Source organism: Cetorhinus maximus, chromosome 21, assembly GCF_964194155.1.
Source record: "Cetorhinus maximus chromosome 21, sCetMax3.hap1.1, whole genome shotgun sequence".
NCBI classification, from domain to species: domain Eukaryota; kingdom Metazoa; phylum Chordata; class Chondrichthyes; order Lamniformes; family Cetorhinidae; genus Cetorhinus; species Cetorhinus maximus.
This window is the reverse complement of record NC_135899.1, coordinates 23,293,715-23,365,803: the sequence shown is the minus strand read 5'-3', so window position 1 is coordinate 23,365,803 and position 72,089 is coordinate 23,293,715. Positions and strand designations below refer to the sequence as shown.

Here is a 72,089-nt window from a genome sequence, read left to right as displayed (position 1 = left end):
CCCATCCCTAATTGCCCTTGAGAAGATGGTGATGAGCTGCCTTCTTGAACCGCTGCAGCCCATGTGGTGTAGCCCATGGTGCTGTTAGGGAGGGAGTTCCAGGTTTTTGACCCAGCGACAGTGAAGGGACGGCGGTATATTTCCAAGTCAGGATGGTGAGTGGCTTGGAGGGGAACTTCCACATGGCGGTGTTCCCATGTGTCTGCTGCCCTTGTCCTTTTAGATGGTATTGATCATGGGTTTGGAAGGTGCTGTCTATAGAGACTTGGTGAGTTGCTGCATTGCATCTTATAGATGGTGCTCACTGCTGCCACTGTGTGTTGCTGGTGGAGGGAGTGAATGAGTTACTTGCCGCAGGATTCCTAGCCTTTGACCTGCTTTTGTAGCCACTGTATTTATATGGCTAGTCCAGTTCAGTTTCTGGTTAATGGTAACCCCCAAGATGTTGATAGTGGGGGATTCAGTGATGGTAAACCATTGTTAATCAAGTTGGATTCTCTCTTGTTGGAGATGAACATTGCCTGGCACTTGTGAGGCACGAATGTTACTTGTCACTTGTCACCCCAAGCCTGGATGTCGTCCAGATCTTGCTGCATTTGGACATGGACTGTTTCAGTATCTGAGGAGTCACGAATGGTGCTGAACATTGTGCAACCATCAGCGAACATCCCCACTTCTGAGCTTATAATGGAAGGAAGTTCATTGATGAAGCAGCTGAAGATGGTTGGACCAAGGACAGTAGCCTGAGGAACCCCTGCAGTGATGTCCTGGAACTGAGATGACTGACCACCAACATCCAGAACCATCTTCCTTTCTGCTCGGTACAACTCCAACCAGTGGAGAACTTTCCCCCCAATTCCCATTGACTCCAGTTTTGCTAGGGCTCCTTGATGCTACATTCGGTTAAATGCGGTCTTGATGTCAAGGGCAGTCACTCTCGCCACAAGAGATTTTGTATAAACATCATGAGTTGCTGTTTCTTGCATACATAAACCAGTATAGATTGACAGTTGGTTTATAAACCCCATTAGTGGTTTATCTAATCTCTCCCTGTCTTTACAAAAAGATAACGAGCCTACAGCAAGAGGGACTGGATGCAAATCTTGGGCTGAGAAGGAAGCAGGGATGAGTCATCATCATTACAGCAAACAATACCAAGCCTTAGAGCCAAAAATGGTAATGGGGGCAGGGGGCGGAGTGGGAGAATTATGAGCACAAGGCCCAATTCTAGAGAGTTTCAGATGTTTCAATGTGCTGAGGCTCTGTCTATAAAGTTCAGGTATTCTTCAGGTGTATGCTCACATTGTATTGAATGGCAGGCTCTGAGCCCAGATGGCGGAAGCAGCGCCTTGAAGCACATCCTCTGACACCTCCACAATCAAACCAATGTACGCCCCATGCCTACCTGACCTCCTCAGCCACACACACACACACACGATCCCCTGCCCTGCCTCACTCTTCTTCACACTTGTCCAAGTATAAAAGCACATTTGGTTGCAAATGGACACCTGATGCCCACATCAAGACTCATGCCAAACTAAGTTTCCAGTGCTACTGGGTCCTCAGACTAGGGGTCACTTGAATGAAAAGTAATAGTCCTCCATTCCCATCAATAGGAACCATTTTAGTAACAGAAGGCCATAATAAGCAGATAGAAATAACATTGACATGCTGGTAAATGGGATTAGGTAGGTAGGTCGGGTGTTTCTCACGTGTCGGTGCAGACTCAATGGGCCGAAGGGCCTCTTCTGCACTGTGTGATCCTGTGACATAACCATGCTTTATCATTTCACTTTCTGGAAACTAAAATAATTATTTTACTTATGTTTAGATGAATATTTTGATGAGGAAATCATTTTCAGTATTTTACCATTTTAAATTACAGAAGTGGAGCCAAATTAAATGAACTTCACCTTAAAAAATGGATTATAAACCCTTATATACGTTAAAATCTGTTCTATTAATGGCTTTACTCAAGGTGAATATAACATGTGCTTTGTATTAGGCATATTTTATGCAAAAGTTGGGTATAGGAAAATGTATAAACTATGTTATTATAATACTGCAATTGTTTAAATGAATAGTCCTCCCACCAAAAGTAGATTATCTGGTTATATATTGCTGCCCTGTGGGATTTTGCAGTGTGCGAGTTAGCTGTTGATTTGCCTGCAAAACAGTAGTGATTACACTTTGTAAAGTTATGAAGCAGTGTGGACAACCCCAAAGACAATGTGATTAATCCTGTTGGAAAGAGCACAGAGGGTATTTTGGCCAAAGGGTCAAACAGGGTGTTGTGATGATCAGTAATGAACATAGGAACAAAGGAATTTAGGAACAGAGGATTTAGGAGCAGGAGTAGCAGCCATTCGGTTCTTCCAGCCTGCCCTGCCATTCAATGAGATTATGGCTGCCCCACCCTTGACTCCCTTGGCTATCAAAAAATTTGTCCAGCTCAGTCATGGATAAATTCAGTGACCCAGCCTCCACTAATCTCTGGGGATTTTGAGGGAAAAAAATTCTCCTCATCTCTGGCTTAAACGGTAGACCGCTTATTCTCAAGTGGAAACATCCTCCTGGTATCTACCCTATTAAATCCCCTCAGGATCTTATACATTTCAATAAGATCACCTCTCATTCTTCTAAATTCCAATGGGTACAGACCCAACCTTCACATGTGTTATCTTTACAGGATAAGCCCCTCATCCCAGAGATTAGTCGAATGACCCTTCTCTGAACTGCTTCTAATGCAATAATACTTTTTTTTCAAATAAGGAGACCAAAACTCTACCCAGTACTCCAGATGTGGTCTCACCAAGGCCCTGCACAGCTGCAGTAAAACCTCCCTACATTTATATTCCATCCCTCTTGCTATAAATGCGAACATTTCATTTGCCTTCCTAATTACTTGCTGTACCTGCATGTTTACTTTTTGGGACTCATGTACCAGGACACCCAAGTCCCTCTGTACCACCGAGTTCTGTAATCCCTCTCCACTTAAATATTACACTGCTTTTCTATTTTTCCTGCTAGTTTGAAGATCCGGATTTAGCATGCAATTTTCAGGCTAATTGATGATTACCATGATTTGAATGTGCCTGCAGGTGCGAACCAGAAACCTATGTATTTAGGACTTGTGTGCTGATTAAGACACAATTTTCCTGGAGCTCCTTACAGCCACTTCTACTGAACGTGCGGAGTGCTCTGGCTGGCTCACAGTGACAGGGGTTTTAGGCTGGGTCAGGGACCTAAAGAGAGGGCGCAGAGATTCGGGGACATGGTGCTAGAGGTCATTGTAGTGGAGGTCCAGGGGAGGAAGTATGTCCTGAGCCCACAGCCATCTTGTCCTCCTCTCCCTCCTGACTCTCTCTCTCCTGCAGCAGCTGGTGCTGCTCTGCCTAGTCTCACGTCCTCTCCCCATTCCTTGTCCAAACCAAAGGGTGCAGCAAGATATCCATGACCAATCACTCCCTTTCGCCTGATAACTCTCATAATGTGTCCAATAAGGTAGGGCAACACAGCCCTCACTCATTTTTGTGAAGTCCTAAAGAGCATCCCAGAAAGTCTCCTGATGTGCTTCAGAGGTCCTCTTCACAGTTTCTGGAGGATTGTTCGTGAAATGGTGAGTATCCCTTTAAGTGGTGAGTATCCTTTTGAGTAGTGCTTGCATTGGACATCAATGCTATGTTTACTCATAAACATCCAGCCGCTGTTAGGAGAGGGTGTTAGTTGAAGCACTACAGTCGCCAAAAGGCCCTACAACCTCTTTAATGTGCAAGAGCAAGAAATGTAAGTGTTAATCAGCTGTTTAACAAGGCTCTGAGTGGCTGACTTCAGTTCCTTTCCCAGGATGGAGTCTTGTGCTACATCCAGGCTATTTCAGTTTAGCATCCCATTTTGCCCAGCTCTTTACCACTTAATGTGTTCAGCAAAAATCACTCCCCACCACCAACTCCCAACGTGTTTAGTTGTTGGGTGACAATGTGACCATGCTCAGTGTAAAGCACTGTGTGGGCCAACAGTCCATCAACGTACATCACCTATGAAGAATGGGTGAGTCCAAAGCTGAGCCAATACATCGGGGTGGGGCTGGTGCTGTTTTCCATTTTCACTAGCACCCATTGGTAGCTCAAAAGAAATGCAGACTGATTTTGAAAAAGACTGTGGTGACATCAGGACTATATATACAAAAAAACAGGTAAGTGACACAAGCAAATGAGCTGGTCTCAGTCTTCTGCCTTGAAATAGAATTTTAGGGAAGGGCAGGTCACAAATGATCAGGTAGAGTTATGCTTGGCAAACTGGTCAGATCAGGCTCCACAGTGGGAGTCAGGTTGTCAGCTCTGGTTAGATGTATTCCTGGTGGTATTGTTATGTGACCCTCCCACCTCCAGTATAACCTCTTACCCCACCACCTGACACATACCCATTGTTGGTCCCCTGACACACCACTTTCATGTAGTCCCATCTTCCCATGGGAAGTGAACTCTCTCTACTTTACCTGACTGGCTGGTTCTTCACTGTCAGTCAAGCAATTCTTTGTTAAGCTCCAATAGTTGTTTAGAAATGAAGACCGAAACCAAGACAGAGTTTTATTGCTGGTCATAAAACACTCCACAGACAGAACTAGTCTCAGTTGTTATCCCTTTTATACAACTAAATGAGTACGTAGTTAAACAATCTAATAATTGGCAATTGAATTTCTTTAACTGTTTCCTTCCCTAACATTCTTTTCCTTGTCTTTAATATTTTTATAACAAATAAGTTAATGTTGAAAGAAAATGCTAAAAAAAAATCTTTTAATGCTGCAACCCATTTCTTTTAGGATTGCTGGAAGCAGTATCTTGGAGACTAATTTTTAATTGCTAGAGACATCAGTTCAATCCTGGAGAGTTGGCAACACCAAGCGGGTGCAAGATAAACAATGTGTAAAGGGAGACAATGGCATGAAGTGTGTGAAAGAACTATTGTCCCCGTGCAAAGGCTTTAAGCTCTCTTTACCAGGCTGTAGCTGGAAGATGACGGCCTTGGTTCACATCAAGCCAATGCGATGGAACATTGCCATCTCTGCCAGAAAGGTTCAGGACCCATTCAAGAGACTTGACCCCAAGCACGGTCTAGGCTGATACTCCCATTTGCAGTACTGAGGGAATGCTGGTTTGTCAAGAGGTGCTGTCGTTCAGCTGTGATGGAATTTTAAAACAGGACTCCATCTGCCCTCTTGGGAGGGATCAATGTAAGATATCCCATACCCCATTTTGAACAAGAGCACGGGAAATCTCCTGGTGTCCTGGCTAATATTTAACTCTCAATCATTGGAATATCATTGCTGTTTGGAGGACCCTCCTGCGCCCCAGTCGGCTGCTGCATTTTCCTATATTACAAGTGACTAAACTTCAAAAGATAAGTCATTGGATGCAAAGCGTTACATGACATCCTGGGGTCATGAAAGGTGCCACAAAAATGCTAGTTTTATCGTTTGACAACAGACAAAGAAATTTCTAGTTAGAAATAGGAACAGCTCAAAGAGTTCCTGATTTTTAATTGCTGCTTATTTATAATAAGCCTGCTGCAAATTCCATGTACTGGAATGCTAATAAGGAAAGATTATTTCTTGTGCGGGGAATTCATTTTTTTGAGTATGCATCATTCTTCGCATGCCACAGGCTTTGGTCTTGTGAAAACAATGGTCTTGACTTTACCATAGTAATGACAGTGAGGCTATTAGCACTCACCATTATCAAGGAGTAAACTAGACAGCAACTTCTGACGTTCTCACGTACATGGTTAAAAAAAAGGAAAGACTTGCTCTTGTACAGCAGCTTTTGTGACCTCAGGATGTAGCAAAGCATTTTACAATCATTAAGTATTTGTGAAGTGTTGACGCTGTTGTAATGTAGGAAATGCAACAGCCAATTTATGCACAGCAACTCCCATAAAGAGCAATGTAATAATGACGAGATAATCTGTTTTTAATGAAGCTTATTAAGAGTTTAATATTTGTCAGGATACCAGGGATAAATTATTTTTCCTTTCTTCTTTCATGGTATGCGTGCATCGTTGGAAAAGCCAGTATTTGTTGCCCATCCCTAATTGCCCTTGAACTGAACGTTTCAGGGGGCAGTTAAGAGTCAACCACATTGCTGTAGGTCTGGAGTCACAGGTGGGCCAGACTGGGAAAGGACAGCAGATTTCCTTCCCTAAAGGGGCATTAGTGAACCAGATGGGTGTTTACAACAACTGATGATAGTTTCACAGTCACCATTATTACGACTAGCTTTATAATTCCAGATTTATTAATTGAATTTAAATTCCACCAGCTGCCTTGGTGGGATTTGAACCCAGAGCATTAGTGTTATGGCACAGCTGATAGTAAATGCTGAGTTGTTCAAATCCCAGAGGGAAACTTGAACCAACCGTCACAACTAATTTTCAATTTGTATAAATTTCGAGATTCATGCCTTGAATTCAGCAGTAATAAGACCACCAAGTTTAATAGGTTTTTATAAAACTAAATTAAGCATTTATTAATAAGAGAAATGATTTTAAATGCATACATAGATCTACAAATTACTACCAAGATAACTTCTAAATCCCCTAATCAATCTAACTCCCAGTTACATTTTTGTTAAGGCAACAGTAAGACACATAGATTTTAAAATACCCAGGCAAAGAAAAATGATACCTGAACAAGCCGAATTCAAAGTGAGTTCTCTTCACTTCAGTCCCTGGAGATGGCAGTTTGAGGCATAGATGCTGAAGGCTTTTTCACACTTGTAAGATGTTAAAAATGCCTACCCTTACACACAGCCTTTGCTCCTTTATACATACTTTCCCTTTTGAATGCAAATACCTATTGTTTCATTATGTCTTTAGACTTCATCTCCCTGATAATAAAACCCTCTCATTGCACTAAATTTTACCAGTAATCTTTGGGAAAAATAAACAGTGTTTTTAAACTTCACCTGGCTAGGTGACACATTTCACCCCCCCTTTGGAAACGACCTAGTCTGGTTCATTTCAAAATGCAAGTGTTCCCTTGGCACCTATGTTTCTAAACTTCCCCATGTTTACCTAATTACCATTTCAAACCTAATCTCTCTTCTTAGATCAAAGCACCCAGACTAATTCAATTAAATCACACACACATACACACACACACATCCCACTATTATTCTATTTTACACTAAATTCCAATAACATTATGAGGATTATTATATCTTCTTGACATCCCCCTCTATACAGAAAAGTGAACTGTCATAATTTAAAAGGATGCTTTATTTTTATTAACCCATCTTATACTATCTCCTCTACTTATCTATATACTTACACTACGACATTACCAGTTGCATGCATTAACATAACAATGTATATACAAATCCTTCGCATCAACAGAAATCATTCCAGTTCAGAATCCAGGTTTTTAAGTGTCCAATTTTCCCTTTAAACTTCAGACTCTTGTTAAAGCATCTGCAATCAGATTTTCACGTCCAGTGACATGTATAATCTGTAGATTAAATGGTTGCAGTAATAAACTCCATCTGAATAGCCTTGCACTTCTGTCTCGAAATTTGTCCCGAAACTTTAAAGGATTGTGGTCTGTATAAATAATTGTTTCTGACAAATTGTTTGCCACATAAATTTCAAAATGCTGCAACGCTAACACCAAACCCAATGTCTCCTTTTTGATTGTTGAATATCTTCCCTGTTGTGCATTCAACTTCCGTGAAAAAATACCCTATCGGTTTTTCAATTCCAGTGTCATCTTGTCATAACAGTACAGCCCCAATGCTTATATCACTTGCATCAATGGCCAACTCAAATTGCTTGGCATCATTGGGTACTGTCAAAACTCGTGTTGTAGTTAATACAGTTTTCAAATTATCAAATGCCTCTGACACTCCTGTGTCTATTGGCTATGTCTTTTTCAATAGTTCAGTCAGTGGAGCTACCACACTGCTAAAATTTGCTACAGATTTCTGATAAAACCCACTCATGTCCAGAAATCTCAAAACTTCTCGTTTTGTTGTAGCACTGAAAAATATCCATAATATTCTTGACATTCACATCCCTTGGAGTCACCTTACCATGTCCAATGGTATGGCCTAGATGTGTAATTTGTGCTTTTGCAAATTCACTTTTAGCCAAGTTCATCACAAAATTAGCTTCCTGTAATCGAGTAAATAATTCTTCCAGATGCTATAAATGCTCCTCCCATGCAGGACTGAAAACTATTAAGTCATCAATATAAACAGCACAATTACTTAGACCTGCAATTACTTTGTTCATCAGTCTTTGAAATGTCGCAGGTGCATCCTTCGTACCAAATGACATAACTTTAAACTAATATAGTCCATTTGGCATCACAAAAACCAATATCTCCTTTGCTTTCTCTGATAATGGTGCTTGCCAATATCTTTTTAACAAGTCAGTATTTGTGATAAACTTTGATTGTTCCACTTTCTCAATACAATCCTCCAACCATGGTATAGGATATGAATCCACTTTTGTCACTGCATTCACCTTTCAATAGTGCACGCATAGTCTCTGTGTTCCATCCAGTTTTGGTACCAGCAGAATAAGCAAACTCCAGTTACTGCAATTTGACTCAATGATATCATTTTGAAGCATGTACTTGTGATAACTTTGCCGGATTTAATCTATAAGGATGTTGCCTTACCGAAGGTAAAACTTCTACAGATACGTCATGTGTAGCTAAATCTGTCTTTCCCAATTTATGTCCACAAATAGTTTTGTGTGACTGCAATAGCTTTTCCAAATTACTTTGACACTTGTCTGGAAGCTAACTCAATATTTAATTTGAATTTTCAAGTATCCCCTCATTATCCAATTTGATTGGAGGAAAATTAATTTCAGAATCTTGCATTTCTACTTCTTTCTCATTATCTACTACCACTAACACCCCCTTCTGGTCCTCTTCCCTGTCAAAGTGCTTTTTAAACATATTTACATGACACACCCTCTGCTTTTTTCTATCTGGAGTATTTATCAAATAATTTACTTCACTCAGTGTCTTTTCAATCCCGTAAAGCCCACTAAACCTCGCCTTTAATGGGTTACCCAGTACAGGTAACAGAACTAGCTTTTTCTCTCCAGCAACAAAATTCTGAGCTGTAGCTTTCCTATCTGCTTTCACTTTCATCACTTGCTGTGATAACTTTAAATGTTCCCTAGACAACTCATATGCTCTGTCCAAACTCTCTCTGAAGTTTCATATGTAATCCAGGAGAGTAGTTTCTGAATTTTGACCCATCAATTTCTCATAAATCGATTCCAATGGTCCCCTTACCTCATGACCATAGACTAGTTCAAAACGACTAAAACCAGTCGATGCATTAGGACCATCCCTAATAACAAATAACAAGAATAGAATTCCTCCATCCCAATCCTGTGGATAATCTTGACTGTGCGCTGTCATCATGGTTTTTAGAGTTTGATGCCATCTTTCCAAAGCCTTTTATGACTCAGGATGATATGCTGTTGACTTAAATTGTTTTATCCCCAAACTGTTCATTACTTCCTTAAACAGCTGTGACATAAAATTTGAACCTCAATCCAATTGTATTTCCTTAAGTAATCCATACCTTGTAAAAAATTTAGTTAACTTTTTCACAATCTTCTTTGTTGTAATGTTTCTCAAAGGTATTGCTTCAGGAAATCTAGTCGGCTTATCCATTAATGTCAATAAGTGCTGATTTCCACTTTTTGCCTTAGGGAGTGGTTACACAATCAATCATGACCCTAGTAAAAGGTTCTTCAAATACTGGAATTGGAATTAAAGTTGCCAGCTTAATCACTGCTTGTGGTTTCCCTATCACCTGACATGTGTGACATGTTCTACAGAATTTGACTACATCCTAATGCAATCCAGGTCATAAAAAATGTTTTTGTATCTTCACTTGTGTCCTAATTCCTAAATGTCCCCCATTGGCTTGGGCTGATAAGTGGCAAGTAATATTTATACCACACAAGTGCCAAGCAATGACCATCCCCTACAAGAGAGGTTCTAACTACATCCTGTGACTGAATAAATAAAACAAAAAGATAATCTGATTTTTGATGTTGAAGGATAAATATTGACCCCTGCTCTTCTTTGAAAGAGTGCCATAGGGATCTTTTACATACACCCAGGCAGGCAGATGGGGCCTCAATTTAACATCTCATCTAAAAGGCAGCACTGCTGACAGCACAGTACCCTCCTCAGTACTGCCCTGGTGTGTCAGCCTTAATTTTTATCTTTCAATCCTGAAATGAGACCTGAACCTGTGACTCAGAGGTGCAAGCGCTACCAACTAGCCATGGCTGACAGCAGTACAGTTAGTGGCACAGAAGTGTGTTATGGCTGATGCTTAGATTTCATTCCTGTGAGAAAGCAGTTAACACTGCATCTTTTAATATGTCTTTGACAAACCATATGTAAAATAATACTGTTGGGCGCACACAAATAATCATTGTATTCACATGCAGGAGTATTGTGTATGTGTGAGAGAGTGACAAAGAAGGTGTTTATTGACCGATAAACTGGATATAACAAAAAGCACATTGAATAATACCAAACAGTTGAAAAGGTGTGGCCTGGTTATATATTACCTCTGGTCATTAGACTTAAGTTGCAAATGAGCAAAATTTAATGTTAAACAGTTATTCACACAAACCTTATGTTTTGCACTGCCCCATTCCTACTTTACAAAACAAAAGCCATCATGAATAGAAACCTAGACATCTATAGTACTATGTACAGTTTTGGTCTCCTTACTTAGGGAGGGATATACTTGCCTTGGAAACAATTCTGAAAAAGTTCATTCAGCTGATTTCTGGGATGAAGGCGTTGTCTTATGAGGAAAGGTTGAGCAGGTTGAGCTGATTCTCATTCGGGTTTGGAAGAATGATAGGTGATCTTATTGAAACATATAAGACTCTGAAGTGGCTTGACCGGTTAGATTCTGAGAGGATGCTCCCCCTCATGGGGAATCTAGAACTAGGGGGCACAGTTTCAGAATAAGGGGTCTCCCATTTCAGATGGAGACAAGGAGGAATATATTCTTTCAGATGGTGGTGAATCTTTAGAATTCTCTACCCCAGAGGGCAATGGAGGTTGGCTCGTTGAATATATTGAAGGTGAATTCGACAGATTTTTGGTCTACAAAGGGGTCAAGTGTTATTGGGGGTGGGGTGGCAGGTGTGGCAGTGTGACAGGCCGGAAGGAGGAACTGAGGCCACAATCGGAGTAGCCATTACTGAATGGTGGAGTAGTCGCAAGGCACAAGTGGCCAATTCCTGCTCCTATTTCTCTTCATGCAAGTGAAGTGAGACCTGTGATGGTAAAAGGAAACTATTAAAATGCGCAAAATGTCATCTAATCTAACGAATATCTCTGATATTCCAATGTCCTGTAAGGATACCATATTCCTAATTTTAATGATACGGACTTTAGTTAATGTGGACTTTATAAAATTATCTTTAAAAAGTGGTCAAAATGTTGTCCAAGTTGGCTGGTGACATTTTGTGATTTTCAGACAGACAAAGGATCAACACACGTCTGAACATGCTTCTGGGAAGTTTATAAAATGTAGATGACCGTGGGTGGAATGCTTTCTCTTGAATAGACATGTCTTATCTTTCATCTGTCCTTGTTCCAAGGGTTGGCCGCACTGTGAACAATCTTTCTCTGCTGATTTCTATTCTCTGCTGCCCCCTCCATTTGTCCCATAGAGAGGCCAGTCCACATTCTAATATCATTCATCCATGCCATCTTGGGTCTTCCTTGTGCACATTTTTCAGGTGCTTTGCCTTGCATTACCTCTTTTTCCAAGTATTCCCCTCCTGTTTTCATCACATGTCCAAAATACGTGAGCTTTCTTGATACCACTACCTCAAACAAGCTCCTCTTAACATCAGCTATCTCAAGCATCGATTCTTTTGTCCTCCTTGCTGCCCATGACACATGTAATACCCACCTGAGTCCTTTCATTTCAAATGCTCTTACTTGAGCCTCATCACTCTTCTTGATTTTTTTTTGAAAAATATACTTTATTCATAAAATATCTGGAAGAACATTACAAAATATTTCTAAATCGCCATCACAAAAAGTGCAATCTGATTCAACTTTTACACATGGATCACGAGGTGCTTCAATAAAATCAATGACTATTAGTCATTTCAAATTGGTCATTACAGACAATCAGACAGTGCAGTGGTGTTGGAGTTATCAACATACATCATGTTGCACTCTGAGGTGCTTCAATACAATTATAATACAATTAGTATTCAATGTATACATTCATTGTGAGCCGTACAGCCTGAGGGGTCTATACAATTCCCAGTCCCTCAGTGCACTATGGCAGAAAGGTCTTAGACAGCGACCTTTCCCCATTGCGCCTTTGCAGCGGCTGCTCTAAGCTTTAGTGCATCCCTCAGCACGTAGTCCCGGACTTTGGAATGTGCCAGTCTGCAACACTCGGTCGGGACAACTCTTTGCACTGGAAGATCAACAAGTTTCGGGCAAACCAAAGAGCGTCTTTCACCGAGTTGATGATCCTTCAGCTTCAGTTGATATTTGTCTCGGTGTGTGTCCCTATGAACAGCCCGTAGAGCACAGAGTCCTGTGTCACAGAACTGCTCGGGATGAACCTCGACAGAAACTACTGCATCTCTCTCCAGACCTTCTTTGCAAAGGCACAATCATCACTCTTCTTGGTGGTCTAGCTTTCACAGCCATACATCGTCACCGGCCACACAAGAGCTTTCAGAATACAGATTTTCATTGTAATCGAGATGTTGTGGCTACTCCATACTCTTTTAAGTGAGTTCACAATGCCATGGCTCTTGTTAAATCTAGCCCGAATTTCTTTGGTTGACTCCACGTCTTCCATGATGAGTGACCCAAGACAGTGGAAGGAATCTGTTTAAGGTAGCTGTTTAAGCTGAACGATGTTAATCAGAATCTTGCAGATCTTTCCGTCCATCCCCATCACCTTTGTCTTGTTGACATTGATCAGGAGACTATCCTGGCTAACCTGAAGCAGATGATTCACCAACTCTTGTAGCTCCTCGCTGAGTTAGTGAGTGGAATAATGTCATTAGCATATCTAAGGTTCAAAACTCGCCGCTCACCAATAGATATCCCAGCTTTATCAAATGTCTCTCTCATGGCTATAAAGGTGCAATACTGATTGGTGGGTGGCCAGTTTTGAATCTTCGATATGCTGATGAAGTTCCTCAGGGTAGTGTCCTACGTCCAACCATCTTCAGCTGATTCATCAATGACATTCCTTCCATCATAAGGTCAGAAATGGGGATGGTCACTGATGATTGCACAATGTTCAGCACCATTCATGATCCGTCATATACTGAAGCAGTCTGTGTCCATATGCAGCAAGACCTGGTCAATATTCAGGCATGGGCTGATAGATGGCAAGTAACATTCATATCACAGAAGTGCCAAGCAATGATTATCTCTAACAAGAGAGAATCTAACCTTTCCCCTTCACATTCAATGGCATTACCATCATTGAATCCACTAATATCAACATCCTGGGGGTTTACCATTGACCGGAAACTGAACTGGACCAGCCATATAAATACTGTGGCTATAAGTGCAGGTCAGGGGCTGAAAATTCTGTGAAGGGCAACTCAACTCCTGACTCCCCAAAGCCCGTCCGCTATCTGTAACAAACAAGCCAGGAATATGTTGGAATATTCTCCACTTGCCTAGATGAGTGCAGCTTCAACAGCGCAGCTTCAACAGCACTCAAAACCATCCAGGACACAGCAACCTGTTGGACTGGCACCCCATCCACCAGCTTAAACATTCACTCCCTCCACCCCTGATGCACAGTGGCAGCAGTGTGTACCATCTACAAGATGCACTGCAGCAACTCACCAAGGCTGCTTTGACACCACCTTCCAAACTGATGACCTCCTCCATCTAGAAGGGCAAGGGCATCAGATGCATGGGGACACCACCACCTGCAAGTTTCCCTCCAATCACACACCACACTAAATTGGAACTTTTTCGTCATTCCTTCACTGTTGCTGGGTAAAAATCTTGGAATTCCCTTCCTCACAGCACTGTGGGTGTTCCTACAACACATAGACTGCAGCAGTTCACCGCCACCTTTCAAGGGCATTTAGGGATGAGCAATAAATGCTGGCCTAGCCAGTGACGCCCACACCTCATTAACAAATATAAAAAAAGAATGGACATACTAAGTTGGAAACCATCTATGGAATTCACACATTCTATTGTTTCAGGACTTATCCAAAACTCAAAATCAATGGACTTCCAGACCCACTGTCTCTGAGTTTAATACTTAACAAAAGAGAGCTTTAGAAACCCCTTAATAATGAATATGTATGAATAACCCATCCATTTCCCCATTGAGTAGCAATGGTTTTGGACTTCCAAACCATTCTGGGTGGGCAGTAGAAGTATTGATTATTTGATTGAAACTGTCTTCAGATAACAATTCTTGTACTTGAAGCAAGAAACCAATCTCCAAAGGGAAAAACAATCAGTCTGGAAACCATCAGGACAAGCAGGGCCATTCCACCAGCCAGGAGAACAGAAGCCTAACAATCAGTCAACTCAGGCAGTGGGAGGGAGACTAATTTGTTTTCACCTGTAAAAATTCGCCTCTACTTAAACTCGGCCATAACCTCATCTGGAAATCCAGAGACTTCCAACTCATCTACAAAGAACCATGAGAGAGAACCCATCCAAGCCCACAATGTACTTTAAAGACTCAATCTGAACTTGATATGCTTCTTGTATTCTGTTAATATTCTAGCTGCATGCTTCATTCTCTAGAATTCACCTTTACTTGTGTGTGTTTGTCTGCGTCCGTGAGGGAATAAGTGTGTTTTGTTGCGATTACATTTGAGGTGTTGTGTGAATAAACGTTACCTTTTCTTTGTATTTAAACTTACCCAAAGCTGGCTTTGTGTCTATCAGTAAAGGTCACAACTTGAACAATGTAAAACATTCCCTCTAAACATACACCTTGGGTTGCATATTGCTGGGGATGGGAGTGAGGCATGGAGCTCGACCCCTTGGAAGGAAAGATTCGCTCCATACCAGCCCACTCCACAGCCATAATGCATGGCAGGTGGGCTAAATTATTGGAGAATGGACTTGTACCCCACACTGCAGACGAAGTCCTGCCCTAGGGGGCTGCTGGCCAATTGGATTGGGTGGCAGCTCCAGAAGTCCTGGCAGCATCAAGATCTCATTAGTGGGTGCTACTGGGACTGCAAGCAGGCCCAAGAGGAAGGCCCAATGGATCCCGGAGTGATGGTAGGTCTGGGATCTTGGGCTGGGACGGGTCTTGCCTGACTGCCCACACCAACTGTGTTATGCCGTGGGGCAACATATTGTCGAGGTCAATTGGCTTGTTAACAAGCTCAATTGACCCATGATTATTTAGTTAAATATAGCGGGTGGGCTGCCGATTTCAGTGCCCTTCCACTTAATGTGTTTTGAGGATGAACTCAGGGGTGGGTATGAAGATAGTGGGCTGGGCACCCGCCCTACTTTATGTGCCATCCCCCCGCTGCTGAAAACACGCCTGCCGAGGCAGGTAAACTCCAGCCCCCTGTTGTGGACACCTGAGGTGAGGAGGAACTGGAAAAGTTATCCCTCCATCTCTCTTCCCATCTGTAACAAGTAATACTTAGACACATCCCCTGTGACTCAAAATTGGTCAATAAATAGGGTTTCAGTCCAGTTGATTAAACTGCCTTTGGACGTTATAGGAGATTCAATGACTATACATTAAAGTCACTCAAAGCAACCAGCTGCCTGGAAATGGGATAAGTGATAGAATCTAATAGTGGTGCAGTGAAAACAATCAGAAAGCATGTGGGGGGAGATGACAGAAAAGAAAGAGAAGACTGCCAAGTACAGCTTACAAACTGAAGCAAAATGTTAAAATCTTAGATTGGGCTGAAGGTTCATTAATGAAGCAGAAAAAAAGATTTAACATTTATATAGAGCTTTCCATGATCACTGCACATCTCAAAGTGCTTCACAGACAATGAGGTACTTCTTTTTTAAGTGTATCACTGTTACAATGTAGGAAATGTGGCAGCCAGTATGTGCACAGTGAACTCCCACAAACAGCAATGTGATAATAACCAGGTAACCTGTTTTTTTCTGATGTTGACTGAGGGATCGATCTTGGCCGGGACACTGGGGATAACTCCCCTGCCCCTTTTCAAAACAGTGTCACGGAATCTTTTACATTCACCCGAGCAGGTAGATGGGGCCTTGGTTTTAATGGATCATCCAAAGGACAGCATGTGAGACAGCACAGCACTCCTTCAGTATTGTGCTGGACTGTCAGCCTTGATTTTTGTACTCAAGCCCTAGAGTGGGACTTGAACCCAGAACCTTGTGACTCAGGGGGGATATTGCTACCAACTGATGCACAGCTAAAACTCTAAACAATAGAGACAAAGCGTAAAGGACAATCTGAAGATGACTGGAGGCAAGCTTCCATTATTAGGCGCCACACAGCAGTGAGGCTAAACTGCAATGGTATTTTGGTTGGTGTTTTACTGACTCTCTGACCTCCTTTATCCTCATTAACAAAGCTAGGGAGGTTAGAGCACATTTCAGGTGCTGGGGCCTGGGTAGCATGGTGTGGTGCTCGGACAAATACATTATGAAGATGGGTTACCTTTGAAGGCAGTGTTCTGACGGGCTCTGTTCCTGAGGGCGTTAGCATCCTCACACAGGTCGAAGGAGGCCTGGGAAAGATTGGCCTTGAAAATTCAAAGGTTGCTCCATAGTTTCCTGCATAGGAGGACCCACCAACCTCTCCACTCCAGGTCTTCATGAAGGAACTGGAGTGGTTCTTGACTGGGACAGAGATTGTATCCTGTAGAAGGTAAGTAGCTTTTAAGATAATATTTATTCAATGTGTGAACCCCTGGACTGGTTTCGATGGCTTGAGGAGGGTTGGAAAGGAATTTTACTCTTTTTGACTCTGGCTTTGCTTATGTTTCTTTGTGGAGGAGATTACATGTCTGCGGGGAGAGTGTTTTTGATAACATTCATTGGATCATTTTTACTATCTCAAACACCATATTTAAATACAAGTAGTTGTTGGGTAAGGGTTGTGGTGGATGGCTGGGGGGTGGAGAGGGGAGGGGGGAGGTGAGGGGGCAATAAAAGGACCAGACATGTTGATCCAGCCATCATGGTGTGAGGCAGGCTTGATGGACCAACTGATCTTTTCATCCACGCTAAGTTTGTAACTTCTGTGCTGGGCAGATACTCCAAACTTGGGGTTTCCAAACTTGGAAGGAAAGCCAGGAGTGATCCAAATTTCTGCAGAGTGTTTCAGTGGAAAATTGGCACCATCTCTCAGAAAGATTCAGGTCTTTCTGTGAGCAGTCATGCAGGAGAGTGGAGGAATAATTATTAAATGAAAATGGAGGAACCCGAGTGTCAATTGAGGGAGTGGTATTGTTGCTGCACTAGTAATCCAGTGATCCAGGGCAATGCACTGGGAGCCTTAGTTCGAAACCCACCAGGGCAGATGGTGAAATTTGAATTCAGTAAAAATCTGGAATTAAAAGTCTGATGATGACCATGAAACCATTGTTGTAAAAACCCATCTGGTTCACTAATGTCCCTTTAGGGAAGGAAATCTTACCTGGTTTGGCCTCCACACCCACAGAAAATGTGGTTGACTCTTAATCGCCCTCTGAAATGGCTTAACAAGCTACTCAGCTGTATCAAACTGCTGAAAAGCCTCAAAGGAATGAAACCTGATGGATCACACGGCACCGACCTAGGCACTGGGAATGACAACAGCAGACTCAGCCCTGTCAACCCTGCAAAGTACTCCTTACTAACACCTGGGGGCATGTGCCAAAATCGGGAGAGCTGTCTCACAGGCTAGTCAAGCAACAGCCTGACATAGTCATACTCATGGAATCATATCTTATAGATAGTGTCCCAGACACCACCATCGCTGGTATGTCCAGTCCCACCGTCAGGACAGACCCAGCAGAGGTGGCGGCACAGTGGTATACAGTCGGAAGAGTGTTGCCCTGGGAGTCCTCAATATCGACTCCAGACCACATGAAGTCTCATGGCATCAGGTCAAACATGGGCAAGGAAACTTCCTGCTGATTACCATGCACTGCACACCCACCTGCCCCCAGCAGCTGATGAATCAGTACTCCTCCATGTTGAACACCAGTTGGAGGAAGCACTGAGGGTGGAAAGGGCACAGAATGTACTCTGGGTGGGGGGACTTCAATGTCCATCACCAAGAGTGGCTCAGTAGCAGCACTACTGACCAAGCTGGTTGAGTCCTAAAGGACATAGCTGTTAGACTGGGTCTGTGGTGGGTGATGAGGGAACCAACAAGAGGGAAAAACATATTTTACCTCATCTTCGCCAACCTACTTGCCGCAGATGCATCTGTCCACAACAGTATCAGCAGGAGTGACCACTGCACAGTCCTTGTAGAGATGAAGTCCCGTCTTCACATTGAGAATATCCTCCATCATGTAGTATGGCACTACCACCATGCTAAATGGGATAGATTTTGAACAGATCTAGCAAGTCAAGACTGGGCAATCTTGAGGTGCTGTGGGCTATCAACAGCAGCACAATTGTACAAAACCACAATCTGTAACCTCATCGCCCAGCATATACCCCACTATACCATTACCACCAAGCCAGGGGATCAACCCTGATTGATTCAATGAAAAGTGCAGGCGGGCATGCCAAGAGCAGCACCAAGCATACTTCTAAATGAGGTGCCAACTCAGAGAAGCTATAACACAGGACTACTTGCGTGCCAAACAGCATAAGCAGCAAGTGTTAGACAGAGCTAAGCGATTCCACAATCAATGGGTCAGATCTAAGCTCTGCAGTCCTGCCATATCCAGCAATGAATGGTGTTGGACAATTAAACAACTCACTGGAGGAGGTGGTTCCACAAATATCTCCATCCTTAATGATGGGGGAGCTCAGCACATAAATGCAAAAGACAAGTCTGAAGCATTTGCTACAATCTTCAGCCAGAAGTGCTGAGTGGATGATTCATCTCAGCTTCCTCCAGAGGTCCCCAGCATCATAGATGCCAGTCTTCAGCTAATTCGATTCACTCCACTTGATATCAAGAAATGGCTAAAGGCACTGGATATTGCAAAGGTTATGGGCCCTGACAATATTCTGGCAATAGTACTGAAAACTTGTGCTCCAGAACTTGCCATACCCCCCTAGCCAAGTTGTTCCAATACAGCTACAACACTGGAATCTACCCATCAAAGTGGAAAATTGCCCAGGTATGTCCTGTAGACAAAAAGCAGGACTAATCCAACCTGGCCAATTACCGCCCCATCAGTCTACTCTCAATCATCAGTAAAGTAATGGAAGGGGCCATTAGTGTTGTCAAGTGGCACTTGCTTAACAATAACCTGCTCACTGACACTCAATTTGGGTTCTGCCAGGGACACTCAGCTCCTGACCTCATTATAGCCTTGGTTCAAACATGGACAAAAGAGCTGAACTCCAGAGGTGAGGTGAGAGTGACTACCCTTGACACCAAGGTTGCATTTGACCAAGTGTGGCATCAAGGAGCCCTAACAAAACTGGAGTCAATGGGAATCAGGGGGAAAACTCTCCGATGGTTGGAGTCATACCGAGCACAAAGGAAGATGGTTGTGGTTGTTGGAGGTCAGTCATCTCAGCTCTAGGGCATCACTACAGGAGTTCCTCAGGGTAGTGTCCTTGGCCCAACCATCTTCAGCTGCTTCATCAATGACCTTTCCATCATGCCAGAAGTGGGGATGTTCGCTGATGATTGCACAATGTACAGCACCATTCGCAACTCCTCAGATACTGAAGCAGTCTATGTCGAAATGCAGCAAGACTTGGAAAACATCCAGGCTTGGACTGACAAGTGGCAAGTAACATTCGTGCCACACAAGTGCAAGGCAATGACCATCTCCAAGAAGAGAGAATCTAACCATCATCCCATGACATTCAATGTCATTACCATCACTGAATCCCCCACTATCAACATCCTGGGGGGGGTTACCATTGACCAGAAACTGAACTGGTGTAGCCATATAAATACTGTGGCTACAAGAGCAGGTCAGAGGCTAGGAATCCTGCGGCAAGTAACTCACCTCCTGACTCCCCAAAGCCTGTCCACCTTCTACAAGACACAAGTCAGGAGTGTGATGGAATACTTTCCCCTTGCCTGGAAGAATATGACTCTAACAACACTCAAGAAGCTTGAAACCATCCAGGACAAAGCAGCCCACTTGGTTTGCACCCGATCCACAAACATTCACACCCTCCACCACCAATGCCCAGTGGCAGCAGTGTGTACCATCTACAAAATGCACTGCAGAAACTCATCAAGGCTCCTTAGACAGCATCTTCCAAACCCACAACCACTAGCATCTAGAAGGACAAGGGCAGCAGGTATGTGGGAACACCGTCAGATGGAAGTTCCCCTCCAAGCCACTCACCATCCTGACTTGGAAATATACCACAATTCCTTCACTGTCGCTGGATCAAAATCCTGGAACTCCCTCCCTGACAGCACTGCGGGTGTACCTACACCACAGAGACTGCAGGGGTTCAAGAAGGCAGCTCACTACCACCTTCTCAAGGGCAACTAGGGATGGGTAATAAATGCTGGCCCAGCCAGCAATGCCCACATCCCTTGAATGAATTTAAAAAAAAGATATTCAGGGGAAATGATAAGGTAGACAGGGAGTAACTACTTCCATTGTGTTGAGGAGCCTAGGACTACGGACATGGACAAAAGTTAGAGCCAAGCCTTTTAGGAGTGAAGTTGGCATTAGAACTTGTACATACAAAAGGTGGTAGAAGTTTGGAACTCTCTTTTGTAAATGGTGATTGATGCCAGGCTGGTTGTCAATTTTAAATCTGAGATTGATAGACTTTTGTTAACCAAAGGTAGAAAGAAATATGGAACAAAGGTGGGTATATGAAGTTAGGTCATAGATCAGCCATTATCTCATTGAATAGTGAAACAGCCTCGAGGGGCTCCCATTCTTATATTACACTCGTGATTTTTTTTTGCATATTCTGAAACCTGTTCAGACTTTTGTTAAACAAAGGTAGAAAGAAATATGGAGCAAAGGTGGATATACGAAGTTAGGTCACAGATCAGCCATGATCTCATTGAATAGTGAAATAGGCTCGAGGAGCTAAATGGCCTCCTCCCGTTCTTATATTACACTCGTGATTTTTTTGCATCCTCTGAAGCCTGTTCAATCTGTAACCTGCAAAGTAACAAAGCCTGTTCCACTTTATTTCTTAGTCCTCAAATGAAGTATTTGGTAAAGTTTCTCTGATCCCCCCCCATCGCATCACCCTACAGAATTCTCCCTATAATTAAACAGTACATTATTCGGGCAATGCTGTCAGCCAGCTAAAAGGACATTTACCAACAGTGCTTGTGCACTCCAGTAGTTGATTCACTATCTGAAGCGATTTCAGGCATTTTAACATGATGAGGTACTATCCCAAAGCAATCATTTATTTTTCCAAACATAAGTTTTCCTCTTATAAACTTATAAAAAGAAATTATGTCAGAATTTCAAACGCAATTTTATGCCACTTTGAGTGGAATTAAATTGTCCGTATACTGCTCCCTTCCATCACTGGGATTTGTCATTCACCGCAGCCATCACTGGATGACCTTCACCTACTGCTCTGGTTAAAGGCAGGCTTCCTACCCGGGTAGAATTGGCAGACAGCTATCCCTTACTTGTTACATCTGTTCTAAATCACCAGAACCCCTGACGAGGTCCCTGACCCAGATACTCCAAATGTCTATTCTGTGAAAACATTCCTATTTAAAATTGCCTCATTTGGAAGGGATGAAACCTTTCTCTCTCGGTTAGCCATCAGGACTCTTGTGTGTAATTTGTTCAGGACGTCGTAATGCTGTTCCTAGTAGGCTTTACGACAAATATTGTCCAAGTGTGGCCCTTGACGCTCGTGAGACGCCCGCAGGATAGCTGGCAATGGAACATGACATTTTGGAAGTGTTCGAAATGGAAAGTGAGGCATTGGTGAGGTAGGGAACTACCCTTAAAACGTCGATTGGTATGGATTTGCCAATTTCACTGAAGGCAGTCCGCAGTGTGGCAGGGGAGAGTGATACAGTGGTGCAGTATTGGGGGTGGAAGCTCGGGGTTGTGGGGGGGTGGGGTGGGGCTCCTCTGAGATTGGGGCAAAGGCACTTTGTTGGGGCAGAATAAATGGAGCCTCCCACCGCATCTGACCTGCGTGATGCCCGAGTGTGACGGGATCCTGGGTGACAGCAGAGGAGGAAAGTGTGCGCGTCTCCAATGCCGACCACTTTAGCAAACTTGAAATACTTCTTAAGTTCTTTTAAAGAAAAACACGTTTATCTGCAGCCAAAGTTAAAGTTCACCCCATGGCATTGTGTGGTCATGAGCTACAGTGCAGCTGCAAAGCAATCTGGAAGTTGCTCAGCTGAGCGCCAGGCTCGGCGGCTACTCCCGGTGCTCGGCGGGCTCTCTGACGCCGTTGCGGGCCGCTAGGTGGCTGTAGGCACTCTCCTCCCGGGAAAAGATCTCAAACTTCTTGTTGAGCTGTGAGCGCAGGTAGCGATAGTCCTGCTGGTCCAGGCTGTGGCCGCAGATCATGTAGAGGGTGAAGGTGGTGGACAGCAGCAGGCGGTCGAGGGACAAGCTGGGCAGCACCCATAAGATGACCAGGAACTCCAGGAAGACCGGGTGCCGCAGGTGGCAGTACAAACGCTGGGCCTTCTGCGATTTCAGCACCATGGGGTCTCCAAGAGAGAGACAGCAGTAATAAACCTGCAGGACAGCAGGGAGAGAATCATTAACCATCAATAGAGTGAAGCGACAGAACAATAATCTAACATTTTGAAGTCAGTGCAGAATAATATGGAACAGGGTGTAAAGCCAGTGTCCAAATGATCCCTATTGGCTTTTAAGTTTAGTTATGATTACCACACCACCCGACAGTGTTTTTGGACATTCTGCTATCCAACAGTCACCTTGCCTCAGCTTTCCATTAATTACAGCGCTCTTTCCAGTCAAGAAATTATTGAGGAGGAATTAGTACAACCAAGATTCTTTTCATTAGAACTAAGCAAGTGAAGGAGATGCGATTGAAAACCTCAAACTTTGATGTACTGGGCCAAGAAATACCATTTCCAGTGGATGGTGAATTGGAATTACAGGGCAAACATTCCTGATCAGCAGCAAATGAACAAGAGAGATAGCTGAAATTATTATCTTTGATTTATTATGTGGAGGGTTGTTAGGACACTCAACACTACCGGAAAGAGTGGTGGAAGTAGAACGCCTTATAGTTGTTTACAGGAAAACTCAAAAAATGATTGACAAAGTAAAATTTCTTGGTGGAAGAATTCAGGAGCGGGACTATATGGATAGCTCTTTCGGAGAGTTGGCATGGGTAAGATGGGCCAAATAGCCGCCCCTTGTGCTGTAAAATGAGTCTACTATCATTAGAATAAAGATCATAAAATCATAGGGAACAGGAGCAGGAGAAGGCCATTCTGCCCATCAAGCCGGCTCTGCTTGTCAATAAGATCATGGTTGATCTGACTGTGGCCTTAACTCCATTATCCTGCCACTCTCCCAAAACGCTTGCCTCCATGTTGATCAAAAATTTGTCTAACTTAGCCTTGAACTATTCAATGACCTATCCTCCATTGCTCTCTGGAGTAGACAATTTCACAGACTAACAACCCTCAGAGAGAAGAATGAGTATGATCCGATTGAATGGCAGAGCAGGCTTGAGGGGCTGTGTGGTCTACTCCTGTAGGCCACTGAACCCCACTGACTATCTGGTGAGATCAACAGTTGAGGTTTGGTCACCCATTATTGGTAAAGTAAGGGATGGCGGGGCTGGGGCATGTCATTGAGATTATTGACTGAGCTGATTTATCTGAAGTAACAGTTGGCTGCTGCCACAGGAACACGTCAGTGAAGAGCTTCTCACTCTCTGACAGAGTCTGAAACCCTGAATCCACTCCGACAGTGCCTCAGATAATAAATCCACCCCGACAGTGCCTCAGATACTAAATCCAATCTGACAGGGGCTCAGGTACTGAATCCACTCTGACAGGGTCTCAGATACTGAATTCACTCTAACAGGGGCTTAGATACTGAATCCACTCTGACAGGGTCTGATACTCTGAATCCACTCTGACAGGGTCTCAGACCCTGAATCCACTCTGACAGGGTCTCAGACCCTGAATCCACTCTGACAGGGTGCAGATACCGAATCGACTCTGACAGGGTCTCAGACCCTGAATCCATTCTGACAGGGTCTCAGATACTGAATCCACTCTGACAGGGTCTCAGATACTGAATCCACTCTGACAGGGTCTTAGACCCTGAATCCACTCTCTGACAGTGTCTCAGGCCCCGCGTTGTGGGTGGCTCACCAACCCCTGCTCAAGGGCAATAAGGGATGGGCAATAAATGCTGAATTTTCCAGCGATGCTCACATCCCATTGAATGAAAAAAAAACATGGCAGGACGGGTTAAAATCGCCCACACTGACGAGTGTGGAGAATTAGTTAACATTACTTTCAGTCAGTAGCTTGTCATATTTATGGGAAAGTGTTGTTAGACAGCCTTAGCAACTGCAAAGGCACTTAATAATGCTGTGCTGTGTGCCATGCTGTACCACAGTTTGGTCCCTCAATCTGCAAGTTTATTGCTACTTCTCAGATTAGGGCTCTGAGAAATTTGAACCATGATGTGGGAAAGGAAGTGCTTACCACATATCTGAACGGATGCTTCTCACGTCAGTCCCACAGAAGCCTTTAGTGTGACTACGCTCCTGTTTCTCTCTGTCTGTCTGTCTCTCTCTTTCCCCACCCCTGCCTTGTATCTCTTGTACCCTCTCCAGACTGAATAGTTCTGCTGAATTGAGGTGCTATAACTGGGCAGCAGTGACAGCTCCCCACTTGGCAAGGAGACTGAGACTCACCTGTTTGAGACCCATGAGCTCAGCGTAGTCGAAGATCAGGACAATGCTGAAGATGATCAGCCAGGCGATGACGTGAATGATGAAACAGATCAATGGAAAGCAGGTAACCCAGGGCTCTCTGGATACGCTCCACAGGAAGGGGGCAGCATGGATAGGTTGCCAGTAGTGCATCAGCAGCTGGGGAAGAGGGGAACCATTTAGACCAGAAAGAGATGCAAAACAGGAAGACAAAAGATTGACAGACAGAGAGAGATAGATAGGACAGTCTCTCCAACAAAAGGCAGAGGAGAATCATTCAGCATGGAGAGGATACAAGACATATAAGAGAGGGACAGGCAGAGAGAAAGAGAAAACAGTATTCGCAACTGTGGGAGGAGCGAATCATTTATGCGGAGAGCTAAAATGACAAGTGAAAAGTGTGCAGAATGAACAGTACCAGCAACTGGAGCGTGATGACAATCGTTCAGACTGGGGGCGTAAAACAGAGGGGGAAGAAAAAGAAACAGATCAGAGACAGGTAGAGGGATAGGAGAGAGAGTTACATGGAGAGGAAGGACAGATAGAGGGAGAGAAGAGAGAGGTACAGGAGAGGAGGGAGAGTTACAGTGAGAGGAGGGACAGGTAGGAGAGAACAGAGAGTTCCAGGAGAGGAGGGAAAGGTATCGAGAGAGGAGAGGGTGAGCAAGGTGGCACGGGGAGAGGGGGAGCAAGGCGGCACGGGGAGAGGGGGAGCAAGGAGGGGAGAGGGATAGGGGGACAGGGGAAGAGGGACAGGGGGAGAGGGGACACGAGGAGAGGGGGCACGGGGAGAGGGGGCACGGGGAGAGGGGGCACGGGGAGAGGGGGCACGGGGAGAGGGGGCACGGGGAGAGGGGGCACGGGGAGAGGGGGCACGGGGAGAGGGGGCACGGGGAGAGGGGGCACGGGGAGAGGGGGCAGGGGGAGAGGGGGCAGGGGGAGAGGGGGCAGGGGGAGAGGGGGCAGGGGGAGAGGGGGCAGGGGGAGAGGGGGCAGGGGGAGAGGGGGCAGGGGGAGAGGGGGCAGGGGGAGAGGGGGCAGGGGGAGAGGGGGCAGGGGGAGAGGGGTCGGGGGAGAGGGGTCGGGGGAGTGGGGTCGGGGGAGTGGGGTCGGGGGAGTGGGATCGGGGGAGTGGGATCGGGGGAGTGGGATCGGGGGGGTGGGATCGGGTGAGTGGGATCGGGGGAGAGGGGAAAGGGATCGGGGGAGAGGGGACAGGTGTCGGGGGAGAGGGGACAGGTGTCAGGGGAGAGGGGTTGGGGGAGAGGGGCCGGAGGAGAGGGGTCAGGGGGAGAGTGGAGAGGGGTCGGGGGGAGAGTGGAGAGGGGTCGGGGCGAGAGTGGAGAGGGGTCGGGGCGAGAGTGGAGAGGGGTCGGGGCGAGAGTGGAGAGGGGTCGGGGCGAGAGTGGAGAGGGGTCGGGGCGAGAGTGGAGAGGGGTCGGGGCGAGAGTGGAGAGGGGTCGGGGCGAGAGTGGAGAGGGGTCGGGGCGAGAGTGGAGAGGGGTCGGGGCGAGAGTGGAGAGGGGTCGGGGCGAGAGTGGAGAGGGGTCGGGGCGAGAGTGGAGAGGGGTCGGGGCGAGAGTGGAGAGGGGTCGGGGCGAGAGTGGAGAGGGGTCGGGGCGAGAGTGGAGAGGGGTCGGGGCGAGAGTGGAGAGGGGTCGGGGCGAGAGTGGAGAGGGGTCGGGGCGAGAGTGGAGAGGCGTCGGGGGGAGAGTGGAGATGCGTCGGGGGAGAGGAATTTAAGGAGTGGAGAGGGATCTGGGGAGAGGGGAGAGGAATCGGGGGAGAGGGGAGTGGGATCGGGGGAGAGGGGAGTGGGATCGGGGGAGAGGGATCCGGGGAGAGGGGAGAGGTATTGGGGGAGAGGAGAGAGGGGAGGTGGGCACAGGGAGAGGGAAGGCGGGCACAGGGAGAGGCGATGCGGGCACAGGGAGAGGGGAGGCGGGCACAGGGAGAGGGGAGGAGGGCACAGGGAGAGGGGAGGCAGGCACAGGGAGAGGGGAGGAGGGCACAGGGAGAGGCGATGCGGGCACAGGGAGAGGGGAGGAGGGCACAGGGAGAGGGGAGGAGGGCACAGGGAGAGGGGAGGAGGGCACAGGGAGAGGCGATGCGGGCACAGGGAGAGGGGCGGAGGGCACAGGGAGAGGCGATGCGGGCACAGGGAGAGGGGAGGCGGGCACAGGCAGAGGGGAGGCGGGCACAGGCAGAGGGGAGGCGGGCACAGGCAGAGGGGAGGCGGGCACAGGCAGAGGGGAGGCGAGCACAGGGAGAGGGGAGGCGCGCACAGGGAGAGGGGAGGCGGGCACAGGGAGAGGCGAGGCGGGCACAGGCAGAGGGGAGGTGGGCACAGGGAGAGGGGAGGCGGGCACAGGGAGAGGGGAGGCGGGCACAGGGAGAGGGGAGGCGGGCACAGGCAGAGGGGAGGCGAGCACAGGGAGAGGGGAGGCGCGCACAGGGAGAGGGGAGGCGGGCACAGGGAGAGGCGAGGCGGGCACAGGCAGAGGGGAGGTGGGCACAGGGAGAGGGGAGGCGGGCACAGGGAGAGGGGAGGCGGGCACAGGGAGAGGCGATGCGGGCACAGGGAGAGGGGAGGCGGGCACAGGGTGAGGGGAGGCGGGCACAGGGAGAGGGGAGGCGGGCACAGGGAGAGGGGAGGCGGGCACAGGGAGAGGGGAGGCGGGCACAGGGAGAGGGGAGGCGGGCACAGGGAGAGGGGAGGCGGGCACAGGGAGAGGGGAGGCGGGCACAGGGAGAGGGGAGGCGGGCACAGGGAGAGGGGAGGAGGGCACAGGGAGAGGGGAGGCGGGCACAGGGAGAGGGGAGGTGGGCACAGGGAGAGGGGAGGTGGGCACAGGGAGAGGGGAGGCGGGCACAGGGAGAGGGGAGGAGGGCACAGGGAGAGGGGAGGAGGGCACAGGGAGAGGGGAGGCGGGCACAGGGAGAGGGGAGGCGGGCACAGGGAGAGGGGAGGCGGGCACAGGGAGAGGGGAGGAGGGCACAGGGAGAGGGGAGGAGGGCACAGGGAGAGGGGAGGAGGGCACAGGGAGAGGGGAGGCGGGCACAGGGAGAGGGGAGGCGGGCACAGGGAGAGGGGAGGCGGGCACAGGGAGAGGGGAGGCGGGCACAGGGAGAGGGGAGGCGGGCACAGGGAGAGGGGAGGAGGGCACAGGGAGAGGGGAGGAGGGCACAGGGAGAGGGGAGGAGGGCACAGGGAGAGGGGAGGCGGGCACAGGGAGAGGGGAGGCGGGCACAGGGAGAGGGGAGGAGGGCACAGGGAGAGGGGAGGCGGGCACAGGGAGAGGGGAGGAGGGCACAGGGAGAGGGGAGACAGATACAGGGAAGGGAGAGAGGCACAGGTAGAGGGCTGAGAAATAAAGGAAGAGGGGAGAGAGAGGCATTGCTGTCTCTGTTTAATAATCTGCAATACAGCAGCGCAATATGACATATTGATTTGAGACTGTGATGTTCCAGTGTCTATCTAACATTCTGATATAGGACAATACAATATTCCACTCTGATATGGAACAGTGTGATATTCCAGTGTCTAACATTGTGATAAGGGACAGTGTGATATTCCAGTGCTTAACATTCTGATATGGGACAGTGTGATATTCCAGTGTCTAACATTGTTATTTGGGACAGTGTGATATTCCAGTGTTTAATATTCTGATATGGGACAGTGTGATATTCCAATGTTTAACATTCTGATTTGGGGCAGTGTGATATTTCAGCATCTAACATTCTGATATGGGACAGTGTGATATTCCAGTGCCTAACGTTCTGATTTGGGACAGTGTGATATTTCAGTGTCTGTTATGAAGAGATATTGTGTATAATGTTATTGGAAATTATTGAAATTGTAGTAGGGCTGCGTCTATGTGTGTGTCTGTGTGTGGCTTAATTGGATCAAAGCCGGCTAGTCTGGCTGCTTTGACATATAGTAGCTTGAGATGTTAATTAGATAAACGTAAGGAGTAGAAGGTAAAGGGCAATTTGCAGTTTTAAATAAACCATTCAAAAGAATGGGTGAAATCTTGCACCTAGCTGGAAGATGCCAAGCAATGTGTTTATATTACTAATAAAATAGGTGGAATGAAAGGATTATTAGTAGAAGAGGTAAAATTAAAAAATCTAGTAATACAATGGAAAATTTACATTCAAAGGGAAAGCTAGGTATAAACCAAGAGGAGTTTGTGTGTGAGAGTTAGAGGCATTTAACATCTAGGTAGTCTGTAAGCCTACAACTGTGTCTGATAGGAACCAAATTGAAAGGAACCTCATTTTGAATTCGTAAGGTCAAATGTGCTTTGCCTGGTGTCTGTTTAAAGTCTATGGGTTATTGTTGCTTTGGTGAAGATTTACCTGGGAGTGATTAATTTGGGAATTTGTTTAAAAGTTATTATGGTAGTAATTTGTAGACATGTGTATGTGTTTAATTTCTTGTTAAGTTAATAAATGTTTAATTTAGTTTTACAAGAAAAACGTCTTGAGGCTTGGCGGTTTTATTTCTGAATTCAGAGCTGCATCTCAAACATGCCAATTGAAAATATAGGTTATGACAGTTGTTCAAGTTTCCCTCTGGGATTTAAACAACTCAGCCTTTACTAACAGCTGTGTCATAACACTAACATTATGATATGGGACAGTGTGATATTCCACTCCTTTATGGGACAGTGTGATATTCCAGTGCCTAACATTCTGATTTGAGACAGTATGATATTCCAGTGTCTCACCATTCTGGTATTGGACAGTGTGATATTCCAGTATCTAACATTCTGATATAGGACAGTGTGATATTCCACTCTGATATGGGACAGTGTGATATTCCAGTGCTTAACACTCTGATATGGGGCTGTGTAATATTTCGGTGTCTGATATTTTGATATGAGACAGAGTGACATTCCATTATCTAACATTCTGATATGGGACAGTGTGATGTTTCGGTGTCTAACATTCTGATATGGGACAGTGTAATGTTCCGGTGTCTAACATTCTGACATGAGACACTGATATTCCAATGTTTAACGTTCTGATTTGGGACAGTGTGATATTCCAGTGCCTAACATTCTGATATTGGACAGTATGATATCCCAATGACTAACACTCTGATATGGTACAGTGTGATATTCCAGTAACTAACATTCTGATATGGGACAGTGCAATATTCGAGTATCTAACATTCTGATATGGGACAGTGTGACATTCGAGTATCTAACACTCTGATATGGGACAGTGCAATATTCGAGTGTCTAACATTCTGATATTGGACAGTGTGACATTCGAGTATCTAACACTCTGATATGGGACAGTGTGATATTCCAGTCTTTCGAACAACTTGTAATGTGTTAGAAGTTTCGTATTTCTGTTATCAGAACAATTGACTTCTGCCTTTGTTTGCCTACCTGGAGAGAGGCTGCCGTGCAGAACACATAAACGGATCGCTGGAGGACCCCAAAGCAGGCTACTGTCCATTTCCTCACTCTCTCTGCTGCCATGACGCTGTGCTGCAGAATGAAGAATGCGAGTAGTGCCAGATTGGAGAGGAGAGCCTGCAGGACCTGCCTGTCTCTGAAGGTGGACTGCCATTCCACATGCACGCGTACATCTATTAGAACAGTGAACTCAAGTCAGGCAAGCAGAAAGACACCCTTCTCAGCAGGAGACAGTTTAGAAAATGGACACAAGGTTACACCAATAGTATGGCTAACAACTGGCAGAAGCAGACTTATGGCATCTGGTTTAGGGAAGGAAATCTGCTGCCCTTACCTGGTCTGGCCTACCTGTGACTCTGGATCTACAGCAATGTGGTTGACTCTTAATTGTCATTGCAAATTGCCTAGCAAGCTACTGAGTTGTATTAAATCATTACTACAAAGCTGAAGTATAAAATCGAACGGGTCACCTGGCATTGACTTCAGGGCTACAAATAACAATGGTAAACCCTGCCAAGTCGACCCTATAAAGTTGTCCTTACTTAGGCTTAGGGACTTTTGCGAAAATTGGGAGAGCTGTCCCACAAACTAGTCATGCAACCGCCTGATATAGTCATACTCACCGAATCATATCTCACAGCTAATGTTCCAGGCTCCATCATCACCCCTGGGTATGTCTTGTCTCACCAGCAGGAAAGATCCAGCAGATGCAGTGGCTCAGTGGTATACGTGTAGGAGGGAGCTGCCCTGAGAGTCCTCAACATTGACTGCTGACCCCAGAAGTCTCATGGCATCAGGTCAAACATGGGAAAGGAAACCTCCTGCTGATTACCAGTTACCTCCTTCCCTCAGGTCTCCGCAGAGCCTGTCCACCATCTTCAAGGCACAAGTCAGGAGTGTGATGGAATATTCTCTTGCCTGGATGAGTGCAGCTCCAAAAACACTCTAGAAGCTCGACACCATCCAGGACAAAGCAGCCCACTTGATTGGCACCACCTTAAGCTTTGACTCCCTCCACCACCAATGCACAGTGGCAGCAGTGTGTGCCATCTACAAGATGCACTGCAGAAACTCACCAAGGCTCCTTTGACAGCACCTTCCAAACCCATGACCTCTACCACCTAGAAGGACAAGGGCAGCAGATGCATGGGAACACCACCACCTGCAAGTTCCCCTCCAAGCCACACAACACCCTGACTTGGAACTACATCACCGTTCCTTCACTGTCGCTCACTCAAAATCCTGGAACTCCTTTCCGAATAGAACTGTGGGTGTACCTACACCACATGGACTGTAGTGGTTCCAAGGAGACAGCTCACCACCATCTTCTCTTGGGCAATTAGGGTTGGACAATGAATGTTGGCCTATGAAGTGATGCCCACTTCCTGTGAAAGAATAAAGAAAAATAATGATTCAGTACTCCTCCATGTTGAGCATCACTTGGGAGATTCACTGAGGATAGCAGTGGAACTGGATGTTCTCTGGGTGGGGGACTTCAATGTCCATCACAAAGAGTGCCTCAGTAGCAATCCTACTAACTGAACTGGCCAAGTCCTATATGCCAGACTGGGACAGTGCTAGCTGGCGAGAGAATCAACAAGGGGGAAAAACTTACTAGATCCTGACCTCATCAATCTACTTGTCAAAGATGCATCCATCCATGACAGTATTGATAGTGGTTACCCACTACACGATTCTTGAGGAGACAAAGTCCCATCTTCACACTGAGGATACTTTTCTAGTATGTTTTGTGGTACTACCACATGCTAAATGGCATTGAATCAAAACAGATCTAGCAACACAAAACTGGGCATCCACGAAGCGCTGTGGGCCATCAGTATCAGCAGAAATGTATTCAACCACAATCTGTAACCTCATGGCCAGACATGCCTAAAAATGAGGTGTCAACCTAGTGAAGCTACTACACATGACTACTTGCATGCCAAACTGTGGAAACAGTATGCGAGACGGAGCTAAGGGATCCCACAACCAACGGATCAGATCTAAGCTCCACAGTCCTGCCACATCCAGTCATAAATGCTGGCGGACAATTAAACTATGAAATGGAGGAGGAGGAGACGCCACAAATATCCACATCCTCAATGATGGGGGAGCTCACCATCTCAGTGCAAAAGACAAGGCTGATCGATTTCCCAGGAGTGTTGAGTGGATCATCTAACTCTGCCTCCTCCTGAGATCTCCAACATCACAGATGCCTGAGTTCAGCCCATTTGATTCACTCCACGTGATATCAAGAAATGACTGAAGGCACTGGGTTCGGCAAGGGCTATGGGCCCTGAAATCATCCTGTCAGTAATGCTGAAGACCTGTGCTTGAGAACTAGCCACACTCCTAGCCAAGCTGTTCCAGTACAACTACAACCTTGACATCTACTAGACAATATGGAAAATTGCCCAGGTATGTTCAGTCCACAAAACACAAGGCAAATCCAACCCGGCCAATAACCGTCACATCGGTCCACTCTCCATGGTCAGCAAAGTGATGGAAGGTGTCCTTGACAGTGTTATCAGCGGCACTTACACAGCAACAACCAGTTCACTGATGTTCAGTTTGGGTTTGGCCAGGGCAACGTGGTTCCAGACCTCATTACAGCCTTGGTCCAAATGCTGATCAAAGAGATGAATTCAAGAGGTGGTATGAGAGGGACTGCCCTTGACATCAAGACAGCCTTTGCCTGAGTGTGGCAGTAATAGTGTACACCATGAACCACATGACAGTAATACTCCACACTCTGTGCCACCCAATTGTAATGGCCCACACTCTGTCCCACCCGACAGTGATGGCCCACACTCTGTACCACCTGACAGTGATGGCCCACGCTCTGTCCCACCCGACAGTAATAGTCTACACGCAGAGTCACTCTGCCAGTAAAGCTGTACTCCCAGTATCTCTCAACAGTAACAGTGTACACCCAACATCATTAATCAGACAGTGCGATGGCTACACTCTTCCTCTCTCACTTTTTAACTGGAATGCCAATGTCAAATATTAGAATTGTTGTTAGAGGATTAAATGTCATTAATAAAAGAAGATTTGGCATCATAGATATGGTTCTGCATTAGCAACCTGGAGGCTGTGAGCTACAATCCCATTGTGGGATCATGTGAAACAGAATTGAATAAATCTTTTACTGTTTGGGTAAAATGGCCACGAACAGCAAATTTTGTCACGTCTTTCACAGTGGAAGGTGAGTGCTTTAAGGATATATTAAGTCAGGGGACCCAAAAGCCTAGTCAAAAAAGTGGGTTTTATGGAATGTTTTAAAGGAGGAGAGAGGTAGAGAGGCAGATAGGGTTAAGGAGGGAATTCTGGAGCTTAAAGCCTTGGCAGATGAAGGTATAGCTGCCAATTGTGGAGCGAAGAGACTTCGGAAGGTTGTAGGTTGGAGAGGTTACAGAGATAAAGCCTTTGGACACAAGGATAAGAATTTTAAATTCAAGACACTGTTCAAATTTGCTATATGGAAATGACTAAATGACTTGGATATTGGAATAGAGTAACATTTCAAACTTCGTCGATGATGCCAAACGTGGAAGAATGGCTAACAATGAGGACCATACGAATTGACTGCATCAGGACATAGATAGGCTAACAGAATGGGCAGACAAGTGGCAGATGGAATTTAATACAGAGAAGTGTAAGGTGATGCATTTTGGCAGAAGGGCAATATGGACTCAATGGCATATTTCTAAAGAGCGTGCAGAAACAGAGGGACCTGGGGTGCATGTACATTGATCTTTGAAAGTAGAAGAAAATTTGGAGTGAGTGATTGGCAAAACATATAGAATCTTGGGCTTCATTAATAAAGACATTGAGTACAAAAGCAGGGAAGTTACGCTGAACCTTTATAAAGCTCTGGTGAGGCCACAACCCGGGTATTGTGTCCATTTCTGGTGGCCACACTTCAGGTAGGATGTGAGGATCCTTGAGAGGGCGCCGAGGAGATTTATCAGAATGGATCCAGAGATGAGGGACTTTAGCTACAAGGTTGGAGAAGTTAGGGTTATTCTCCTCAGAGGAACGAAGATTTAGTGTATTAGTTTTAATTATGACAGGTTTAGATAAGGGAGACAAAGTAAAGCTGATTCCCTTAGCTGATTGCACAAGAACAGATTTAATATTTCGGGTAAAAGATACAGGGTGGATCTGAGTAAGAACGTTTTTTTAATGACCTGGAACTTGCTGCCCACGAAGATGGTGGAAGCAGAGATGATCAATAATTTCGAAAGGAATGTGGGTGAGTACTTGAAGGAAACAAACTAGCTAACAAACAAACAAACTAAATGAGATAAAAACAGGAAATGCTGGAAAAACTCAGCAGGTCTGACAGTATCTGTAGAGAGAGAAAAACAAAGTTAACGTTTCGAATCCATATGACTCTTCTTCAGAAATCTGAAGAATAAGAAATGTTTCGAATTCATATGACTCTTCTTCAGAGTTCTGAAGAAGAGTTATACGGGCTCAAAACGTTAACTTTGTTTCTCTATCCACAGATGCTGTCAGACCTGCTGAATTTTTCCAGCATTTTCTGTTTTTATTTCAGATTTGCAGCATTCGCAGTTTTTTGCTTTTATTATAGCAGATTAATGGGGATTGAGTGGGGGAATGGGATTGGCTGAATTGCTCCAGGGGGGAGCCGGCATGGACTCGATGGGCCAGATGGCCTCCTTTTGTGCCGTAAATGACTTTATGACTTTAAATTTAGCTCATTCAATACTGGATATCAGATAGCAGCTTGACAACACAGAAGCAGTGGAAGGGTTGAGTTAGATAGTGGTAATAAAGAGCTGTGGTATCGTCAGCATACATGTGGAATTTGACATGTTTTCAGATGATTTCCTGAGGATCAGGATGTGGCTGAGAAATAGGAGGTTGGGGAGACCATGAATAGGTCCTTAAGGGACTCCAGTGGTAACGGTGCGGGAGTGGGAAGAGAGGACATTGCAGGTGGGACTCTGGTTACAACTAAATCGTTAAGACATAGGTGAGGGCGGAAGCACTTGCTGGACAAAAGAGGACAGGGGTTGGTATAGGATGGTGAACCGTGTCAAAGGCTGCGGACAGGTTGAGAAGGTTTTGATTGGGGCTGTTTTGGTGTTTGGGCAGTGGTGGAAAACTTGATTGGAGAGGGTTAAACGCGGATTTGGGAGGCAAATAAATTGTCAACTGGCTCACCAATGCCTGGAGGGAAGGGATGCTGCCCACATTTAGCTTGAATTGTACAGGAGTCCATTTCCACGCTAACGTGGACTGACACTTAATGCCCTCAGGCCAACCCGGGGTAAGCAATGTTTATTGCCTCACAGCAACGTCGCTGACAGCGCAGGAATGAATTGCAAATGAAGTGTTCAGAAATTGTGCACATGTTTGAGAGATGAGATAAGCTTTGCTACATTTTGCCATGGCACCACACAAATTCCTTTGAGCCCATCAGGTGGCTGGAAGAAAAACGGTGGATCGTCATCAGCTGTCATTCTCTAAGGCTGTGGCGGGGGCTTCCATAGTTAGGGGCAGGACAATAGTATGTCGAACAACAGAGAGAGGGGAGAGAGAGAAGGAAACAGATAAAACAGCCAAGTGTCTGCAATCTTCCCAAATCCTGCATCCCATCGTTGTTCCAACAAAATGTACACAGCCTTAAAATGTTGGAAATGAAGAGGTAGCTTTCTTGGCTCTGTAATAGAGTTGAAAAAAATAAGCCAAGAAGTTATGCTAAACCTACATGAAATACCTGTTAGGCCCCAGCTGAAGTACTGTGTCTAATTCTGGGCACCACACTTTAAGTAGGACATGAAGGCGAGAGGGTACAGAGGAGGTTTGTTAAAATGGTCACGGGGATGAGGGATTACAGTCAGGAGGGAGAAGCTAAGGTTGTTCTCTTTAGAGCAGAGAGGGGGAAGAGGTGATTTGATAGGAGTTTTCAACATCATGAAGGCTTTAGATAGAGTAAATAAAGAAAAACCTGCCTCCAATGGCTCAAGGATAGATAACCAAAGATTTAAAGTGAAGCAGAGGTAAAGCTTCTTTTCACATGAATGTACTGCCTGATCGGGTGGTAGATTGAGGTTCAACCGTCGCTTTCAACAGCGAACTGGATAAATAATTGAAGAGGATGAAAAAAAATCACAAGAGGTATGGGGAAAGGGTGGGTGTGCGGAACTAATTGGATTGTTCTTCAAAGATGGGCTGAATGGCCTCCTTCTGTGCAGTCCTCTTCTAGGAGGGTCAGTTAGATGCATTTAAGAACGTAGGAAGGTTTTGAAAGGTTGGGAGATAAGTGGAGATTGCAAGGTTTTGGGGAGGGAGAACGAGGGACAGGGCAGAGGTGGCCTAAGGTGCTGCCAACAATGGCGGGATGAAGCAGTGTGCGATTACACAGAAGACTGGAGTCAGAAGCTACACAGGAGGAACATGAGAAATGTGAAATAGATAAGGGCTGGGCTAGGCTTTGAAGGAATTTGAATGGTAATTAATGTGCTGGAGGATTCGGTGGGTGTGCAGGGAACAAGGAGCCAATGCAATTCCAAGAGGAGAAGCATTCAGTGCAAAATTTGATGTGGGCAGTCCCGGGAACAAGCTGCAAGATTAGGTGTTCAGGAATGTGCTGATAGTTTGAGGGAAGGCAGCAGACTATCGTTAGTGCCAGGAACTGGGTTTCAGTTTAAATGTTTGCTGTTTGTAACGTGCGGTTGGGAAAGTACCTTTAAATACTGAAGGAAACAAAACATCTCGTGTTAAATGGAGTGGAGCTCTTAAAAACCCTACAGCACTGTGCTTGTGTCGACTCTTTATAAGATCTACCAATTAGTCTCACTGCCCACCCCACACCCCCGCTCTTTCCCCAGAGCCCTGCACATTTTCATTTTCAGTAATATATAACATTCCCTTCTGGAAACCACCCAGCAGCACAGCCAGAATCTCCACGGTTCCAGTGTCAGACCCGAGGCCTGTGCTTCTCTTGGATGTGCCGGGTTCCTTGCTCAGTTCCTTGTGTTTACGTGGAATTACATAGAAAATTACAGCACTGAAACAGGTCATTTGTCCTAAGTAACCTTATGCTTATCGCCATGTGGGCTTCCTCCTTACCCTGTCAGCACATCCTTCTCGTCTTTCTCCCTCGTACTTATCCAGCGTTCATCCTCAAAGGCATCAATATTCCTTGCCTCATTAGCCAATGGTACAAAGGTTTATTATTGGGGCCCAGATTTAAGGTTTCGGGCAAGAGATGCAGCGGGAGGATGTGAGGAAGAACTTTTATAACGCAGCAAATGGTCATGACCTGGAACTTGCTGCCTATGAGGGTGGGTTGAAACGGAAACGGTCAATGATTTCAAACGGAAATCAGATGGGCGTTTGAGGGAAATAAGCTTGCAGGGCTACAGGGATAGAGCAGGGGGATGGACTGGCTGGATTTCTCGACAGAGAGCTGGCACGAACGTGATGGGCTGAGTGGCCTTCTTCTGTGCCATTGGGACGCTACTACTTGTGGCAGCAAGTTCCACGTTCTCACCACTCTCTCGGCGGTGAGAATGTGGAGCTTGCTGCCACAAGGAGTAGGAGGGGCTCCAGGCTGTTCTGTTTTATCTAATGGTTGTGACCTCTCAGTTCTGCTATGATCCATGCAATTTATTTTGTAGCTTTCTGTATTCATTCGTTAATTGTATGTTGGCATTTCAGATTTACTTAAATGACACGTGCAGTTGTTTGATTGTGCAGCAGTGGACATTTGATAATAAACTGGAGCTGTGCAGTGACTGCCACCACCACCACCCACCCCCGCCGTGTGGTACTGGAGCCAGTGTCGGGCCAGTGCCTGCCTTATGGTCAGTGCCTTGTATTTGTCTACTTGGTGCTTCCATGTGGATGGGTGGGAGGTGGGAACAGGCTAGGTCTGAAAACACCATCTGCTGCATGCCCCACCCACACCCAGTGGGGCAAAATTTTAAATCCATTTGTGTTCTCACACCTCCTCATCTCTGTAAGCCCAGGATTACCCTACAACACTCCCAATTATTATTCACTCATATCTCCCTTTCACCTGCAATTGGCGGTGGTATTTTCACCCAATGGCATGGAATTCACTCCCTAAACACCTCTACTGCCCTGTCCCCCGTTAGACATTCTTAAAACCCCAAGTTTTTTTTCATGCGATGCTAGCGTCATTGTCAAGGCCAGCATTTATTGTCCTTTGCTAATTGCCCTCGAGAAGGTGGTGGTGAGCTGCCTTCTTGAATTGCTGCAGTCCATGTGGTGTAGGTGCATCCACAGCGCTGTGAGGGAGGGAGCTTCAGGAATTTTATCAAGCGACAGTGGCCTGGTCTGGCTTACATGTGACTCTAAGCCCACAGCAACGTTGTTGACTCTTAAATGTCCTCGCAAGGCACTCAGTTCTCAAGGGCAATTAAGGATGTGCAATAAATGCTGGCCCTGCCAGCGATGCCCAAATCCCATGAACAAATGAAATAAAAAAGGAAGGGCGATATATTTCAAAGTCAGGATGGTGTGTGGCTTGGAGGGGAATTTGCAGGCGGTGGTGTTCCCATGCGCCTGCTGCCCTGGTCCTTCCAGGTGGTAGAGGTCGTGGGCATGGAAGGTGCTGTCGAAGGAGGCTTAGTGAGTTGCTGCTGTGCATCTTGTAGATAGTACACACTGCTGCCACTGTGCATTGGTGGTGGAGGGAGTGAGTGTTTAAGGTGGATGTGGTGTCGATCGATGCTTTATCCTGGATAGTGTTGAGCTTTTTGAGTGCTTCCAAAACTCCTTCATTGGCTTGCTGTCTTTTTGTTTTGATTACAGACATATTCGTTGTGTCGTTCTTCTATGTTAAATATAATATAAATACCAGTTATTGTTGTTGGAAACAACAGTTCTGAATTTGTCCGCTGTTCGCCTTGCAACAGCAGTGTTGGTTCAATATCAGCCCAATGCTGCCCCTTGCTGTATTTCAGGATCATTGTCTGGCATCTAACCCAGACTGCACCTTGTTTCACAGGATGGCCAGCATTTGACATGTGTCCATGCAGTACTGAAGGGTCAATGTGGGGTCTGTATCTGCCTGGTGCTATCTTCTGTGGTACTCGAGAGCTTGTGTTTGAAATCTGCTCAGTGTTGGCACCTGCAGTACCAGATGGTCAGTGTCTGGTGTCTGTTCAGTGTGTCTCCCTGCAGTCATGGATGGTCAGCATCTGTATCTGCTCAGTGTCTCCCCCTGCAGTCCTGGAGAGTCAGTGTCCAGCATCTGCTCCATGTCAACCTTCATTCCTCAAGTGTCAGTGGCTGATATCTACACAGTGTCGTACCCTGCAGTCCTGGAGGGTCAGTGTTTGGTATCTACTCTGTGTCGCCCCCTGCAGTCCTGGAGGGTCAGTGTTTGGTATCTCCTCAGTGTCTCCCCCTGCAGTCCTGGAGCGTCACTGTTTGGTATCTGCTCAGTGTCTCCCCCTGCAGGCCTAGAGTGTCAGTGGCTGATATCTGCTCAGTGTCTCCCCCTGCAGTCCTGGAGGGTCAGTATCTGGTACGTACTGTGTCGCCCCCTGCAGTCCAGGAGGGTTAGTGTTTAGTATCTGCTCAGTGTCTCCCCCTGCAGTCCTAGAGTGTCAGTGGCTGATATCTGCTCAGTGTCGCCCCCTACAGTCCTGGAGGGTCAGTATCTGGTACGTACTCAGTGTCGCTCCCTGCAGTCCTGGAGGGTCAGCGTCTGGTACCTGCTGTCCCTGTATCCGACTCGCCGCAGTCTCTGATTCTGCCCGGACAGGTTCCTAGGCCCCAGCTACCCCCCGCCGCCCTCGCTCCCGTGCCCCTGTCTTACCTGCCGGTCCCGGCCTCCTGCTCTCCCGGTAAATCTGCCGCAAGGATACAAACGCCACGAACTCGGCCGCGCTCCACGAGACGAAAACAAAGTTGGCCAGCGACAGGCCCACGAGCGCAGCGGAATGAAAGACGGCCATAGCAACGCGCAGGGAACACTTCCGGGTCACGTGGGCAGGGCGCGCAGGTCCAATGATGGCCGATAGGGCACTTTCACTTTCGCAGTGCAGTCTGGGCGTGGGACGACTCCATTACCGGGACTGAACGGGCAGACAGATGGAGATAACGCTCCCGTCGGTTGTTTTTTTTTGTTGTTGCGAAAGACAAGCATTTACAAGTAAAGGATTGATTATATAAAAAATGATCACGATGAACGCAAAGAATAGGAACTGTAGTGGGCAATTTGGACATTCAAGCCTGCTCCGCCATTCGGTGCATTCACAGATGATCTTTACTTTTCACCGCAAACCCCATATATCACCCAAAAACCGATTGTTTTCTATTTCCAGAGCAAGTTTACCTCAGCTATAACAGTAATCGAACCCATTCTGTTGATGTTATTCTGAACCACGCACTAGCCAACCGAGCTAACCGGCTGCCTAGGGTACGTATGGAGTGAAATATTGTATGAATGTCAGAGACATCCTCGTAATTAGAGTAGTATCTCCACACTCGCTTCAGCTGCATATTCGTTTCTGACCACCAGCCTTGCATACAACACAGGACGCATTTGGAGGAATAATCAAGCAGCTTTTATTAAGACAAGCACAGAGCAATTTGATCAATTAAATGCACTCACTTCATGCACAGCACACACCTTTGTGCTATGCAGGCACATCGCTTTGTTACATGTACTGCTATTGATCAATGCAATCTCCACAGTAAGACTCAGGAACAAAAACAGAAAATGCTGGAAAAACTCAGCAGGTCTAACAGGATCTGTGGAGAGGAAAAACAGAGTTAACGTTTCGAGTCTGTATGACTCTTCTTCGGACTGTTTTTCTCTCCACAAATGCTATGAGATCTGCTGTGTTTTTCCAGCGTTTTCTGTTTTCATTTCAGATTTCCATCACCCGCAGTATTTTGCTTTTAAGCAAGACTCAGGCTTGTACCAGAGCATCAGATCTGACTTTATCACATTCACTGAGCATCGGGTAGCTACAATTTCAGAGTGAAGCAGCTGTGCAAAAACATTTTAATCAACTCACACATAGAGAAGATATTTTAATTTATGTTGATGTGTGGTAGGTCTTGTCTACTCCAGTCGTGGATTGGACATGCCTTTCTCTGACCGAGCAGAGGCTGAATGCTAGAAGGTGTAAGTATTACCATGTGCCATGTGACAGCTATGGTTAAATTCCCTGCACCTCTTGGGAACCTATGGTCACATGTAGCAAGACCTGGCGATAAGTAAGTGGTGGGGAAGGGGCGCGGGGGTTTGTTGGGGGTGGGGGGGGGGGGGTGGGGGGTGGGGGGTGCTGTGGTCTGGGTGATGATTGGGAAACCCAGCCGGTTGATTGGAATTCCTGCTTTAAACTGCTCTCAATATAGCTCTTCGAGCCTCCAGCATTAAACCCAAATTTGTCAGTTTCCCGATGGGAGGGTTGGGTTAGGTTCACTCAAAGGTTACAACATTGGAGCAATTGTTACCTCACTCGTCCAACAGGAAACTGGCGGAATCGGGTGGAACACTAGATTCACACTCCATTCAAAATTACTAATCACTGACTTCAATGGAGAGTTGAAGTTGGTGGCTCTAAACCCAACATTAAACACGGTGGGTTGGGATAAAATTGTTGCAATAATTCACTGACCTATTCTCTTTGCCAATGTGCCCTCCTCTATCTCTATCATAATTATGCAATTAGCCTTGTATATGTGGGTATCCTTTGACTGCTATTAATCTGAGACACTTTAAATGAAGAGCAAACGATAAACACAGAGGCCATGCCAGCATGTTTGTATGTACTCTCACACATGTAATTTCATGGCATTATTGAGCATAATGGGCACTTCATCTGAGTGGAAGGGGGGTGGAGTGGGGTGATGGGGGGGGGGATTCTTTATTCTTTCCTGGGATGTGGGCGTCGCTGGCGAGGCCAGCATTTCTTGCCCATTCCTCACTGCCTTTGAACTGAGCGGCTTGCTATTTCAGAGGGCAGTTAAGAGCCAATCACATTGCTGTGGGTCTGGAGTCACGTGTAGGCCAAACGGAGTAAGGATAACAGGTGTCCTTTGCTAAAGGACATTGTGTGGGATTTTTTTTAAACAACAATCAATGGTAGTTGTCATGGCCACCATTGCTAGTTTATTCCAGATTTATTATTATTTGAACCCATGTCCCCATCTAGAGGCATGGGCCTCTAGATTAATAATCCAGTGACAATAAACTAGGCCACCATCTCCCCCATTCTCGAGGGCCTTATTGAGAACTTGAGGTCAACTTATCAGAAAGGCAGGGGCGCACTACCCACGATATTAGTTGGAAAAGAGTAGACAACACAACCAGTCACCGGGCCTCAGTAAATTCTGTGTTTTAACAGTACAGTGGCAAAAACAATGGTGATACAAACGAATGACACGTAACACATTGACAGAGTAAATCACTGTCTGCTTTAAAGAAGACAAGTGGGTTAAGACCTGCGTTCAAGTAGCAGGTACAGGAATGCCATAAAAGACGCATAGCTTTCAGCACCAATACTGCTAACTGTAGCTTGTTAACTAAAATCGATAGCCTTAGAGCATCTCGGTCAAAATATTTCAATCTTTGAATATCTTGCTGGTTAACGATATTAGATTGCAAAATGCAGAATGCAACAAATGTTAGAGTCGGGTTAAAATTATTCAACTAAGTTTCCATGCATCTTTTGTAAATCTTGCCAATTTCCTTGGAAAGGCCGTATTCACTCCGGAAAAATGTGGGCAGCGGGTCTGGGGAGGAAGTTCCTCGCTAACAGCATTAATGGAAGGAAGAGATGAGGTTGGGGTAGGGTGGGGTGGGGTGGGTGTGTAGGGTGGGGTTGGGGGGTTGGGGGGCAGTGGGGAATGGACCTTATTAGCATAAAGTACAATGGATCAGTTCCACCAACCTGCAAGGGAAAGAAAGAGGTAACTGGAGATGGGAGTTATATGAAAAGGAATAAGCAGCAAGCAGATAATCATTCAGTGGTCCAACTGCGTTTGAGAAATATCCCCTTGGACCTTTGGCTGATTTTCTCCATTTTTAGCAATGGTGCATGAGGGCCAGTGATCACCTCATTTTACAATTGGTAATCTTGCGGCTTGGGTCAAGATTAGGACACCCACGTTTGCATTGCCAAACCCTTATTCAGAAGGGCGGAATGACCGACCCACACACACACACAAAATAATACAAGGGGCCAGTATCGGGGTGTCAATTCTCGCTGAACTTCCAAACTAACACAACGCCAAATGTAAGAAGTGGTATACGTGAGTGGCTGCAGTCACCTGGCTGAGATCGGCTAACTCAGTACGAACTAAACTCGGTGGCTGGTGAATTTTCTTATCCTGGTGGTTCGGTACCCCCACATCAACGCCGGAGGCCTTAAATGATAGTGATTTTTGAGCCTTTTGTTTCAGACAAACAATACCTGAAGAAAGGATACAGCCTCTCAGTGAAGTTCCCAGTAAGCGTGTGGAGAATAGCGTCGTCGTCGGGATTGAAAAATGTCACTTTCCCGTTGTCGAAGTCCAGTAAAACTCCAACTTTCAGCAAGTGAACAATTTTAATGATGTTACCGAGGGTTCTTAAGGGATAATGATCTTTCCCGAGAGTCCACATCATTATAAGCCACAATCCATTGCTGGGCGATGACTTCAGCCACGACGTCGACCTGTACGAGCCCACAGATACGCCCACAAACCAGGCGGAGTCCCTCTCCACCTGCACCTCCCAGTAATGGGTTCCGGTGGTGAACCCCTCTGACCCCCACAGGCGCCTTGTGCCGAAGTACACCTTCTGCAAGTCGGCGGGTTTCCCGGGGGTAGCTTCCCACGACGCGCTGTCCTCCGTTCCATGCAGCAAGAATCGTGGATCCGAGTGCTTCTCGTCGAAATGGACAGGAGCTGGAGAAATGGAAAGGGAACAGTCAACGTTAGCTGTCACCAACAGGTTACAATCTCTGGCTAAATCTGTCTCTCTCCCTCTCCCAGTCTCTGTGGTCCCTGGATCCCTCCCACCCCAAATCTCAGCAACTATCTCTAATTTTCTCTGTTCACCTTCGTTTCTTGCCTCTTCTCTTTCTCCAGGGACAATTTTAACTTTTGACAAGAGTTAAAATGGAAGATATGCAATTGGCCGCCCGTTACAAACCCCGTCTGATTTCCCTTTCTATTCGGAATACCGTATGTTACGGGCGGCTAGTTAGATATCACCCGATTGCACCTTAACCCTAACTTACAAAAACTCTGTCTGTAACCACATCGCTCTCTCACTTTCCCTCTGCACCAATTGTTTTCTTTCTATTTGTCGCCTGCCCTCTGTTTCTCCTCCCCTCTGTCTCCCTTCTTGTCGCTTCCGTCCTCTCGTTTTTGAAAACTGGTATAGTTAGAAAGGGGGTGAGATTGGACATGGGCAGCGAGGAAAAATGGCCAGTGTTGCATTTGGTACCGGTCATACGCCCAGGCTGATATTCAGGTCCTATGGTTAGCAGCGATCCCAATTCGGACGCCGCTGACCGGAATTAAAACTGTGGCCTCGCCTCTTCCCGCTGGAGGTTTCGGGCCTTCCGACTCCAGCTGCAGGGCTCAGCCATCGATGAACGCAGCCAAGAGGAGTACCAGCGAGAGGCAGAACCGCCCAGGCCACTCCCACCGGTGGAAGCCGTGACCCTTGAGTTCAAGCAGCTTTTCAGTCCTAATCATTTTAAAAACTATTTTAAAAAATATTTTAGAGGCTTTTTTGTTACTCTTATGAGCTTGTACAACTTCTAATTCAATGTAAGCAAACGTTGAAAAAATTTGGCTTGAATTATTTAACAGTGAGGGAGGAAGTAGTGTAGGGACTGGCATTTTTGAAGGTGGATAAATCACCAGGGCCGGATGGATTGTATCCCAGGCTGTTGTATCCCAGCGAATTAATAGCGGATGCTCTGAGGATCATTTTCGAATCCTCACTAGACACAGGGGAGGTCCCAGAGAACTGGAGGTTTGCAAACATTGTAACATTATTTAAAAAGGGTGTGAGGGAGAGGCCAGAAAATTATATGCCAGTCTGTCTGACTTCAGTGGTGGGCAAATTATTGGAAACAATTCTGAGAGACAGGATAAACTGTCACTTAGAAAGGCATGGGTTGATCAGAGATAGGCAGCAAGGTTTTGATGAGGGAAGGTGGTGTCTTACTAACTTACCAATTTTTTTTGAGGAAGTAACAAAGAGGATTGATGAGGGTAGTGTAGTGGATGTTGTATACATGGATTTCAGTAAGGCACTTGATAAGGTCCCACCTGGCAGACTGACCAGGAAAGTAAGATCTCATGGGATGCAGGGGAAGGTGGCATGTTGGATTCAAAATTGGCTCAGTGACAGGAAAGAAAGGGTAATGGTCGATGGGTGTTTTTGCGAATAGTAAATGGTTTACAGTGGTGTTCCACAGGGCTTAGTGTTGGGGCCCTTGCTGTTTGTTGTATATATGAACGATTTAGGCTTAAATGTGGGAGGCATGATTGGGAAATTTGCAGATGATACAAGGATTGGTTATGTAGTTGATAGTGAAGACGATAGCTGTCAACTCCATAATGGATCAATGGTTTGGTTGAGTGGGCAGAGAAGTGGCAAATGGAATTCAATTGGAAAAGTGTGAGGTAATGCATTTGAGGAGGGCAAAAAAAGCAAGGGAATACTCAATAAATGGGTAGTTATTGAGAGGGGTTGAGGAAGTGAGAGACCTTGGTGTGCATGTCCACAGGTCTTTGAAAATGGCAGGACAGGTAGATATGGTGGTCAAGAAAGCTTATGGAATGCTTTCCTTTATTGGGTGAGGTATTGAATACAAGAGCAGGGATGTAATGATGGAACTGTATGAAATGCTGGTTAGGCCACAGCTGGAATATTGTGTACAGTTCTGGTCACCACATTACAGGAGGGACATAATTGCTCTGGAGAAAGTGCAAAGAAGATTTACAAGAATACTGCCAAGCCTTGAAAATTGCAGCTATAAGGAGAAATTGGATTGGCTAGGGTTGTTTTCCTTAGAACAGAGGAGGCTAAGGGGTGACTTAATTGAGGTGTACAAAATTATGAGGGGCCTAGACAGGGTAGACAGGAAAGACTTTCCCCTAGCTGAGGGGCCAATTACCAAGGGGCATAGATTTAAGGTGATTGGTAGAAGGATTAGAGGGGATAAGAGGAAAAAACCTTTTCACCCAGAGGAAGGGAGCATGTGTGTGTGTGTGTGTGTGGTGGGGGGTGTGGTGGGAGGTGGGGTGGGGGGTGGGAGGCGGGGGCGGGGGGAGGGGGTGTGTGATGGGGTGTGTGGTGGTGGTGATGGTGATTGGGGTGTTAATTGTTCAATAAGTTTTAAACACATTTTGAGAACTTCCCCAGAGATCTGTCGTTAATCGCTTTCAAATCGTAAGTGTCCAGGAATAAATTACTGGGCAAGTTTAGGGCATCGAGCTCAAGTCTACAATAGCGGGGTCAGTGTCAGAGGCATTCACGCAAAGGTCCGAGCCCATGGGAAGTTTAATTCAGCGCGTAAGTACGGCGCATGTGCGCACGTCGAGACATCCTCTGGGCCCCCAGGCGCAACAGCAGCGAACACCTCAAAGTTCGCCGCTAATGCAGTCGGAAGATCCGGGCCAATTGACATCAGTAAGACTGAATATCGGGCGCGTTGTATAACGTTTGGCACGTGGAATTCCGTCTGTTTTACGTCGCTGCCAGTGCCCAGTTTCACCCTCCCAGTCGCCTGCTCCTATAATGCTCTTAAACCTCTTGAGGTGATTTGAGTTCAGTGGTTTATGTTTCTAGAAGCGACCTTCGTGCAATGTGCTGGTCCCTTATTTTGCGGCCAGGTGCTTTTCGTGCTCTGCACTTTGGAGGCGGAGCTGAAAATGTTCGTGTTTATTATCCGGCAGAAAACGAGTGGCAGTGGCAGCATCTCCAATTCACTTCACAGAAACCAAAAAAAAAGAGAAACATCGGGCCATGGTTTACAATGGGCCGCCTAATCGCTGTCACCCACTCGACACTGAAGTCGGAAGGCAGGTACTACCCAATTGCCCATCCACCATCAGCAACCTTGCTGTCACATCGGGGTGAATTCTCACTGTTACTGATGGATTTCACTTTAACGGATACGAAAGTCTAGCAGTTGGCGAATCTGCTACCTACTTGGCGGGGGACAGTGAAAATGTGCTGCCATGAAACATTAACATGGGCCTGATTAGAAACCTCGTGCCTTCAACACGCGCTGAGTGAACCAAGTTCTACTCTTGTCAATTTGAGGTCGTTTTTGCATCAAATGAATTTGCACGAGCGAGTAATTTGAGGATGAGAAGGCTGCGTACCCAATGTGCGATTGTTGCTATACCAAGGGAGATTCTGGGCTAGACCTGGGCCGGCTTATGTGGAGGGGCAAAATGGGCGATATCACATCCGCAGTTCGTTGCGCAGTTCTCCCGATTTTGAATTTTACTGACTCCAAAGGGAGCAAAAATCAAGCCATGAGCTAAGGCTGGTCAACCTGATGCCGCCCGTTTTGGCACTGTTGCCAGGCGTCACAAGTACCCCCTCTCTGGGATTAACCTGACATTTAATTGCTGGGCAATGGACAATCGATAGCCTGTTTTACACCCTGCTCGTTTCTCCTTTCCGCCGACTTTATTAGAAAACAAAACCACCCTGTGATTTCCTATCACTCAAGTTTCGCCGTAAACATTACCTCGTGAAACAATCAAAAAATTTCTGAGGGGGAAATTCGTCTGGGGCGGTGGCGCAAAAACAGGCGGTGCCGGAACGGCCGTTCTATGGGAGCGGAATATCAGGCGCTGCACATAATGGGCGGCCATTCCGCTACCGCCTGTTTTTGTGCCACCGTCCCAGATGAATTTCTACCCCTCTGAGTCTCAAGGCTCCATTGACACATCCACTTCACATCCAAACTCTTACTTTTCTTCCTCGGTACTTTCTTAATCCCTGGAATAAACAATAATGAACAGAATTAGGTAATTTCAATGCTCGCGATGATTTAAAAGGATGGATATCTGGCTGAACGCCGATGATACAGCGATCCTAATTTCCTTTAATTGATTTTATTGAGAGAGAAAATCAGGCGGGATGTACAATGGCCCTTGGTGCTGCTCCTTTTTGCATCCTCATGAATTTGCTTTACGCTGTAAATAGGGGTAGGAATCCATCTCAGCCACTGGCGCAGAACTGGAGTTATGGGGGCGACTGCCACTGGCTGCAAATAAATTGTAAATCGGGCTCGGCGTACAGCAGTTCAACAAATTTCTGCGCCACCCAGTGCTAATGAAGGTCGTAGTTGGTCCAGCAATATATGTTGTATATTAAAAAAAAAACCTTTGAACGCAGGGAATTTTTAGAACCTTTACTTGCTCGGAAAAAGGAATACATTCCCATGATGATTGCTTTCCAATTGCAATTATGGCAGTGGCGGCCGTCTGGAGAGTCACGAGGGAGCACAGGCACATAAGTCTAGCTTTACATCCCACTATGTCTGAGAGTAAATCACCCCAGAGGAAGGGCTAGAACCTAAAATCTTCATGGTTAGCCTTGGTGCAGCAACACACTCCGTCGACAGCACCTTGCGAACTCGCGACCTCCACCATTTGGAAGGACAAGGGCAGCAGACACGTGGGAACGTCACCATCTCCAAGTTCCCCTCCAAGCCGCACACCATCCTGATTTGGAAATGTATCGGCGTTCTTTCGCGGTCGCGGGGTCAAAATCCTGGAACTCCCCCCCTAAGAGAGCTGTGGGTGTACCCACACCACATGGATTGCAGCAGCTCAGGAAGGCGGCTCACCACTACCTTCTCAAGGGCAATTAGGGATGTGCATTAAATGCTGGTCCAGCCAGCAAGGCCCACATCCCATGAATGAATATAAAAAAAACACCAGGTGATCCATGAGCACTAGGATGGCACTAGCCTTAGAAGGGAATGGATTTGTTTTCAATTAAGAAAATAAAAAAAACAGCAAATCACAGTAATGCAATGCTTTTCTAATGGGTCGTCTGAAGTTAACTTTCACGCAGCGGTTTGGTACCACTATGTGGCTCGATGGGCCATTTCATAGGGCAGTTACGAGTCAACCACATCACTGTGTGTCTGGAGTCACATATAGACCAGACCAGGTAGGTTGACAGATTTCCTCCCCTGAAAGACAGGGTGAACCAAAGGGATTTTTAATGACAGTATTGATGATGAGCTTTTTAATTGCGTATTTGTTAATTAATTAAATTAAATCCGACTGCAGTGATATTTGAACTCAAATCGCCACAACATTAGCCCAGGGCCGCTAGATTGCTTACACCAGTAACATTATCACTCCGCTGCCGTTCCGGCCTTCTTAAGGGTAGTTAGGGATGAGCAATTAAATGCCGGCCTTGCCTGTAAGGCTCACATTCCACGAGCACACAAAGAGAACTGTTGTTTAGCCTCACCTAATTTTTTCCGGAGATCAGCGATTTCTGAAAATAAGTAAAATACTTAGCATCGCTTCAGGTCACAGGAGAGAAGATGACATCTGTTATAAACGTTCATCACTGCCCTGGTCAGCATATTTTTGCAAGGCATCAAGCTGGACAGCGCTGTCTCAACACAATCAGTGCAACACCGATGATTACCCGATTTTCTTTTGCGTGGGCCGAGGGTTGCGGAGGTAGAGGGTGGGGTGGGGTGGGTAGTGGGGTGCGGGGAGTGAGGAGGGGGTGGGGAGGGAAGCACGCTACTAGATCAAATAAGCCCAGCGAATACAGGAAAACCAAGCCATGAATTGGTTCCAGTTTTTGCTCATTTAAATGCATTGCTGGAAAATTGGATGCGCTCTGCCTGATTTTGCTGTGTTCAGTGCAATTGGTTGATTCAACACAGACAGAGGAACAGGAAGGATGGGAAGAGGGCATGACAAATGTGTGTGTGTGTGTGTGCGTTGACCAGAGAGAAGCGGGCAGTGTAGCAAGGAGACGCTAGGAGGACGCTTGGATAACAGGGTTAGAACATCAAATAAGTGAATACGAAGAGGTAGGGTGAGGCTGAACAGGAACACTTTGTCCAAGAAGCTTGAGACCATCCAGAGCAAAGCATCCCACTTTATTGGCACCTCATCCACAAACATCCACTTCCTCCACCCCAATGCACAATGGCAGCACTGTGTACCATCTACAAGATGCACTGCAGGAACTCACTAAGACAGCACCTTCCAAACCAAAGGACCGCTACCATCTAGAAGGTCAAGGGGAGCAGACACATGGGAATACCACTATCTGGAAGTTCCCCTCCAAGACACTCACCACCCTGACTTGGAAATATATTGTCATTCCTTCACTATCACTGGGTCAAAATCCTGGAACTCCCTCCCTAACATTGTGGCATTGTGGGTGTACCTACACCACATGGACTGCAGCGGTTCAAGAAGGCAATTCATCACCACTTTCTCAAGGGCCCTTAAGGATGGGCAATAAATGCTGGCATAGCCAGCGACCCCCGCATCCCATTAATGAATAATGAAAAAACAACGGAATGAAAAATGCTTTTCTGGCGTTTGCTCTCACCCTTTGAATCTGTTGGCATAGAGTGAGACCCACATCCTTAACTTAGAGGCTCACAGTTTAGTGCTGGACACTGACAAAGAACAATGCAGCAGGATCTAGGGTCGAATAGAACTTACCAACATAAGGGAGGAGCAGGAGTAGGCCAGTCAGTCCCTTGAGCCTGCTCCACCATTCAATAAGATCATGGCTGATCTGATTGTAACATTAACTCCACGTACCTGCCTACCCCCGATAACCTTTCACCACCTCCCCCCCACCCCCCGCTTATCAAGAATATACCTATCTCAGCCTTAAAATGTTCAAAGACTCTGCTTCCACTACCTTTTGAAGAAGAGAGTTCCAAAGATTCACGCAGAGCTAAGTTTGAGTTCAGCCTGGGCGCGTGGGCAGCTCAAAAATTGGGATGTATGTTGAGGCTGATTTGGAAGGCGGTCTGAAGAAAGGCAATTAGCACAGTTTGAGATAGACTAGGAGACCCAATTAGAAAAGATGCGGTCTGGACGGCCTGATGCCTCCTCGGTGAGATGGAAGCTCTTAATAAAAATATTTATTTTTTAAGCTTGTTGTTAGGGAGCACCAACCAGGTAGGCAAAAGCCTCAAGGAAGAGCTGTGTAATTGTAACAATGCTGGGTCAACACAGCCTGGCTTAGGTATGCGCTTAGGTGTACTGAGTGCCCTCTTCACTTGTTGTCACTGAAATCGATGCGGCATATTTTCTTCCAAAGGAACTTGTATAAGCTAGTTTTATTCAACCCGGTGCATTATTCCTTCTCCTGCTCGCCCCACACTAACACAGAGGGGAGAGCATGGTTGCTTCTAATATAATGCTGAAAGGCAATTAGCGACACATGTATGTCATAGGACCCCTATTCGCGTGTTAAATTGCCGACCGCCTGACTCAAGCTAGTGTGGTGGAGGCAGGTTCAATCGAGGCATTCAAGAGGGCATTAGGTGATTATTTGAATAGAAACAATGTACAAGGATATGGGGAAAAGGCAGGGCAATGGCACTAGGTTATAATGCTCATTTGGAGAGCCGGCGCAGGCACGATTGGCCGAATGGCCTCCTCTGTGCCATTAAAATCCTGTGATTCTGTGAAGTAATAATTCTCCATCATTTCGGGTTGCGAAGAAAGATGCTGATTAAGTTAAAACAACGGACTGGAGCCGGTTGACTGGTGCTAGAATGTTCCCAACATTGTGGTGGAGAAGGAGTCAACGAGCGGACAATATAACGGCAATCCTAACATGCAGAACGCCGGTGTTACTAGGCATAAGTAAAGCAGGAACTTATACTTATATGACAACTTTCATGACCTCCGGAGGTCCCAAAGCATTTTGGAGCCAATAAAGCATTTTTGAAGTGTAGTCAAGGCAAGGAATACCTCAGCATATTTCTGCACGGTCCCATAAGCGACAGTGAGACATTAAGAAGTACAACAAAGACCATCATTTATGTCGTGCTTTTCAGGACCACCAGACGTTTCAAAGCACATTGCAGCCAATGAAGTCCTTTGTCGGTGCAACTTTTGTACTGATGTAGAAAACACAATAGCCGATTATCACACGGAACTCTCCTATAAACAGTAACCTGCTCGTGATCAGAAAATCTTTTTTTGTGGTGTTCATTGATCGACAAATCTTGACCAGGTTAGTGGGCAGAGCTCATCTCTTCCTCTTCTTAGGAGTAGTCACGGAGTTTGCGCGTGCGGGCCAATTAAAGCCCGACCAGCGTGTTAGCCGATTCCAGAGGTCGGCGGGAGTGGGCGGGCGCAGGTGGATCGGCAATCGCCGCCTGGTCCAATGACGACCCGGGGGGCCTGTTTAAAGGCCAAGCTGCAGCCGATGCAAGGCTGCTGTACATGGCCAGAGGTTGGAGGCAAGGTACATTGAAGAGAGCCATGCAGGAGGATAGGGCTAGTGGCTACTATGCGCCCCGGTTTTCAAATGTGTGCCTTGCTGTCCTCCTGGAGGAGGGAGGTGCTCCTCCCCGAGGACGGAAGGAGGAGGCCACCCCATTTGACCAAGTCTGTGTGGGAGGAGGTTGCGGAGGCAGTGAGCGCCCGCGACATGGTGCGGCGCTCATGGACGCAGTGCCGCAAGCGCTTCAACGATCTGCTGTGCAGTGAAGGGTGAGTAGCATGTTGGTGTCGTTCACTGCACCCATCATGTAAGCTTCTCCCCTGCTGGTGGACCACTCATGTCTGAGTGTAATGAGTCATTGGCGACATGTGTCCTTAGCTGGGCAGCCCAGCTGATATTGCTTATGTCTTCATCAGCATGAGAGGGTTGTGATGAGATGGGTTCTGCACCCGCAGCATGTGGTGGACTGGCACCCACATGACAGTGATGGGGGCAACCTGGAGGAGCTGGACCCGGGCACACTGGTTGAACTCCAGGGCATGTCGAAGTCAGGGATGATGACATGGTGGGAGGGGACCTTCAAGGTGGCGAGGCACAGATGGATGTGATGCTCTTTGTGCTCCACGTCATTGTGCCTCCTTGCAACGGTAGGTACAACTGTGTGCTCCCAACTGTGATGAAGGCAGCATGTGGGGGTGGGAGTATGGGTGGTGGGGTGGAGAAGGACACACCAGGCATATTTGTGAGTGCTGCCCAGCAGCTGGGGGAGGATGCACTGCAGCCCTGCAGTCCTGATGTCACCGCGTGCCATCACGATATTTCGGTGGGCAGGCGTGTGACGATGTCCGTTGCACGCCTGCCACTAATTACTGGGTCACTTAAGGTCATTGATACTCCAATTGTCGTGGCTTTTAAGGCACCCATGTGATGTTCGGCTCATCGCACAGGTGGCTGTCAGAAACTTTCATGAAGCTCATCCACAGGCGGGAGAAGAGGGCTCAACAGTTTTGTGAACCCAGACATTTAAAAGTTGGTGCTCAGAAGTTATTGAAACTTGCCTGTGGTGAGGTGGAGAATTGTCAAACGCATAGCAGCTGCTATGTCGGCGTGCGTGCGGGTCCCACCCCTGCATGCTGATGGAAAAATTCTACCCATAGAGTTATACAGCATAGAAACAGACCTTTCGGCCCATCGTGTCCATGCCAGCCATCAAGCACCTATCTATTCTAATTCCATTTTCCAGCACTTGCCCATAGCCCTGTTTGCTAATGGCGTTTCAAGTGCCCTTCCCCCCCCTCAGGCAGTGTGTCCCAGATTCCAACCACCCTCTGGGTGAAATTTGTTTTCCCCTCAAATCCCCTCTAAACCTCCTGCCCCTTACCTTAAATCTATGCCCCCTGGTTATTGACACCTCTGCTAAGGGGAAAAGCTTCTTCCTATCTATGCCCCTCATAATTTTGTATACCTCTATCAGGTCCCCCCTCAGCCTTTTCTGCTCCAAAGAAACCGATACTAACCTACCCAGTCTCTTCATAGCTGAAACACTCCAGCCCAGGCAACATCCTGGTGAATCTCCTCTGCACCCTCTTCAATGCATGGGGTCTTTTGTATCCACCTGCGAGGGCAGACAGGGCCTTAGCTTACCATCTCACATGAAAGGCAGCACCTTTGACAGTGCTGCACTGGATTGTCAGACTGGATTTTTGTACTCAAATCCTGCAGTAGGACTTGAAGCCAGAGCCTTTTGACTCAGAGGGAAGAGTGCAACCAGCTGAGTTACAGATGCCATCAGGTAACTGCCTGATAATCTCTACATTATGGCTAGGACATCAAGGACTTGCGCACAGGATCTAGACCAATGGTGTCATGTTTTATTTAATGTCTCCCCTGCTTTTCTTCTACCTAGTACGGCAGAGTCTTTTGCATGCACCTCGTTGAAACCTGAGTAACGTCTCATCTGAATGGCAGCAATTCCCCAAGTCCTGGAGTGTCAGCCGAGATTTTTGTAATTGAGCCTCTGGAATTGGTCTTGAATCCACAAACTTTGAGGTGAGTGTTATCAAGTAAGCCACGTCTAAGAAATAGTAGTGGAAGCAAGTATAACAGCAGAGATTGCCAATGTCACAGATTGCATGCTAAATGCCTCTTAAAAATGCAACCTAAAAATAACAGTAAGTCATTTTACACAGACATGCTAAGTATTTTGCACGCTGACCATAGGCTAGCATTTGAGGCTGTAGCTTTGAATGAAATTACTGTCACCATTAAGTAAGCATTTTTATTCAGTTCTGTGCCCAAAGGCAGGTACAAACCACAACGCCACAGGCAGGGCAAGGAGGCAGGACCCAAATTCACCCGCGGATGAATGGGGATCGAACCCCTGCTGTTAGCACCAATCTGATCCCTACTGGCCAACTGCTGCCTTACCCTCCCCCCCAAAAAAAGCCTGAGTTACTGTGGCAATATGCATGTTGTAGCCTGGAGCTATGAATAGTGGTGGTAGAGGCTCAAAATTCTTTCCACCACATGGCTGACCATGTTCATACTTAGCCTGTTTGGCCGCGTTATGAACTCACCTTCATTGGCTATCAAGTCGCTCCCTAGAGTGGGATTTGAACCCAGAGCTTCTGACCCCGAGCCAGAGACACTACCTACTGCTTCTGAATGTTTGGCGGGGTGTGTAACAGCTGGCCCATGTGATACTGCTCGGTAAGCATTACAACCTGATGAATTTCTATTCCAGATATTTTACTCAGTTGGACATTCAAGAAGTAAAACTTTTTTTTTAGAAATTCATTGTTGGCGAACTTGCCTCCGTACAGATTCCGCCTTCATATTGCAGCATTTTAAAATCGAAACCACACGAAAGCATTAAAGCTTTTAAAATAAGCAATATTAAAGACAACGTCCACCTGGCATTGTGTACACTAGTTCTATCATGAAGAGGAGAATACACCGAGACAACATAAATAACACGATAAAAACAGTGCTGCAAATACTGAATTAGTCTGACAGGGTGTGTAGAAGGAGAAACCGAGGTCATGTTTCAGGCCTGTGACCATTGATCAGAATCCCGATGAAAGGTGAACTCTGTTTCTCTCCCTTCAGATCCTGCTGAATACTCCACCATTTTCTCTCTTTATTTCAGGTTGTCAGCATTTGCAGTATTTTGCTCTTGTACAATTAATACTTTGTCTCCTCGTACCTGCTTCTTTTTCTTTGAGCTTCGTTTCTATAAATATTGACATCATTAGTAACTTAGAAATGCGGAATAAGGCGAGAGTCTCCAAGTTATTGTGCATTGCGACATCAACAAAAGAACTTGCTCTTTTAATAAAACCTTTTAGCATATGCAATTAATTTGAGTGTTATCAGATAAAAGCTATCAGCATGAACGACTCTGGGAAGATTCTTTCATGCTTCTCATTTTAGCATGAACTAGTAATGGATAAGTAATTCCGGGGTCCCGGCTAACGCCCTGGCGAAATGGGGCTTAAATTTTACGCCGGCGGGATTTTACGGTCCGCCCGAAATCAATGGACTTTTGAATGGCTCACCACATTTTATGGCTCTGCGATTGTGCAGTAAAATTCCTCCCCATGGATTAAATCCCAGCACGTCAGCTGGCGGAATTTGAATTCAGTTAATAAATCTGGAATTGAAAGCTCGTCTCAATAATGGCGACCATGAAACTATCATTTTTTATCATTAAATAAAACCCTACCTGGTTCACTAATGTCCCTCAGGGAAGGAAATCTGCTGTCCTTACCTGGTCTGGCCTACATGTGACTCCAGACCCACAGCAATGTGTTTGCCCTCTGATATTGCCTATCAAGCCACTGAATTCAAGGGCAATTAAGGATGGGTAACAAATGCTGGCCTTGCCAGCAACACCCACATCCCATGAAAGCAAAAAGACATTGGTGACGTTGCTACAGGCAGCTGACTTCGTAATTCCTCCACTTTCATTAGTAGGACGGGTGTAATTTTAATTTAGAGCGATGGTTTTAAACTGAAATTATTGAAATAGCTGCTCATTATACAACAGGCCCAACTTTCCCTTCCACTGAAGTCAATGTAGGGTAAAATTGTCCGTGTCGTGTAATAAGTTACTAAATGGACGTTGGCCTTTTTCACCACCGTCCGACCTTACACGGATCCTCCATTAGCCATTAGACAATGGAAAGTTCAAGTAATGGGTCTGGAGTCACATGTAGGCGAGGTTAGGACGGCAGATTTACTTCCCTAAGGGACATTAGTGAACCAGATGGGTTTTTCTAAAATGACAATCAAAGATAGTAGTTAAATTGAAGTAAAGTGCCTTGGAAGCATTTGTAGCCACAGACTTTCTCAATATTTCATATGTTATGTAAATGATCCGGAACAGACACATCAAGATATTTCTGCCGCTTGATCAAGCTTCCTAAGTGGTTTAAGCTAAAAGCAAATACTGTGGATGCTGGAAATTTGAAACAAACAGAAAATGCTGGAAAAACTCAGCAGGTCTAACAGCATCTGTGGAGAGTAAAAAAACAGTTAACGTTTCGAGTTCGTAAGGACTCAACGTTAACTTTTTTTATCCACAGATGCTGTTAGACCTGCTGAGTTTTTCCAGCATTTTCAGTTTTTGTTCCTAAGTGGTTTATTAACCCTGCTCCTTGCGATGACCCATTTTATAAATACATGAGTCAAATGATTGTCTAAAATCTCCTGCTTTTAAGGACTGGTAGGAAATTCCCCTGAGGTGGAGCACTCGATAAGGCATAGGCCGCCTGTTAGATGCCCCTTGAAGGCAATGCACCTGAATGTTTGGCGGGGTGTGTAACAGCTGGCCCATGTGATACTGCCCAGTAAGCATTGAAACCCGATGAATTTCTATTCCAGATGTGTTTTACTCAGTTGGACATTCAAGAAGTCGTAAAACTCCTTTTATAAATTCATTGCTGGCGAACTCGCCTCCGTACAGATTCCGCCTTCACATTGCAGTATTTTAAATTTGACCCGAATCATCCATTGTTTACAACAGGTTGTCATGGAGAACGTCTGCAACAATGCAAAGCAGGTTGAACAAGGTACAATGATTTACTCTTACCTAACTCGGAGCATGAACTATCTGTGGCTGAAAACAGAAACAGTAAGGGGTTGAAATTCTTCTTTTCCACTTGACAAGTATCTAAATTAAATGTCTCCTATTGAGTTTTACACTTACTCATCGGGCACCCCCAACTTGAGTGAAATAAGATGGCAAGAGCTAGAATCAGGCAATGATTCCGGCATGTTGGTAGCATGGGTAAAATTAAGCTCAGAAGGCAGAGCAAAATGATTAGCAAGGTGTGGCCCACTCCTCTGTCTAATAAGCTAATTGCTGCTGAAAATTGAGCACGGCCAATGAAGGGGCCTTGCAAGTGTGTCTCTTTTTCTGTTACCGCCCAAAATACCTCCTTATTCTTGGCAGTGAGGGTAGGTCCTCATATCTTTTTGCCTGTCGGGATTCCTATCTCTTTTGAGGGTGATCCTGCAACACTTAGACACCTGGGGCTAGGGATACTAGGCTGAGGATAGCTGAAGAACTGCCCTTGTTTATTATAGTAGTAGGAAAAGGCAGATCTTGAAAATTTGAACCTCGTCCGAAACCATTAGCATCACGGGCGCCCCTTCCACTCAGCAATGCTAAAGATGGAAATGCAAAACTGACAAGTGGGCTGATGCATGAAAATACAGGATTGACATCAAACAATGTTATTTCTTAACTGCCTTTCAAAACTCTGGCACCAAGTGCGCCTGTCCAATTAGGTGTGCAATGTTGCTAAGGACGTCAGCGGTATTTCATATTAAAATTAAAATGACCCATGGGTTCGAAATTCGAAATGGGCGTTATCAAGACCGTCAGCTGATGTACGGAACAGTTGATACTCAATTCCATTGACTTCAGCCTGTTTGGCCACGTTATGAACACATCTTACCATTAAGACCTGAAGTGAGACTTGAACGTAAAGCTGCTGGCCCAGAAGTATGGACAATACCACTGCACCACAAGACCTCCTTGCTTCCCATGACGTTTCCTTTATATTTCAGATATGCTTCTGGGCATATTGAGCTTTAAATCCTTGAGCTTTTGGAATGCTGCCGCCTTGATTTGCGACCATGAGTTGTTCTGCTAGGCAATGAAGGCTGCCCATGTTTGTTCTCGGAGGTCACTTTGGTAAGGGCGAAAAGGAAGAGGCTCCAGGCAGCGAAAGAGATGTTGTCTGCTGCTTCCACACAGGTAGCGCTCAGAAGCCTTGGAAAGCTGAAAAAGCAGCAAAAGGTCATTGAATCCGTGCTACTAGCTCTTGGTGCAAAGTTAACCAACCCATTGGAGCAGTGGTGTTCTACTCAGAGTATCGGAAGAGCTGGATGGAGTGCAACCTTGAGAAGCCAATGGAACACAGTCTCAGAAGAGGAGATTAAACCATTAGGAGGTGAGCAGTCATTGAGGCAGCCCAAGTCGAAGGGACTTTTGGAGGGAATTCAGATGCTATGTCTTCAAAAATGAAGGCTTGAAATCCCTCATGAGAGAGACAGAGGTTTACTGAGATTGTGTAACTCAGTGGACACTGGCATCTGGGTGGATTGCTGAGAAATCTGTGGGATTGGTCTTGGCCACATTTGCCATTTATTGTGCAGTGTAGTGTGTTCAACCACAGTTTGCCTGTTAATTCAGATGTACCTCATGTTAATTCTGAATGCTAGCATATGAGACAAAATATTCCAAATTGTCTTACTGTTCTGACTTTGTATAATTACGTTGGCTTGTTTAAAACCACGGAATCGTGTGGATTTACTCTTAAGTACCTGAGATCTAAAACTTTGTCTATTTAAGCAAGAAGTTACTGGTACCTAATGAGATCCTACTAAAATGTTCAGGATAATAACCATATTTGTTATCGATCAAACAAGTCTACTATCCGTCCATCAGGCATCAGTAACTCGCATGAATCAAGTGATACAGACATCTGTTAGATTATAGACCTGAACAACAATATAATCCAGGAGGTGCAATGCTTTGATCTAGGATGCTTCTTTGTGATTTTGTATTTGTCCTTCTGGTGGAAGAGGTTGTTTGATATAATGAGGCCATGATTAGCACACTTTGTCAGCAGGAGGTCGCCATGTGCATTGGCGTTTCCCACTGTTTCCTATGGTTCTACTCCAGCATCGGAATCATGCCCAGCCCTGACATTAAAGTCCCACAGGAGGATGATCTCTTTTGGAATGGCAGTGAGGACTTTATCAAGGTCAGAATTGGAGTCAAGGACCGGAGCATAAGCACTGATAATGGTGGCATGTTGGTTACGGCTGAGCTGAAGTTGATGTGTCATGAGTTTTTCATTTATACAATTGAAGAATTCTGACAGTGCATCCAGGATCCCATGCTGGATGGAAAAAACACAACTCAATTTCCAACTCTAGATGACAAAATCTCCTTCGCTCACACGATGCTGTTTCTCTTAAGGATGACAATAGTATCTTTCAAAACTGGAAATAACATTTCAACAACTCCTCAATCGTGAATCTACAGTGGCAGCTGATACTCTGCAGGCTACCTCTAGTACTCTGTTAGCGCTCATGGATGAACAACCATCGAAGGGAGAGCTGCAATAAGCAACCAAATGGATGAAAAACAACAATGGGTGCGGCCCCGATGGTATTCCAGCTGAGGTCTTCAAAGCTCGTGGTCTCTTGCTTATATCAAAACTCTGCACACTCTTTCTTTCAATGGATTTGGAGAAAAACGAACTCACCTCGACTTGGGAGTGTGATAATTGTAACTACTTTCAAGAAGGGAGATAAATCCATGTCGTGGAAACTATCGAGGTATTTCATCTTGTCTATGGCAGGGAAAATCCTGACATGCTGTCTCCTGAATTGTCTACTCCCGTCACTGAGGAAACCCTCCCACAGTCAGTGTGGCTCTAGAACTTCCGAAGGATCCACTGACATGGTCTTTGATGCCAGACAAATCCATGAAAAATCTCAAACGCCAGGAATTCCTCATTACATTCATCAAACTAGGCATTGGAATTTTTTTTATCCATTCATGGGATATGGGCGTCTCTAGCTAGGCCAACATTTATTGCCCATCCCCAATTGCCTTTGAGAAGGTGGTGGTGAGCTACCTCCTTGAACTGCTGTGGTCCCTGTGGTGTAGGTACACCTACAGTGTTGTTAGGGACGGAGTTCCAGGATTTCAACCCAGCGACAGTGAAGGAATGGCGATTATATCCCCAAGTCAGTATGGTGTGTGGCTTAGCAGAGAACTTCCAGGTAGTCGTGTTCCCATGCCTTTGTTCCTCTAGATGGTAGCAGACGTGGGGTTTGAAGGTGTTGTCTGAGGCATGTTTCTGCAGTGCATCTTGCAGATGGTACACACTGCTGCTATTGTGCGTTGGTGGTGGTGGTGGTGGTGGGAGTGAATGTTTGTGGATGGGGTTCATATAAAGCAGCTGCTTTGTCCTGAATGGTGTCGAGCCTCTTGTGTGATGAAGGAGCTGCACTTATCCAGGCAAAGGGAACGTATTCCATCACACTCCTGACTTGTGCCTTGTAGAAGGTGGGCAAGCAGAGGAGTCAGGACATGAGTTACATGCTGCAGGATTCCTAGCCTCTGACCAGAAATGACAACAGAAATCCCAGGCCTGTCGATCCTGCAACATCCTCCTCACTAACATTTGAGGGTTTGTGCCAAAAGTGGGAGAGCTGTCTCACATAATAGACAAGCAACTGACATAGGCATACTCACGGAATCACACCTTACAGTCAATGTCCCAGACATCACCATCACTATCCCTTGGTACATCCTGTTTTAAGGCATCGGTGGCAAGGGCACAATGTACTTTGGGTGGGGGACTTTAATATCCATTACCAACAGTGGCTTGGCAGCACCACTACTGATCGAGATGGCCCTGTCTGAAAGGACATTTGAAAAATACACTAATAGGATGGGAATAGAGGGATACGGACCCTGGAAGTGCAAAATGTTTTAGTTGACGGGCAATATGATCGGCACAGGCTTGGAGGGCCGAAGGGCCTGTTCCTGTGCTGTACTTTTCTTTGTTCTTTGACATAGCTGCGGGAGTGGGTCGCAAGGGCACCAACAAGAGGAGGAAAAAAAACTTCTTGGCCTCATCCTCACCAATATACCTGTTGCAGGTGCATCTGTCCATGGCAGTATTGGCAGGAATGACCACTGCACAGTCCTTCACATTGAGGGCACGTTCCATCGTGTTGTGCAGCACTATCATTGTGCTAAATGGGATAGATTTCGAGCAGATCTAGCAACTCAAGACTGGGCATCCATGAGGAGCTGTGGGCCATCAGCAGCTGAATCGTATACAACCACAATCTGTAACCTCATGGCCTGGCATATCCCTCACTCTACTATTACCATCAAGCCGGAGGATCAACCCTGGTTCAATGCAGACTTCAGGAGGGCATGCGTGGAGCAGCATCAGAATACCTAAAAATTACTTATCAGCCTAATGAAGCTAAAACACAGGACTACTTGCTTGCCAAACAATGGCAGCATTATGCACTAGACAGGGCAAAGCGATCCAGCAAACAACAGATCAGGTCTAACCTCTGCAGTCCTGCCACATCGTGTTATGAATGGTGATGGACAATGAAACAACCAACATCCTCAATGATGGAGGATCCTAGCACATCAGTGCAAAAGACAAGGCTGAACCATCTGCAACCATCTTCAGCCAGAAGTGCCGAGTGGATGATCCATCTGGGCCTCCTCCTGAGGTCCCCAGCATCACAGATGCCAGTCTTCAGCCAAATCAATGCACTCGACATGATATCAACAAATGACTGAAGGCACTGGATACTGCAAAGGCTTGGGCCCTGACAACATTCTGGCAATAGTACTGAAGACTTGTACACCACAAATAGCTGCACTACTGGTCAAGCTTTTCCAGTACAACTACCACACCCGGCAATGTGGAAAATTGTCCAGATATATCCTGTCCACAAAAAAAAACAGGACAAATCCAACCCAGACAATTACTGCCCTATCAGTCTACTCTCGAACGTAAGCAAAGTAATGGAAACTCTCTTCGACAGTGCTATCAAGCAGCAGTAAACGAATGATAACCTTTTCACTGACGCTCAGTTTGGGTTCAGCTGGGGCCACCCAGCTCCTGGCCTCATTACAGCTTTGATCCAGAGAAGGATAAAAAGGCTGAACTCAAGAGGTGAGGGTCATCAAGGCAGCATTTGACCGAGTGTGGCATCAAGGAACCCTGGCAAAACTGGAGTCAATGGGAATCAGTGGGAAAACTATCCACTGGTTGGAGTCATGCCTGGCATAAAAGAAGATTGTGTGGTTGTTGGAAGTCAATCATCTCAGTCCTGGGACATTACTGAAGAAGCTTCTCAACGTAGTGCCCTAGGCCCAACTATCTTCAGTTGCTTCACAACGACCTTCCCTCAATCACAATGTTAGAAGTGGGGATGATTGTACAATGTTCAGCACCATTTGCGACCTCCACAAAAACCAAGCACTCTGTATCCATATGCAGCAAGACTTGGACAATATCCAGGCTTAAGCTGATAAGTGGCAAGTACCATTCACGGCACATAGTAATAGACAACGACCATCTCTAACAAGGGATAATCTAACCATCATCCCTTGACATTCAATGACATTACCATCGCTGAATTGCTCACTATGAACATCCTGGGGGGTTACCATTGACCTGAAATTGAACTGGACTAGCCATATAAATACTGTGGCTACAAGAGCAGGTCAGAGGCTGGAAATTCTGCAGAGAATAACTCACTTACTGACTCTCGAAAGCCTATCCAGCATCTACAAGGCACAAGTCAAGAGTGTGTTGGAATATTCTACACTTGCCTGAATGAGTACAGCTCCCACAGCACTCAAGAATCTCGACACCATCCAGTAAAAAGCAGTCCGCAGGATTGACAACCCATCCACCACCTTAAATATTCACTCACTCCGCCAACAATTTATCTGCCGTCCTTACCTGCTCTGGCCTACGTATGACTCCAGACTCACAGCAATGTGGTTGACTCTGAAATCTCCTGTGAACTGGGGTAATTAGGGATGGGCAATAAATGCTGGCCTAGCCAGCAATGCCCACATCCCATGAACGAATGAAATAACTGTAACAACAGTGTGTACCATATACAAGATGTATTGCAGCAACTCACTAAGCCTCTTCAGATAGCAATTTATATGTTCCTATGCAGCCCATACGCTAAAACATGCGAACAGCAAATGCAAAAGCGATGTTTGCTACATTAAAATGTGTGCATAAAGTACAGAAACAATTGAAATGACTTCAAGTGCGGTTGATGCATGGATTGAATGAATGATGGAAGCAATTTTTCTGGAGAAATATATCACTCTTACGTTTAGCCCCCTTATCGGCTTCTGAAAAACAAAATTTTAAAGCAAAGTCTCATTTACAAAATACTGAATTCGAAGTTTTGCCCGTAATAATTCATTAGAACAGATTTTGGTTTGCCCTTGGCGCTCTCCAAGGCTGAAACACATAATTGTTACTTTGTAATCAAAATACAAGGCACTTTCGAGCTTGTTAATAGCATTACCACGTTGTACGCCAGTCTCCTGATACCCCCAAACAGAATCTGCACTGGTCACGCATTTAATACACAGGGACAAGATTGCCACTAGTCGTCATGTGTTGGTGACACCTCAAAGCTCGTGGGACAATTTGTTTTGCCGATGTTTCTATAGAAGTTGTAAATCTGTTATTTTAGAATGTTTATACAGCTTTGTTGCAAACAATAAGAATATGGAATATTTCTGCAGCGCTAGCCATTGTCTTCATTCCTCGCAAAAAAAAAACCGCTGTTGAGGCTTAACTCTGCTACCCGTGTCCTAACTCTCAGCGAGTTGCGTTCACTGTCGCCCTGCGACCACTGACCTACATTGACTCCCAATCTGGCAATAGCTCCATCCTAAAATTCACACCCTTGTTTCCAAATCCCTCCAGGGGTCTCGTCTCTCCTCTAGCCCCACAACCCTTATACATACCTCTGCTCCTCTAATTCTGGCCTCCCCGATCTTAATCGGCCGGACATTGCCGGCCATAACTTCAGCCGGTTAGGACTTAACATCTGGAATTCCATCTCTAAACCTTTCCATCGCTCTAATGATCTTTCCTCTGCGTGCCGCATTTAAATACAAAATTGTTAGGTCCCTATCAAAAGATGATGGCCCAGATTTTTCTGCGGTGTTTAACAGCGATCTGCTAGAATTTGCCACCACAACCCCTTTGAAAGTGATCGCAATTTAAGGATTTAGCGCAAGTGCAGATGAACGCAGAAATCCTGAGTCAATCATTGTTCCCGCCACAGCGCCACCTATCAGTGAAATATTTCTCATTAATGTTCTCACAAAGCTGTGAGAAACCCCATAAAAAATTAAACCTTGTTCAATGATTGGTTTTCAACTGGGTTTTTAACCGGTGATCTGAGTAACAGGTAATGCTGAGCCAATAGATATGACCCTGAAAACATATTTTTTTATTCGTTCATGGGATGTGGGCGTCTTTGGTAGGCCAGCATTTATTGCCCACCCCTAATTGCCCTTGTTCACATCATTGTTGTGGGTCTGGAGCCATATGTAGGCCAGACCAGGTAAGGACAGCAGATTTCCTTCCTTAAAGGAAGGAAAAGGACATTAACGAACCAAATAAAAGCAAATACTGTGGATGCTGGAAGTCTGAAACCAAAACAGTAAATGCTGGAAAAACTCGGCAAGTTTTTAACAACAATCGTTTCATGGTCATCATCAAAATTTTAATTCCAGATTAATTATCGAATTCAAATTTCACCATCTGCTGTGGTGGCATTCTAACCTGTGCCCCCAGAGCATTTCCCTGGGTCTCTGGAATACCAGTCCTGTGACAATACCACTATGCCACCACCTCCCCATATTTGTGTTTGTGGAAGGGTCACACAGACTCGAAACATTAACTCTGTTTTTCTTCCTCCTCGGATGCTGCTAGACCGGCTGAGCTTTTTCCAGCATCTTCTGTTTTTGTTTTATATTTCTAGCATCCGCAGTATTTTGCTTTTATCTTTGTATTTATGGAGCATTGCTTAATGTTCCATTATGATCAATTGCTATTTTAAACTGTTTTTGTTTTAAATTAGTTTTTGCATGACTTTTCAGCTTTTACCTTCACAAGAACATAAGGACATAAGAATTAGGAACAGGACTAGACCTTTCGGCCCCTCGAGCCTGCTCCGCCATCCAATAAGATCATGGCTGATCTTGTTGTGTTTCGATTTACACATTGCATCTAACCCTTTAACCTTTGATTCCCTTGCCTAACAAAAATCTATCAACCTTTGCCTTATGCACATCCCATATGTCCCGTATGTTCGTCCCAATCATTATCTTGCCCTATGTAACACTTTTAAATAAGTGATTTGATGTTGGTGCTTTCAGTTCCAGGTTGCCTGTCCAACAATTGGTTGCTTGGGAGCTACTTGGAAAGTATTACACTGCATCTCAAGGCTGGGAGCGGGATAAGGAAGCGCACGCTCAGCGCCCTTCAAGTTCAGCAGCGAGTTTCCTTGTTTTGCCATTGATGGTAAAATCAAGGCCATCAGATAACATCGATCAAAGTTAAACTTGCCCTGACTAGCTCTTTATATCTATTGATTGTCCATTAGCGTTTGTTGCCTGGGAACGTAGGAATTGCTAAATCGTGAAAGAGGGAAGACCATTCACCTTTTACCCCCTGTTGGTCGCATGATAACCAATTGAGTTGTTGCCTAATCATAGCAATCAATCTCTGTCAATTAATCTATAACAGATATGTACACGAGGTGCAGTAAACCCCTGTGTTGGAAAATCATCCGTTTCTTCCAGGAATTTACCATATTTCATATCAATTTATCTACCGTGTCCCTCAAAATATCACCGGCTTTCCAACTTGGCCGAATGTCCCGTTCATTGACTTCAATTGAAAGACAAATGAACCAACGTGTAAAATGGTAGGATATTTGCAAATTTCCTGTACCCTCAGTGATTGATTTTAGATCTGCCCAGCAAGAAAGCGCATCCCTTTTATTTTTCTAAACGCAGTAAGTGTGGAAAGCACGAGCTGGAAATATTTGTCGGGGGTAGTGTTAAACGGCTGTTGCACATTGAGCAGCTGTTAATAGTTCTCTCACCGTCACAATATTCAGCTCCACTGAAGTCAATCGAATTGAATGTTGGGCAGTTAAAGAGTTCCAAGGCGACCCACGAGAGTTATTTATTGATCGCCAAGAAAACGGAAAGTATTACAATGCTGATTATATGGAGATAATTTACAAACTTCCTTCCATCTTTTCTCCTCCTGCAATGGCCTAGCGCCCAACTCATCAGGAGCATCGAGGAGGAGAAAGCCGTCCAGTTATATTAAAAAGGGGGCATAATGTTCAGAAACAAACAAACTTTAAATGGACCATTCCAATTGAATGTAAAGATGGTTCGTTAGGTAGAAATACATATTACTGGATGACTATATTATTCCTACCTGCGCCACCCTCATTTGGTTCTGAAAAATGCATTAATCAAAAGGAATTTGTGTCATTAGCCAGCTTTGAACTCAAGATCAATAATTTATCAGGACATGTGTTGTTTTTCAACTGGCAAAGAGTTGGCTGGAAACAAATAGGCGCTCGTTTGAAAGTAAGATACAGCACACCTCGGAGGCTGTTAATTGTCACATATATCTGTGTGTCTCTTTCCAAATAGACTCAAGCATTCTATCTGCCTCGGTAACACATTGTGTACACTGGGCTAAGATTTCCACTTGTTGCCATGAGTCCCTGGCACCTTAAGACTAACCGAACGATTTCTGTTGAGTGTGATTTCTAAAGAAATCAAAAATCGGTTATTTTAGAAATTATCCACAATTCGGTTACCAATAATCAAACTATTAAGTCTTCTTGCAATTTGTGTTGTGTCTCTGAAACAGATGATCAAAGCAAGTCTTAATCCGGTGTGATATTGGAGTTAGTTCCTGGTCAGCAATCAATCCGGGTGAGATTATTTCGTCGGTTTTCCCTGCAATGCAGAGCTGCAAAATCTTTTGGATGAATACAACCAGTTTACGGGATGTATTCACCTTTCTGTTTCCATCATGTTTGCTTGGCTTCATATTTAATTTTTGGAATAAATGATCAGCATCTCTGGTCCTCATAGCTTGAGCAATGGAGGCCGCTTATTATTTGCCTCGCCTTCCAGCCCTCTACTGCTGCAATCAAAGAACAGTTTGATTCATCCGAAATGCAAGCGCAGTTCTGGACTGCAGCGAAAACCAACGTGCAGCGATCTGATCTGGAAGAAAGACACGCCTGAAAGCTTTCTCCTAACTAGAGTAGAAATCTAATCACATTGGGAATACTATTCTTGTTTCTGCATTGACACAGGAAAATTATTGCGGTTACAGAAATATTAAGGAAATGCAAAATGAATGGTGGCATAGAATGGAGTAGAAATTTGCTTAGGCAGATTTTTATATGCTTCACCAGATATTCACCTTGACTGAACGGAATATAAGGCAGCCTGCAGATTCGGTGGAGTAGAAGTTAGTCTTTGGTGCAAATTAGGTGGTAATACATCGTTATCCTCCAGTTTGATATTCAGTTCCATTGAGTTCAAGATGGCTGACCCCTTTTCCTGATCCTGTGACCCTCTAGTTCTAGACTTCTCAGCCAGGGAAAACACCCTTCCAATATGTATCCCGTCAAGCCTCTTACGAATTATAGGGAATATAGGCCTCTCCTCATGGAACAATCCTCTCATCCCAGGAACTAGACTACTGAACATCAGTCACACTGCATCTAAGGCAAGCACTTCCTTCATGAGTTAGGAAGAGCAAAACTGTGCGCAGTACTCTCGGTGTAGTCTCACCAGAGCCTAATAAAATTGTTTTAAGACTTCTTTTCTCGCGCACACCAACTCTTTTGTAATTACTGCTAACATACCATTTGCCTTCCTAATTGCTTGTTGTACCTGAATGCCAAGTTTGATTCGTGTACAAGGGCACCTATGAACATTTCCCAGTCTCTTACCATTTAAAAAGTATTCTGTGTTTCTATTTTTCTAACCAAAGCAGATAACTTCAAACTTCTCCATATTTATACACCATCTGCCATGTCTTGCCCACGCATTCAACCAATCTATAATCCCCTGCGCACAAACCTTTCCCAGTCCCTTACCATTTAAAAAGAATCTGCTTTTCCATTTTTCTGACCAAAGTGGATATTTTCAAACTTACCCATAATATATTCCATCTCGCATTTCTTTTTGCATCGCCCTCACAGTTTACTTTCTCACCTAACTTTGTATCATCAGCAAACTAGGATACATAACTCTCAGTGCCCTCATCTAATTCACTGGTGTAGGTTGTAAATTGCTGAGGATCAAACACTGACCCTTGCAGTGCCACATTAGTTACAGTCTGCCAATTCGAAAAGGACCCGTTTATTCCTACTCTTCGATTTCTGTCTGTAACCCAATCCTCCGCCATGCAAATATGTTACTCCTAATCCAATGAGACACAACCTTGTGCAGTAATCCCTTGTATGGTACCTTGCTGAACACTTCTTGAAAATCCAAGTACACTGCATTCACTGGCTCCCGTTTATACATCCTAATAGTTATAACCTCAAACGCTCTAACATTTATCATGTTGGCTGTGGCTCATCATAATATTATTTTCGAAGTGCCCTGTTACACGGCTCATAATGGATGTTAGCATTTTTCTTAATACTGATGTCAGGCTAACTGATTTACTGCCCCCATTTTCTTTCTCCCTCCTTTCTTAAATAACGGGTTAACTTTGCTCCCTCTCAATTCATGGGGGCTGTCCTGTAATCAAGGGAATTCTGGAAGATCCAATGCATCCATTATCTTTTTACCTTCCTTTGATGTGATATGTCGACTTGCAGTCTGGTTAATTTGTCCGGTGCTATTTCTTTACTAATATGAATTGATTTAAGTTTTTTATTCTCGCTAGACCCTTGGTTCCTCATTATTTCTGTAGCGTTTTCGTCTCTTCTTCGTGAAATAAGATACAAAGTGTCTGACATTCCCTTTCTCCCCATTATAATTTTTCCTGTCTCTGCCTCTAATGAGCCAACGTTTGCTCTCGCCAATGTCTTCCTTTCATACTTACCTTGAAAGACTTTTATATATATTTTTCACACCTCAGTCGCTAATTTACGCTCACATTCACTTTACTCTTTCTTCAGTTTCTAGACCATGCTTTGCTGCATTCTAATTTTTTTCTAGAGGCGAATTAACCGATGGGAAACGTACACGTCTCCCGTTTTATTCATCGAAAGAGCGGCGCTGAGCAAAGAAGTTGCCTGAAAAATAATCTTTCTGCTCTGTCACATTTTTGTTTAGGATGCAAACACATTTGAAATTAGATTTGGTGTAATATCTAGACGCGTGTGAAAATTAGGAAAGAAGTGTTATGATCCTGCTGATTTTTATATTTAACCCCGACTATATCCAACTTTGTCATCCACTGATTTATGCGATTCACTCTTTTCATGGTGTAAATATCAGAAAGCATCATTTGAGTCACTTCTTCAGAGTTCTGGAGCCGTGGCTACCGCCCCACTTCCTATGGAATGAATTCAGCATTTATTCGGCAATCGTACCTCTCTCACAGATACATACAATATCTTGGAAAAGACAGAGCGATAAGGCACCCAGAGTAAGTGGAGAAGCCTCTTTCTTTTAAGGTGATATCAGAACGTTTATAAATAAGTGTTTTAGGGAATTCAAATAACCTTTTTGCTTGAACACTAGAAATGCAATGATCAATTATTTCATGCAAAAGTTGAATTAATCTAAGTCATTACGACCAGAAAATAAAGTGACATTAGAATCCAAGGGAAACCAACATTTAACCGGGCAGTAGCGTGAAATGGACGATGTCAAGGTAACTTTAACAAACCAGCGTGACTTCAAGCCAGCATCACACCCGATTTGGCCATTTCATCGGCCGCCAAGTTTAATTTACCAGGACACTGCCCATTTCATGCTACTGCCTAAGATAGATTACTGTTACTGAAACGCTATCATTTTAGATCTCAGGTCAGCGTTTGTGGAGGATGATACAGAACTGAAAGAGCCTCAGTTCGGCTGCCCACTTTCAAAATGTAGCTTTACATTGTGCGATAGGCGTAATGAATCTTATATGGAAGCTGAGGCCGGCAGGATACAACTTCTGGCGGATCTCGCATTTGTACGAAATGTTACTCCAGTCGCCTTATAAAATCAGATTCATCATTATAAAAACTAGATCGCTCTGTCGTTAAAATACACCCCACACCCACCCCGCCCCTCAGCAGTCTGCTTAAGCGGACACAGGGCAACGTTAGCGATAATGAATAAGATTTTTGCAATAAGGGCAGTTATCTGGTCCAGGACATGCATAAAACAATTTTTCAAGTCAGGCGGATAAGAGGCTGAGACGAGTTATGAGCTCTCTGTCTAAACAACCAGCACGGATGAAAGTGACTGTCCCCTCGAGAGATAAACGGAGGTGATTTAATGGGACTTGAGCCAGGTTGGGAGGATCTGCCTTGAACATCTGTTCCTTGGTAATTGAACAATGGAGCGATTGATGTGAAATATCGGCGCATAAAAGGAGGTATAGAAACAGGCAGTCCAGAAAGTCGAAAGTGCCGGAAATATTTAGCAGGTCAGGCAGCATCCATGGAGGAAAAAGCAAAATTAAGGTTTTATGTCTGTGGCCTTTCACCTGCAAGAACCACAGGCCTGATGCTGCTGAGTATTTCTAGCATTTTCAGCTTTTATTTCAGCTTTTCAGCATCTGCAGTATTCTGATTTCGAAGTTAAGAGAGGAGGGCGGGTGGACGAAGGGAAGGGGATTTGCTGGCGTCAATTCTTTCTGCTAAGAAGCCTGATCAGCCTAACGGCGTGGATGTGATCGTCACCGTAGTCAGCAGAGGCCAGGCTGTTCCATCCACCCGATCCGGGGACAGTAAACCTTCTCATGGGAAGTCTACTCTGATTATGTGCTGTATTTTTACCGTCGTTCTCAATAAAACTTTTTAAACTGCT

The 72,089-nt window shown here is 45.6% G+C and overlaps 2 protein-coding genes and 1 long non-coding RNA gene across 4 annotated transcripts; 1 reads left to right on the top strand and 2 right to left on the bottom strand.

The window, feature by feature from the left end:
- Positions 1 to 16,852: 16,852 nt before the first annotated feature.
- Positions 16,853 to 59,232, top strand: LOC144695750 (uncharacterized). Of its 2 annotated transcripts, XR_013580012.1 has the most exons (4): positions 16,853 to 16,907; positions 54,852 to 54,994; positions 57,972 to 58,079; positions 59,211 to 59,232. It is a non-coding gene; the product is annotated as an uncharacterized LOC144695750 (long non-coding RNA). The 2 variants fall into 2 exon arrangements; XR_013580011.1 differs by lacking the exon at positions 16,853 to 16,907 and having other exon boundaries at positions 54,760 to 54,994.
- On the bottom strand, positions 21,535 to 40,490 carry nrm (nurim). The gene is made up of 4 exons (XM_078566721.1): positions 40,325 to 40,490; positions 30,466 to 30,668; positions 25,046 to 25,222; positions 21,535 to 22,872 (listed from the first exon to the last, which is right to left on the bottom strand). The coding sequence occupies exons 1-4, from the start codon at positions 40,461 to 40,463 to the stop codon at positions 22,546 to 22,548; spliced, it is 846 nt and encodes a 281-aa protein (XP_078422847.1). The 5' UTR covers positions 40,464 to 40,490; the 3' UTR covers positions 21,535 to 22,545.
- Positions 43,879 to 45,006, bottom strand: LOC144695360 (zinc-binding protein A33-like). Its single transcript, XM_078566261.1, has 2 exons — positions 44,954 to 45,006; positions 43,879 to 44,409 (listed from the first exon to the last, which is right to left on the bottom strand). Exons 1-2 carry the CDS (start codon positions 44,958 to 44,960, stop codon positions 43,889 to 43,891), a joined length of 528 nt encoding a protein of 175 aa, XP_078422387.1. The 5' UTR covers positions 44,961 to 45,006; the 3' UTR covers positions 43,879 to 43,888.
- Positions 59,233 to 72,089: the final 12,857 nt, after the last annotated feature.

What these genes read in the sequence shown, in the direction of transcription:
- nrm (XM_078566721.1), bottom strand. Translation starts at nt 40,463, where the DNA reads ATGGCCGTCTTTCATTCCGCTGCGCTCGTGGGCCTGTCGCTGGCCAAC. An exon ending in CAGGAGGCCGGGACCGGCAG is followed by an intron (nt 30,669 to 40,324) that starts GTAAGACAGGGG and finishes CTGTTCTAATAG; the next exon opens with ATGTACGCGTGCATGTGGAA. An exon ending in GCACGGCAGCCTCTCTCCAG is followed by an intron (nt 25,223 to 30,465) that starts GTAGGCAAACAA and finishes CCTCTTCCCCAG; the next exon opens with CTGCTGATGCACTACTGGCA.